Below are 72,089 nucleotides of genomic sequence, written 5' to 3' on the forward strand. Positions count from 1 at the left end.
AGCGAGCTACATACTTAGGTGAAACTGAGTTGGAGGTTTTAATGCTTGCTTATGAAGACTATAAGCCCATTATAAAAAAAAAAAAAAAGCAATACTGCTGCATCAGCAAAAGAAAGAGAGTTGGCTTGGCAAAAAATAACGGACAGAGTAAATGCACGAGTTTATAAAATTATAAATGGGCTATTTATGACGCAAAAATAATTTGGGGCATGTAGTAAAAATAGACAAGTATTTACTTTTTGGCCTCCATACATTTCTTAATATTACAGTAGTAATGCACATAATTGGCTAGTAATATGTTGGCTTCTTGTTTTATCAGGTGTAATCCTTCTGGAGCCAGAAGAAGTGTGAGCTAAGTCAAAATGAAACACAAAAACATTCTCCAACAATGTAATTTAGTATTTAATGTAGCCTAATTTAGTTTTCTATGTAGCCAATAGAAAGAAGGCTGAGGCCCGTAAAACAGGTGGGGGTCCACCTCCACCTTCCCTCACCCCAGCTGAGGAGCTGGCACTGTCCCTTAATAAAGGGCGACCTGTGGTCGATGGGATTCCAGGGGCAGTTCATCGGACTCAGTTACCAAGACAACTGGCTTAGAAAAATGTAGGTGTACCATATTAATACTTATGATTTATTGATGTTTTCACTGTTTTTGTCAGTGTTTTAATAAAGCACCATTTTAAATAGGCATTTTGAATGCTCTTAGATGTTCCTAATGTCCTTCTTTATTAGTTGTATTTGTTTAAGAATATACATTGAGTATTGAATATGCATGATTATCTTATTGGTTTAATTATCTTGCAGTTGCTGATGGCCACATTGTATTATTGGATCCTCCTGCAACACCACACTCTGTCACAGTTGTAAGTGATTATTGTCTTTAGGTTTCTGTTTGCTAGACCAAGCATCCTTCCTTATTTTCACTGTAGGCTGAAGATGAAGAGACCACTTCTGCTGTGACAGAAACAGAAAATGTAAGGAGGCCCATAGATGTATGATGCACAGAATGAATTCCCCCTTTTTTGCATAAGAGAATAAATAAATTGTCATTGTCATTTTACAGAATATGGCAGGAGATTTTAATACAGATGAGGGTCCATCTACCTCCACACAGAATCTTAGCAGTGTAAGAAATGTTCTGCAGTTCTCCTTCCTCATTTAAATATTTGGTCTGTGTTTGTATTACAGACTTTATCAGTCATGTTTAATTATTCTGTCTTTCTAGTTGCCTGCCAAAGAGCTGTATAAGGTCCACCTTCAAAAGCAAATCAGAAAAAGTGACATGGAGATGGACCTTATACAGCTTGGAGGCTTATACAAATGGAGGAGAAAAGGCTTAACCTAAAAAAAGGCCAGACTTGAATTGCTGGAGCACCAGCTTAAGGTGGGAAAAAGTATGTGAACATTAATCTGTCATTGGTTGATGAATGAAATCTAAAGCAATAAATACAAATGTCTTTTGTTACAGGAAATAAAGAAACAATGAATAACACTTGACTGTTAACTGGTTTTAATTAAAGTGATTTTGGCAAATCATGTCTCGTACCACCCTGCCATCTCTTTGGTCTACTGGGTTCACTGGGGGTTCCTCTTGGCCATCTTCAAGAGAAGGGGTGGCCCTCTCACCTCTCAGTGTGGCAATGTTGTGAAGAACAACACAAGCAGCTGTGATGTCACATGACCTTTCTGGGTTGACCCTGAGCCCACACAGGCACTGAAACCTTGCCTTCAGGATGCCTATGGTCCATGTTCTGCTGTGGGCCAGGTTGAATTGTGCCGGTGGTCCAGGCTCAGGTTCAGGGTAGGGTGTCATCATATAGGGCAGACAGGGGTACCCTCTGTCCCCCAGCAAGTAACCATTGAAGTGTCATATAAAGGTAGTTAAAGTGTATAATTGCATAAAAAAATATAAAATAAACATTGTGTAAGGCAAAATTTGTGGCACACTGATGCCTCCCTAAACATTCTGGCATAATGTACAGACCCTGGCCATTTGGCTTCAACATTAGTGATGAGGTGGGTTGCATCACATATTACCTAGTTAGTGGGGACCAGTAATGAGGGTGATTTAATGGTTTAAACACCCAAACATTTAGCACCCAAAAAATCTATTGTCACCTGCACATTGATGCTATGGATTGACTTCCTATTAACATAGTCTCCTTCATTGACTGAAGGAGCTTTAATGGGAATGTGGGTTCCATCAATGCACCCAATTATATTTAGGAACCCTGAAATTGAAAGTTATATAATTAGAAACTTTTAAAATTATTGTGACTGTCACAGTATACAGTATGAATAGATTAAAGCCCATGTTGCAGGTTAACCACCACTGTAGATTAATGGGTACATAAATCACTCAAGATATGTATATCATTTTTAAAATGTCTCAAAAATGGTCTTAAAGACCTTTTTTTACATTTTTGGTATTAACAGGGTTTTTTTCCGCAATTCGGTGATGACGTCACGTTGGGGAGAAGTGGAGAAAAGGTAGCCTCAGCCTAGTATTATGGTGCGTTCAAGCCATCTCGTATAGATCGTATTTACGAGTTGAACGCACTTGAACACCACCACAATGTCGTAAATACTTAATTAAATGCATGGTCCGAGGAGAATGAGTGGAGAGTTGGTGAAGTGTCCTGGTGAGTTACTATCATTTAGCAACGCAGCAATGAGCACTGGAGCTAACGTTAGTCTACGAGCAGCAGTGCACAATAACGACACATTTTTTTTTTTTACTGTCTTTGAATAGCACCGAGTGAAAAATCAACGTTTTCTTTATATCTAAGCAGTGATCATGACGTTAGTTCAGATAAGTACCGGTAACCTTTGTCATAGTGTAGTACTGGTAAACTTTGTCTTTGTCGTCTAAAAATAGAAGGCATCATGCTAGCTATATGGGCGTTTCTAAGCATTTATCTCTTCCTCCGGTGAAAATGTTGTTGCAAACGTAGCCGCCGCGTGTCTGTCGCTGTGTTTGGCAAGTGCTTGTGTGGGCGCCAACGGTGCCGTCCCATGGAAACTGCGTTGGAAAGCTTGTGCTGTAGGGAAGTGAGTGCGTTTTGGTCGCTGGTCGAGGAGCTCACCCAGCGACCAGATGTGACGTGCCTCACTCAGCATCCAGAGTTTTTACACCCAGCACATACACAGTAGTTCACCATTGTCAATCTACCTACTATATATTTCTATATGTTTATCTATCTAGCTGCTAGCTAGCTATGCTAACGTTATGCTATCTGGCTGTCTGCCTATCTCTCTCTATACTAGCCTATCTATCTATCTATCTATCTATCTATCTGTCTGTCTATATATATATATCTAGTTTATATATCTATATCTATGCATTTATCTATTTATCTATAATCTGCGCTATCTGAATACTCAAGTCTGCTACTCGTCTCTCTAGTCACTCTGAATGCTCTCAAGGCAGGCTTTGGTAAATTCCCTCACCAACGTGACGTAATGCAATGCATTGTGGGGGAAAGGAGAGTCGTTGCAAACCGCTGTAGTTTTTCGTATTATATTCTGATTTGTGATACCTAACAACATAAAATACAATGGATAACAGTTTAAATGTTTATTACCAACAAGTAAATTGCACAAATTCGTTGAAAAATTAACCCTGGAACATGGCCTTTAAGTATAGTGCTATGTAACTAAAATGGTCTTTCATAGAATATCATAGAATGGACAAACCCGCCACTCTGTGGAATTCCTCTGGGGTTGGTTTATGGCCAGGGAACTGCACAAAAGTGTGTAGGAACCGTTTGAGTGCAATGCATACTGTACGAACAGCCCTACACACAGTTGCCTTTCCCACATGCTCTGCATCGCCTATTGTATACAAAAAACTCACCGTCGCAAAAAAAGTTATATAAATGGAGTTAAATATTAAACTCCATTATCTTCGTTTAATAAATTAACGATTCTTTTGAAAAACGGTAACGCTCCCGCAAATATTCATTTGGATACGAAAACACATTGATACGTGGTCGTATCACCCTCTCACAGCGGAAAAGATTTCGTATTATCTGTGCTTCCACATCCACTGGATCGTCTTCAAAAGGGCACGCCATGCTCAGTAACCTTCTGAAACAAACTAACCCTGGAACATAACCTGCTACCAAGCAGGTTATCTTCAGAGAGTAAGTTCCTATGGTTACATACATACCCAGAAAGTTACCTCCGTTTTTGGAACCGAAAGTTGAGGTTATCCACTAACATACCCTTAAACTTACCCGGGTATGTCACATAACCTGCTTTCTGGAATACCCCCCTGGTTTGTCATGTGTTTGTGTATAGTCTGGTTTGTTGTGAGCACATGGCTTGTCATGCATTTCCTTGTACCATGTGCTCTCCTGTCTATTGTCTAGCCCCTCCCATCTTGTTACCTGATTATTGATTAATTTGCCCCACCTGCTTTTCTCGTTAACCTCTTTTGTTTGCTTACCTATTTAGTCTCCCTGTCTTTGCAGTCTTGTGCTGGTAAGTTGTGTATGTTCCCTTGTGTTTCAAGTTCCTGTCTAATGCCTGTCTCGACCCACCACCCACCCCACGGGGGAGGTTTTGTTTGTAGTTTTGGTATTGCTTGTTATTTACTTAATAAATATTCCTTTTTGCACTTGAATCCTCGCTTCACCATTTTTCCAGCCTGTGACAGAACGAACCAGCCATTACGAGGATTCAGCAGAGGAAGGACTCACGCCATCCACTTATCTCCCCTGCCTCCTGCCCGCAATACGAGCACATAGTGAAGTTCAGCACTTTGAGTTACCTTCATCAGAAGGGGACTGACGTGAGAGAGTTAGCCCTGAAGTTCAGCGCTGCTGCAGAGGGACTGGGGTTTGGTGATATGGCCCTTAAGGACTTGTTTAATTACGCCCTTGATGAGCCCATCAACGTCTGGACAATGATAGGGCTGGAGCACTTGACATTTGGGGAATTCATTAATTCTCTGGATCGCCATAGGAATTCTCCAGTTAGGGAGGCTGCAGTCATCCCAGAAGAGGTGGTTATTTACACACCATCTCATCCTCGCAAACGCAGGAGGAGGAAGGCTCCTGTTGCTTCCCTTAGCCTGGTGGTCCAGGAGCACCTGACTTCAGTGGTCCAAAGCCCGGTGGTCAAGCAGGACCTGGCATCAGTGGTCGCAAGCCCGGTGGTCCAGGAGAACCTGACTTTGGTGGTCCCAAGCCCGGTGGTCCAGGAGAACCTGACTTCGGTGGTCCTAAGCCTGGTGGTCCAGGAGAACCTGACTTCAGGGGTCTCAAGTCTGGTGGTCCAGGAGGACCTGACTTTGGCGGTCCCAGGCCTGGTTGTCCTAGAGCAGTCCAGTCTCCCTGTCACAGCCCCAGTAGTGGCCGAAGAGGAAGTGGCGCCATGCTCTAGTAAACGGAGGAGGAAGGCGTCCTCCGTCCCTCAGGGCCTGGAGGCCACGCCCAAGCTCCTGGCCCTGCCGGTGCCGCTGAAGCTCCTGGCCCTGCCGGTGCCGCCCATGCTACCTGTCAAGCCTGAATCTCTTCATGGCCGCTGCCGAGCCGGTGTCTCCAGACAAGATGGCCGCTGCTAAGCCGGTGTCTCCGGACAAGATGGCCGCCGGTGTCTCCGGACAAGATGGTCGCCGCCAAGCCGGTGTCTCTGGACAAGATGGACGCCGCCGAGCCGGTTGTCTGTTCCTGTTCCTAAGCCGGTGTGTGGGCCAGTTCCTGAGCATAACTCCATAGCTGGCCTCAAGAAAATTTTGGGAGGGGGCAATGGGTCCTTTAAACCATCATCTCCGCCCTGGCCACCCGAAGGGTTGTCTCCGCCTTGGCCGCCTGAACTGTCAGGTCCGCCCTGGCCCTCTGCACAGCCTGCTCTGCCCTTGACGCCTTAGTGAAACTTAGTGTCAGGGTTCTGTCTGGTTTGTATCTTGATTTGTTGACAGAGCTCTGACACTCTCAGTTTGTCATGTGTTTGTGTATAGTCTGGTTTGTTGTGAGCACATGGCTTGTTGTCTATTGTCTAGCCCCTCCCATCTTGTTACACACACATAGCAATGTCAGACTCTTAACTCCTCACCTTCATCATTGTTTGTGTTAACATGAAAAGTGCAGTGTTAAACTTTTATTTTGAAATCATGATGAACAATTCACATTTAGAAACATATTTATGTATTCTCCTGTGTTGGTGTAGATTTACAAATGAGTTATGTTACAAATCTTGTGAAATGGCACACATGGCGTTCCCAGATGAACGTTAAGCAACCCAAACTCACAGCATGAAAAACCCGAGACGCTCCACGCATATAAATGATAACAGTGCAACTATGAGAAACAAACCGCATCCGACTTTTTGCATTCCCAATCGCACGTTATTGGAAACCTAAACAAACAGCACAGAGACTGAGTTTGTGTGGAGCAGCATTTACTGTGAACGAATCTGAGGTCATTTTAACGTAATCTGCATGCATGTAAACAATTAAAGCGTTGTTGTGGCGAGAGGGGGAAAAAAGACTGCATATTTATTTAACTGAATCACAGCCTTTGTGATTTCACAATAGCACTATGCTTGAAAATGGTTTTAATATATCGCGTAGCCTTAGAAAAAGGTGTAATAATGTGGTACATGGATTCTTCCATGTATCTCACTTCCGGTATTTTTAAACACACACACTTTTTAAAACAGCAAGGATAAAGACAATTAGGAAAAAAAAAACTACTGACACTGAAATGGATTCATATTAACCTTGTTTAAAAGCTTACTTTTCTAGTTGATCAAAGATGTGACATTGCGATCTAAATCCAGTGTTAGCTCAGTGTAATTGCCACGTGCTGAGCAACAAAATCTCTCCTGTGTAAGTTAGTCACAGTCAAATCACTCCATCTCCACCAGTGTTGCCAGATTGGAAATGTCCAAGTATTGTACCAGAAGCTCAAAATGATCGTACACAAGTCAAACGTACAGAATACAGCAATTTATTGACCAACAACTTTTTGACACGACATGAAAATTACTTTTTTGCTAAGATCTCCACTTATAGCTCGGTGTGTGGTGATGGTTTTAATAACCGTGAGTCTCGGGCTGGTTTGTCTTCTTCTGTTGATTATCATCATAATGTGGTATTTCATGATCACAGCAAAGAGAGACGAGATGAAGAGTTACAGGAACACAGCTGAAGAGTTTGATCAAACTAAATACTGCATATGTGGTTTCTCCACTGCATGGATCTTCATGTGTCGCTTCAGGTCACTTTTAATAGAGAAACTCTTCCCACATTGATCACACGTGTGCAGCTTCTCTCCAGTGTGGATCCTCTCATGTGTTTTCATATTTGATGAGTGACTGAATCTCTTGTCACAGTGTGAACACTTGTAAGGTTTTTCTCCATTGTGGATCCTCTTATGTGTTTTCAGAGATGATGGCTGACTGAATCTCTTGTCACAGTGTGAACACTTGTAAGGTTTTTCTCCAGTGTGAATTCTCTGGTGCCGTTTTAAATCTATCCCTGTAGTAAAAGTCTTCTCACACTCAAAGCACATGTACTCTCTCACACCAGTATGTATTTTCTCATGTCTATGTAAAGTTGGCAGCCATGAAAAACTCTTTCCACACACAGAACATAAATGCGGCTTTTCCTTCGTATGAACTGTCAGGTGTCTCTTCAGTTCTGATGCACAAATAAATGTTTTGCCACATTGATCACATGAGAACGGCTTCTCTCCAGTGTGAACTCTCCTATGCGCATCAAGATTAGGTTTGTGTGTGAAACTCTTCCCGCACTGATCACATGTGAACGGCTTTTCTCCGGTGTGGATCCTCATGTGAATCTGAAGACTTCGTTTGGTTGTGAGACTCTTTCCACACTGAGTGCAGGTGAAATATTTCTTGGCTCCTCTTTTCTTTAAAAATGTCTGTTTAGTCTTTGAGCGACTCAAAGGTTTTCTTCCAGGTTTGACATATTGTTCCTCCTTCACTTCACTCAGTTCTTCACTCTCCTCCTTCACTTCACTCAGTTCTTCACTCTCCTCCTTCACTTCCATCAGGTCTGACCGGAAAGTAAAAATTATTCATTTAATTTTCAGTACATCAAAATATTTCAAAGATAGATATATAAAGTGAAAGGACATGAAAGTGAGCCCTGATGTAATAGAATAAAGTAGACAATTGTTATAAAATATTATGATAATTTGATGCCTTTTTATACATTTTATTATATGTCCTTGAAACTTTCCATGAACGAGGTCAATTTATCTTCCAATTATTATCTTTAAAACATTACAGGCACAAATCCCATGTTTCTTTAGTAATAACTATTAAATCAATGACACAATTATCTAACATATTAACATTAAAACACCAACTTTGAGATTGATATTTATTTGATTAAAACCGTTTGAATTATTAATGGACGTTCACACGACTTTTCCTTGCACTGACTTCCATTCATGCGCATGTGAAAGTGGGACACCAGAAACACAAGCTCAAGTGAATTACCCTGTGAGAAATAACACACGCGTTTAGCATTCAAGAGGAGTGGGTTGTTTATTTTAAAATTTTGTATTATTATTATTGTTTGTTATATGTTATATATATATGTTTGTAAAAAAGCTGCCGCAGAATGTGAAGTCATTTCACGGCCGCTGCAGTGTCTGTAGAAACTTCACAATCTCAAAGTGTAGAGTGGCTATAACTTTAACTGGCTTTAAATTAACTATATTTATTATCTTTATCTGTGTCCTACATGTTTCACTCAACCCTGTTACTCCTGACATGATTTTCCTCCTTTTAAAACAGCATTTCTTAAAACTGTGACACACAGGAAGTGACATCATCTTGGCTCTTTCTACTGCATGATGGGAAGACAAGAAAATAATCTCAATCCATTGTCTCAGTTTTTACACAAACTGTAGCATTGACTGTATTCATCAACCCTGTTACCAAAGTTACTGTAAGAAGAATCTCTATAACTATGAATAACTTATATTTGACAAATACAACTTTATCAGTAACTTGGTGTTTACTGATTACTCCTAAAAAAAATTGTAAACTATGTTGAAAATGACTGAACTTCTGGTAACGTTGTTGCAAATTGGGAACCAGGTATAAAATAAAACAGTTAAAATAGTATTTAGCTTGATCTGATGTTGACAATCAATATAAAAATGTCTCAAACCTCCCTTTACTGACCATTTGTTGAAGAAAACCCAGACTATTCTGTACTGTTTCATAGTTGAACTGTTTATCTAAATGTGATGAAGTGCTTGAATGTTTCTAGCATGAATGTTCTTCAGTCTCATGAATGAATGAAGAATAAACACCAACCTCTTTGTTCTTCAGGATCTTCAGTGTGTTTCATTCTGCAGGGTTCTGGATCACTCATGTTCTCTCTGTCCTCTTTAATAAGCTCAGTCTTTGCAGATTTCAGCTCTTCCTGATGCTCTGATGCTCGTCTTCACTTGTAGCTGATGGGAATTTACAGCATTTATTAGAGAATTATTGTGGGCGGAGCATCACTGATGGTGTGATTGCTGTGGGCGGAGCTTCACTGATTATGTATTCCAGCGAGCTGATCTGCCAAAAAAAATAAATTACCGAGTTTTTTTTAAAATAATAATTGACACTTCTAAGCATTTATGTCTGTCTATCTATTCATCTTACAGTTACTGATGCCAGTTCATTATTTATTTTTAATTATTTGTATTGCTAATCCCAACATTATTCTGCTTCTTCATTAAAATACAGGTATCTAGAAATAAATAAAAGAATATAAATAATTTAAATTATTCCTAATATAAATAAATGTTAAGGAAAACAGTTAAAATCATAAACACAGAAATAAAGGTACATAGTAGCCAACAAATCCCCTCAGTCTGCTGACACCAATGAAATGAGCTTTAAGTGTCAATTTACAGGATATCTGAAGACATCAGCATAATAAATGAGGTGAAAACAGGAACTATTGTCATGAAATAAAGAGTGTTTTCAGCAGATCTGTTAATATTGATGAGCCTCAGACTATCAACACTCATTCAACAAGCCATTCAGGATCATCAGCAGATCATCTCACTTTATTCTGAGTGTTTGCTGTTAGAAACACATTATTTGAGTCAGGATACATGACAAAAGCCTGTAAAACTACTCTACTGAAAGAAAATATTGTAAATTCTCACAATATGACATGGATAAAACATCAACAAGACAAAACCAATCACTAATGACACTCATCTTCATCAACTACTACAGAAAAATAACTACAGCAGCATAATATGTCCACATTAAGTTTGAACTTATACATAAATCCCTATAAAGTAGTTAGATCATTAAAATAATAACATTTTATATGCCTAGAAACTGAAAATGATCATAAAATTTTTCAAATTAAAGAGCATCACAAACACTATTGTTACAAGAGTAAAACACTATTCATATTTATTAGTATTGCTTTAATGTCTCACGTGGCTCATCTTAGGCTCAATGTAAAGCATTTAGAGTCTCTGTTCCAGTATGACACTTGAGATAGATTCACATTAATTCCCTCACAGACCTTAAACTTTGACTTTTGACTTGACGAAACAATCACACAAACGAACACAACATCGCTCAGGTCTGAATGAACTCAACATATTCTCCTCATGCTCGCTGCTGCTGCACTAAATGTTTATTTCAGAAGGAAGACGCCAGAAAAGACGCACAAGTATCGCTGTGATCTATGAAAACAATACAGAAATGAGCCTGTCGCTTAATCAAACTGTATAAAGTGTGTGTGATGGTTGTGTAAATGTGAGAAATACTGTGAACTGCTCTCCTCACCTCAGAAGACTTGACGCTGAAACTCAATTACATTTAGTCATTTAGCAGACGCCTTTATCCAAAGCGACTTACAAATTTGGTAGCTGTCACTACATCAAATGACAGAGAAGGTACAGGAGTCACATAAGATTTCAATAAATTAACATGACAAACCTTTAATTTCTTTCGACGATCTGGTGTATTTAAAGGAGAACTCGGCAACTCTAGCGAACTCTAGTCACTTCTTCGATGATTTTTCCTTTTGTTGTCGCATGTTTTCCCCACGAGCTCCCCCTACAGCTGTGGGGGGGCGTATATTTCACAACACGGTCGTAAAAAACTCATTTGTGGCGGCCTCCTCCCCCTCTCTACCGCTGCTCATGTGCGTTTGTTTTGATCGGAGCAAGCCAACTGTATCGTGTGGAGCTATGTCTACCAAGGTGGGTAATCTGGTAATACATCATACATGCGTGTGTGTTTATGTCGAATTGCCGTAAAGCAATTTGTGTTTCGCGCTCGTTCTCATTTCTCACGAGACTTCCAATTTCTATCTTGCCGATAGTCCCCAAGTTGCAAGGTTGGTTTTCCGCCTGGGAACGCTGGAGGGAGCGGGGAAAGTCACCAATATCACCAGAACAGGTTGTTTAACCATCCAAATGAATTCTAGACAGTTTTATTAAGTTAAAAAAGTTACCAAGTTCTCCTTTAATAAATAGTTGTTATTCGGAAAACACTTCGCAATCATATAAGGTTCAGCAAACCTAGCCTGGAAAGGACTAGTCAAAACAGGCAACAACGCCAGCACTTGATCACCTGCTTGAAAGTGTTTGGACTTGACTTTGCGATCAAACAACCTCTGCATCTTTCCCTGAGACTTGGCTAACTTTCGTAGAGCAATAGCCCTAGCTTCGTAGAGTCGATAGCGTAAACTGATTACTTAGTCTAAAACATTCTCAGGAGGGTCTAAAGTCATCCACTCATCTGCCAGGACAGCAATAGGGCCCCTAACAGTGTGTCCAAACACTAACTCACTAGGGCTAAAACCTATGCTCTCCTGTACAACCTCACAAATAGCTAGCAACATCCAAGGAAGTCCTTCCTCCCAGTCACAGTCAAGTTCGACACAATAAGACCTCAAAACTGATGGAATCTTTCCAGACCTTTCCTCTTCCAGACTTTGAGGGTGAAAAGCACTTGAGATATTATGTTTAACTTTAAGTTGTCGCATGACCTTAGAGAAGTTTCGGCACATAAAATTTGAGCCCTGGTCTCAGACTCGATGGTTTTTGGAATGCCTAAAATAGCTTTAGAAGTAATTGATCTCAGAGGATAAGCTGCAGGGTAACGTGTAGTCTGACACACTACAGTGAGTAAATAAGCATGTCCAGCCTAAGATCGTGGTAAAGTACTAACGCAATCAATAGTCAAGTGTGCAAAAGGAGTGGTAACTGCAGCAATAGGCTGTAAAGGAGCCAATGGAACTTTTTGATTTGGCTTTCTGGTCATTTGACAAGTATTGCAGGACCGTATATAGTTAATCACATCTTGCTTACATTTAGGCCAGTACAATTTCCTAAGAACTCTCTCATAGGTCTTTCGTACACCCATATGACCAGCCATGCCCTGGTGTGAAAGCTGTAGGAGGTCTTGACAGAAATTAAGTGGAACCATGATTTGGATCCTAGGATCAAGTGAAAACTCAGAGCTGATAGGTTGTTGTCTATGAAGCAGTCCATCTTGAAGAACATGAGATGAAGTCTTGTCTCCTGCTTCATGAGCTAAAGATAACAATTCTTGAAGAGTATCATCCGCCTGCTGTGCTTTGATAAGGTCATCTCGAGTCACACTATAAAGCGGAGATAAAGAACAAGACGTGTTAACATGGTCATCACAGATAAATGGACTTTCTGACATAGAATCAGACTTATCAGTCTTATGGTCATCAACAGCATGTGACTCATGAACAGGGATCACATCTTCCACATCCGTACACACAGTACAAGGTTCTGGCTGAGAGGAAGTTTCAGAAACGGTATTCAGTCATTGGTCTAACCTGCCCTGTTAATGCTACAGGAATGAATAGTACTTAGTAAACCTGCCAAGTCTTTTTTATACAAGGACAGTTTATCTATATACTTTTTTAATTTTCTGTTATTCTGTGTTCATTATATTGGGAAAGGTGATCCTCAAAATGTTTTTAAACAGTCATTGGTGGGCCATGAGTTGCAAAAGGTTGAGAAAACCTGTGCTATAGGGCTGGTACTAACGACTACTTTTGTATCAATTAATCTATTGACTGATTTATCAATTAATCTAAACCAGGGGTTTTCAAAGTGTTAGAGTTCTGTCACTTCTGTCTGGTTTGTATCTTGGTTTGGTGACAGAGCTCTGACACTCCTGGTTTGTCATGTGTTTGTGTATAGCAGGGTTTCTCAAACTCGGTCCTGGAGGTCCACTGTCCTGCACAGTTTAGCTCCAACCCTGATCAAACACACCTAGCTGTGAGTTTCTAGTGATCCTGAAGACATTGATTAGCTTGTTCAGGTGTGTTTGATCAGGGTTGGAGCTAAACTGTGCAGGACAGTGGACCTCCAGGACCGAGTTTGAGAAACCCTGGTGTATAGTCTGGTTTGTTGTGAGCACAAGCCCGATGGCCCAGGAGAACCTGACTTCGGTGGTCCCAAGCCCGGTGGTCGAGGAGAACCTGACTTCGTTGGTCCCAAGCCCGGTGGTCCAGGAGAACCCAACTTCGGGGGTCCCAGGCCTGGTTGTCTTAGAGCAGTCCAGTCTCCCTGTTGTAGCCCCAGTGGTGGCTGAAGAGGCAGTGGCACCACGCTCTCGTAAATGGAGGAGGAGGAAGGTGTCCTCCGTCCCACAGGGCCTGGAAGCCACGCCAATGCTCCTGGCCCTGCCGGCGCCGCCCAAGTTCCTGGCCCTGCCGGCTCCGCCCATGCTACCTGTCAAGCCTGAGTTTCTTCACGTCACATCTGCCGATCCAGAGACTGTTCACGTCACGTCTGCCGAGCCAGTGTCTCCGGACAAGATGGCCGCCCCCGAGCCAGTGTCTCCAGACAAGAGAGCCGGTGTGTGGGCCTGTTCCTGAGCATAACTCCACAGCTGCCCTCAAGAAAATTTTGGGAGGGGGCAATGGGTCCTTTGAACTGTCATCTCCGCCCTGGCCAGCCGAAGGGTTGTCTCCGCCCTGGCCGCCCGAACTGTCTGGTCAACCCTGGCCCCCTGCTCCACTCTGGCCGTCTGCACAGCCTGCTCCGCCCTTGATACCTGCTCCACCCTGGCCCGCAGCCAGGAATCCTGACCCACCTGAGTCTCCCTGGCTCCCCTCCCTCCCCTCCCCTCCCCTCCCCTCCCCTCGTTATCTCTGTGTTTTGATCTTCCTGTCTCATTTGTTGTCTTTTGGTCTTGTATTGTCATGTTCCTGTCTGGTTTTGGTGTCTCCCTCGTTAGGTACGCCAGGTGGTGTCCCTTTGAGGGGGGGGGGGGGGGGGGGGGTATTGTCAGGGTTCTGTCACTTCTGTCTGGTTTGTATCCTGGTTTGGTGACAGAGCTCTGACACTCCCGGTTTGTCATGTGTTTGTGTATAGTCTGGTTTGTTGTGAGCACATGGCTTGCCATGTATTTTCTTGTGCCATGTGCTCTCCTGTCTATTGTCTAGTCCCTCCCATCTTGTTACCTGATTATGGATTAATTTTCCCCACCTGCTTTTCTCTTTAACCTCTTTTGTTTGCTTCCCTATTTAGTCTCCCTGTGTTTGCAGTCCTGTGTTGGTTCGTTGTGTATGTTCCCTTGTGTTTCAAGTTCCTGTCTAGTGCCTGTCTTGTTTTCCCCCCTCACGGGGAAGTTTTGTTAGTTTTGGTATTGCTTTTTATTTACTTAATAAATATTCCTTTTTGCACTTGAATCCTCGCTTCACCATTTTTCCAGCCCGTGACACAAAGTCTAAGACAGTGGGCCTCCCTTTTGACACAGTTTGTGTGGAGCAGCGTTTACTGTGAACGGATGGGAGGTCATTTTAACGTAATCTGCACGCATGTACAGGGATTTTTTTTTAAATCTAATACTCCACTTTAATCGAGGAATCGTGACAGCCCTAGTCTGCAATCAGATCAGCTCTTCTCTTCCATGGAGATGAAAAACCCATCTAAAGCACACAGATTTTAGAAACACAAACACTTTTTAAAACAGCAAGGATAAAGACAATTAGGAAAAATAAACTCCTGACACTGAAATGGATTCGTATTAACCTTGTTTAAAAGCTTACTTTTCTAGTTGATCACTCAAAGATGCGACATTGCGATCTAAATCCAGTGTTAGTTCAGTGTAATTGCCACGTGCTGAGCAACAAAATCTCTTCTGTGTAAGTTAGTCACAGTCAAATCACTCCATCTCCACCAGTGTTGCCAGATTGGAAATATCCAAGTATTGTACCAGAAGCTCAAAATGATCGCATTTGGAAGAAAATCATCGTACACAAGTCAAACGTACAGAATACAGCTATTTATTGGCCAACAACTTTTTGACATGACATGAAAATTACCTTTTTGCTAAAATATCAACCTCAGCTTGGAAAAAACTGGCCTAAGCACCGCGGAAGGAACTCTTTACTTTATTTTGTACTTTTTTATTCTTCTTGCAAAACATAAAGAGATGACATGTTAATGATACACAACTTTGTATACAATATACAAAAAGAACATTAACTTGTGCTCATGAGAGAGTCATTCTCCACAATGATTTGCCTAGAAGACATAACGTGAGATGAGATGAAAGATATGCGTATCTCCACGTTCAGGTTCTTCTCACGGTAGACGTAGAATCCACAGCTAGATCAATGAGTATAGAAGCCCTATGATTACAACCACCATCATTTGAAGTGTCACAATTCTGAAATTATCGTACATTTTTTTTCATTATTGATCGTGATAATTATCGTACGTCTGGCAACATTGATCTCCACTTACAGCTGGAGTGTGGTGATGGTTTTAATAACCGTGAGTCTCGGGCTGGTTTGTCTTCTTGTGTTGATTATCATCATACTGCGGGATTTCATGATCACAGCAGAGAGAGACGAGAAGAAGAGTTACAGGAACACAGCTGGAGAGTTTGATCAAACTAAATACTGCATATGTGGATCTCCACTGCATGGATCTTCATGTGTCGCTTCAGGTAATATTCAAAAGAGAAACTCTTCCCACACTGATCACACGTGTGCAGCTTCTTTCTGCTGTGGATCCTCTCATGCGTTCTCAGATTTGCTGACTGACTGAATCTCTTGTCACAGTGTGAACACTTGTAAGGTTTTTCTCCAGTGTGGATCCTCTCATGTTTTTTCAGATGTGATGGCTGACTGAATCTCTTGTCACAGTGTGAACACTTGTACGGTTTTTCTCCAGTGTGAATTCTCTGGTGCAGTTTTAAACCGTACGCTGTAATAAAAGTCTTCTCACACTCAAAGCAAATGTACTCTCTCACACCAGTGTGTGTTTTCTGATGTGTATGTAAAGACTGCAGCACTGAAAAACTCTTTCCACACACAGAACATGAATGCGGCTTCTCATTCATATGAACTGCCAGGTGTGACTTCAGCTCTGATGCACTAATAAATGTTTTGCCACACTGATCACATGAGAACGGCTTCACTCCGGTGTGGATCCTCATGTGACGCTCAAGGGATGATGATCGACTGAAACTCTTCCCACACTGATCACATGAGAACGGCTTCTCTCCGGTGTGGATCCTCATGTGTTGCTCAAGATTTCCTTTCTTTGTGAAACTGTTTCCACACTGAGTGCATGTGAAAGATTTGTTATCTTTTCTTTTCTTTAAAAATTTATTTTTAGTCTCTGAACGACTCAAAAGTTTTTCTCCAGGTTGGACATGATGTTCCTCCTTCACTTCTCTCAGTTCTTCACTCTCCTCCTTCACTTCACTCAGTTCTTCACTCTCCTCCTTCACTTCACTCAGTTCTTCACTCTCCTCCTTCACTTCACTCAGTTCTTCACTCTCCTCCTTCAATTCACTCAGTTCTTCACTCTCCTCCTTCACTTCCATCAGGTCTGACATGAAAGAAAAATGTATTAAATTAAATTTTTAGTGCATCAAAACAATTCCAAGAGAGAAATATAAAGTGAAAGGACATGAAAGTGAGCCCTGATGTAATAGTAGAAAGTAGGGGTTTAACGGTTCACAAAATTCACGGTTCGGTTCAATACGATACACTTGTGTCACGTTTCGGTACGTTTTCGATACAGCAAAAATAAAAAAATGCCAGATAATTTTTTATTTTTTAAATTAAAACAAACATAATAAAGTATTTTATATATATATATATATATATATATATATATATATATATATATATATATATATATATATATATATATATATATACATACATACACACACAGTGTTGGGAAGGATACTTTCAAAATGTATTCCGTTACAGAATACAGAATACATGCCCAAAAATGTAATTTGTAACGTATTCCGTTACGTTACTCAATCTGAGTAACGTATTCTGAATACTTGGATTACTTCCACATTGAATTGCATTTTATAAATGTCGGACATCAAATCCTGCTTAATAAACAGGCCTCTATTCTTGTGGGGTGGGGGTGCGGTGATGCGGTGGTGACGCGTATGCCAATAAGCACCTAAAAGCTGTTACAAAGAACCGGCAAAAGTAATAATTATGAATATGTCAAATATAGAAAGGAGATATTTTAATTGTTTATTAAACAAGTGTTTTCTTTGTCAGTGTCGGCTACAAAGATGAAGTTGACGATGCTGACTCGCGATCTTCGCAGTAGTGAATGCGCCAGAGAGAAATGCACATTTCATACGGATTACATGCAGAGAGCAGTTCTTTCGTGTTGAATTGTTCTGTTTAAAAGTAGACATGTCTGTGAGGCAAGCAGGGCCTGCTACCTTATACGCTGAGCGCCCGTTTCACACATACTCCGTGTGCAGTGCGTATGCGCTGCGTGTTGCGGTGCGTATGTGGTACAGGAGCAGCATATAGTGCTTTCACATATGATGCTTTGCAGTGCGTAACTGATCCACTGATACCACAAACACATACACAATATTTGTATTTCAAATCCAGAAGTTTTCAGCAACTTTTATTTAAAAAAAGTTTTGTCACCGGTGCAATTTTCTTTGTAGCCTACACATATACACTCTTTAATAGACGTATTCAAGTTTAAACAATTTAAACAACGTATTAATCAATGCATTACTTTTATATAGATTAAGTTGTTCAAGCAAGTGGTAACATATTTAACATGTAGGCTATTAAAATCACAAACTTTTTAAATTAAAACTTAAAATTGACAAAAACAGCCGACTCTCGTGCCTTTTCTTTTGCATTTAAATTTTAATACAATAGGCTAAATCTTGCATGCCACAAATAACTTGTTTTTCAACCTCCATGAATCAGACGAGTGTTGTTCATTATTTCGCCTTGTTAAAGTAAACTGTAGGCCTAGTTTTCATTGTTTTACCCAGGTCTAAAAATAAAAAGATGACCAGGGGAAAAAAAGCAGTAGCCTAGGCCTATTTAATTAAATTAATTTATGATGGTATTACTACATTTTATTTAATTATATGCATTTATGGTGAAATTACTACATTTTCAGCTCAATCCGTGTTTATTTTGACCATGAAACATGCGCTGTCACTTTAATTCAGCGTTTGCGGCACAGCAGAAATAGACTCGGTGCGGAAACGATCGCTGCACTCCTGTATATGCACCGCTCCTGGAACGGATAAATGGACAGCAGTGTGAAAGCTCTAACCTGTTAACATGGGTACGGGAGAGAAAAAAATACGCACCGCATACGCACTGCAAAAAGAGTAGGCTATGTGTGAAACGGGCGTTCATTTATGAGACCAGCTCCAGTTCACGCGCTGGCGCCTCCGTCATTATTGTCTGCTATATTTAATTCTTATTAAGTCCAGGCAATTGGTTGATGATATATTGATTAAAATTAAAATACAATTAATACAAAACGAAATTCACTTTAAAGAAAGGCTTTGTGCTTTCTGTTTGAGGTCTCTGTGAAAGTTTTAAAGCAGTCTTTTAGTGCCGCTTTCAGAGCGCTCACGTCTGTATAACGGAGAACTGACACGACCTTAACATTGTTTTTTTTTCCTCATAAATGCGAATACGAAAAATAAAATAAAATAAATATTTTATGTTCTGTGGAGAGCCAACCCTTATTCATCCGGTGAGTAGGCCTAGTATTACTTTTGGTTTGCGCAGTGTAATTCACAGATTGGCACCTAAAAGTTAAAGATTTTTTGTGTCACGCATGTTTTATTTCCCTCATATTAAATATAAAACGCATGTAGACCGATATTTTTCTAATGTCTGGACTCCTTTATTAAGGGAGTATGGATATATACAGACGTTTCACTATTGGTATAAATGCATTTTCTGAGAATTTATATTTCAAGTTTTGACTGCACGTATTGGAAAAAAAACGTAGGCCTATTTTAAGATGCTTCTTCAGGTTGAAGGTAGAGTTGGACGCTGAAAGGAGGTTGGTTGCTGGCAAGCAGAGGTTGCACTGTACAGTTATATTTCGTTCTCCCTTTTCTTTCTTTAATGTGAAATGCTGTTTGAATTTCCAAGATAGAAACGCATTCTTGCTCTGCTCTGTTGTTCCGGCTCCATCTCTACCTCTAGCTCCCGCTGCTCCTCTTCCGACTCCATGACTGATCACGCAAACCGCGCATTTTTTTTTCATATTGGGGTTTCTGGGAAATGTATGGAGTTGCCTTAATTTTTTTAGAGAGTGAATAAACTCGCGAAACAGATTAGTATCGTCATGTAATCCATTGATTTCAACAATGTCACTGTATTCTAAATACCAACTATTTAAATGGTAACTGTAACGGAATACAGTTACTCAAAATTTGTATTCTGAATACGTAACGCCGGTACATGTATTCCGTTACTCCCCAACACTGCATATATATATAATTTTTTTCACATAATTTTTTTAATTTATTATTTTTTTTTACTTTGAGCAATGGTGGAGCTATAATCGACTCTCCTTATGAGCATATAAAATAAGGCTCCTTGAAAAAAAAAATGTAGTCTAATATTGTAGTAGTTACAAACAAAATGTTTATTTTAGTTCAGATTAACATTTGAGGGCAATTTCATTCATAATGTCAAAATAAAACCGACGTAATGTTACTTGAAAAAATTATAGCCTACTATTCCATGGTGAATGTTGCTGATCTGTTGCTTTATTAGCAACACTGTGCACGAGCGTGAATCCCGTGAATCCCGCAAATCCCGTGATATCCATCTCTGATCTCACAGGTGTCAGATCCACTGCGAGAAGAGAGATCTGTCCAGCTTGCCTGCGCTTTTTTCACTCCTCCTCTCACTACTCCTACTCTCGACTACACTTCAGGCGAGGCAAGGCACATCTCAAACAAGCCTTTTCTCAATCCATTGTCTCAGTTTTTACACAAACTGTAGCATTGACTGTGTTCATCAACCCTGTTTCTAAAGTTACTGTAAGAAGAATCTCTATAACTATGAATACCTTGTATGATATTTGACAAATACAACTTTATCAGTAACTTGGTGTTTACAGTGTATTCCTGAAAATATATATTTTGTAAACTATGTTGAAAATGACTAAAATTCTGGTAATGTTGTTGCAAATTGGGAACTAGATATAAAATAAATGTAAAATAAAACAGTTAAAATAGTATGTTGCTTGATCTGATGTTGACAATCAATATAAAAATGTCTCAAACCTCCCTTTACTGACCATTTGTTGAAGAAAAACACAGAACATTCTGTACCATTTCATAGTTGAACTGTTTATCTAAATGTGATGAAGTGCTTGAATGTTTCTAACATGAATGTTCTTCAGCATCATGAATGAATGAAGAATAAACACCAACCTCTTTGTTCTTCAGGATCTTCAGTGTGTTTCATTCTGCAGGGTTCTGGATCACTCATGTTTTATCTATCCTCTTTAATGAACTCAGTCTTTGCAGATTTCAGCTCTTCCTGATGCTCTGATGCTCGTCTTCACTTGCAGCTGATGGGAATTTACAGCATTTATTGCAGAATTACTGTGGGCGGAGCTTCACTGATGATGTGATTACAGTGGGAGGAGCTTCACTGGTGATGTGACTGCTGTGGGAGGAGCTTCACTGGTGATGTATTCCAGTGTGGGAGGAGCTGATCTGCCAAAATAAAAAATATCCATTATATGCCAATTCATTATTTATTTTTAATATTTTTTATTGCTTTTTAATATTTTAACATTATTCTGCTTCTTCATTAAAATACAGCTATCTAGAAATAAAGAAAATTATATAAATCATTTGAATTCTTCCAAGAATAAATAATGGTAAGAAAAACAGTTAAAATCATAAACACAGAAAAACATGCATATAGTAGGGCTGCACAATATATTGAGATTATCAAAATATCGCAAATGTATCACGATATATTCTGTTCTGATCATTCTGTTGTTAAATAAACCTAATGTAGGATAACCTAAAACCCTAAACCCTGTGGTTTACACTGATGTTAAAATAACACGTATTATGCGACAGTAAAACACTGATGCTCACTCTCAGAAGTTGTAGGGATGTTTTCTTGTCACAAAAAGAATGTGAAACATGCATGTAGGCTATATAATAGATAATTTAATTTCATTTTACACACTTTAAGCATTATTGTATCGCATGTTGCATTATTTAATGAGTTATCACGTTTTTCTTCAATATCGAGCAGCCCTAGCATATAATAGCCAACAAATCCCCTCAGTCTGCTGACACCAAAGAAATGAGCTTTAAGTGTCAATTCACAGGAGATCTGAAGACATCAGCATAATAAATGAGGTGAAAACAGGAACTATTGTCATGAAATAAAGAGTTTTCAGCAGATCTGTTAATATTGATGAGCCTCAGACTATCAACACTCATTCAACAAGCCATTCAGGATCATCAGCAGATCATCTCACTTTATTCTGAGTGTTTGCTGTTAGAAACACATTATTTGAGTCAGGATAAATGACAAAAGTCTGTAAAACTGCTCTACTGAAAGAAAATATTGTAATTTCGCACAATATGACATGGATAACACATCAATAAGAGAAAAACAATCACTAATGACACTCATCTTCATCAACCATTACCAGGGTTGGGGAGTAACGGAATACATGTAACGGCATTATGTAATCAGGATACAAAAATCCAGTAACTGTAATCCGTTACAGTTACGTAAAAAAACGTAGTAATCAGATTATAGTTACATTTTGAAAAAAGGGGGAATACTTTCAGGATTACAATGGTTTCATTTAAAACTAAATAAGTAAGTATTTTGGCATAATAACACTATATTAAGCGCTGCTTGATTATACAGTAGTTTCTGGTTCTGTTGCCAGTAATGACTCACGTGTGCCACGCGCTGGTGCATGTGCAAATAACAGCTTTCTACAATCTCCTCAGACGCAGATTGAACCACTGCTGCTAGTAGAAACGATGCTGCCTGCGGGTAAAATCGCTTTTAATTCATGTAAATTCCGCTGCTATTTTGTAGAAATTAGGAGAGTATCTTTTTTAGTACCCAAAATGTCCTTTCTTAATCTTTTCTCACGTAACAAGATGTTCGCTGTCTAGGTAACGTAGGGGAACTCCCACTGCCAACGCCCCAAGTTCAGTCAGGCAAATTAAGAAAGATCACGGCTTAAGTCAACATGTAGGCCTATTTTAAAATAAACTAATATGTAGATTGTGTAAAATTTTTAAATGTTGTGTTTTTATTTTTTAGTTAAAAATTTGTTAAAAATAAAACAAAATAATCTGTAATACCATACATAGCCACTAGATGTCTGTATATCCCTTTACATAAATATATATTCAGGCCTGTGTGTATATTTTGCAAATATTGTACACTGGACCAAATTCTTAATAAATTAAAAAATATATATATATTTTTTTTATAATATTTCTTCTTGCTTGACTTTTATATACATGACCTTGAAGTAATCCAAAAGTAATCAGTTGCATTACTTTATTATTACAGTACTTGGATTACGTTACTGAATACTTTTTTTATGAAGTAATTTGTAACTGTAACGGAATACATTTTTAAAGTAACCCTCCCAAGCCTTACCATTACAGAGAAATAAACAGCAGTATAATATGTCTACATTAAGTTTAATCGTATGATATAACGTTACATAAATCCCTATAAAGTAGTTAGATCATTAAAAAAAAAAAAACATTTTATATGCGCAGAAACTGAGAAATGATCATAAAACTTTTAAATAAAATAGGCTACAGACAAACAAGCACTATTGTTCCAAGAGTAAAACGCTATTCATATTTATTAGTATTGCTTTAATGTCTCACGTGGCTCTTCTTAGGCTCAATGTAAAGCATTTATCAGTCTCTGTTCCAGTATGACACTTGAGATCGATTCACATTAATTCCCTTCACAGATCTCAAACTTTAACTTTTGACATGACGAAACAATCACAGAAACGAACACAAAACACTTTTTAAATTGATTCTGTTCATGCTAAGCTGGCATATGGGACAATATGGGAAGTACTTGGAGCTGGGACAGTGGAAGTGCTTGGAGCTGGGACAGTGGAAGTGCTTGGAGCTGGGACGGTGGAAGTACTTGGATCTGGGACGATGGAAGTGCTTGGAGCTGGGATGGTGGAAGTACTTGGAGCTGGGACGGTGGAAGTACTTGGAGCTGGGAAGGTGGGTGGAAGTACTTGGAGCTGGGATGGTGGGTGGAAGTACTTGGAGCTGGGATGGTGGGTGGAAGTACTTGGAGCTGGGATGGTGGAAGTACTTGGAGCTGGGATGTGGAAGTACTTGGAGCTGGGATGGTGGAAGTACTTGGAGCTGGGACGGTGGGTGGAAGTACTTGGAGCTGGGACGGTGGGTGGAAGTACTTGGAGCTGGGACGGTGGGTGGAAGCACTTGGAGCTGGGACGGTGGAAGTACTTGGAGCTGGGACGTGGAAGTACTTGGAGCTGGGATGGTGGAAGTACTTGGAGCTGGGATGGTGGGTGGAAGTACTTGGAGCTGGGACGGTGGAAGTACTTGGAGCTGGGACGGTGGGTGGAAGTACTTGGAGCTGGGACGGTGGAAGTACTTGGAGCTGGGACGGTGGAAGTACTTGGAGCTGGGACGGTGGAAGTGCTTGGAGCTGGGATGGTGGAAGTGCTTGGAGCTGGGATGGTGGAAGTCCTTGGAGCTGGGACGGTGGAAGTACTTGGAGCTGGGATGGTGGAAGTGCTTGGAGCTGGGACGGTGGGAGTACTTGGAGCTGGGGTGGTGGAAGTACTTGAAGCTGGGACGGTAGGTGGAAGTACTTGGAGCTGGGATAGTGGAAGTGCTTGGAGCTGGGACGGTGGAAAGGCTTGGAGCTGGGACGGTGGAAGTACTTGAAGCTGGGACGGTGGGTGGAAGTACTTGGAGCTGGGACGGTGGAAGTACTTGGAGCTGGGACGGTGGGAGTACTTGGAGCTGGGATGGTGGAAGTACTTGAAGCTGGGACAGTGGGTGGAAGTGCTTGGAGCTGGGATGGTGGAAGTGCTTGGAGCTGGGACGGTGGGTGGAAGTACTTGGAGCTGGGACGGTGGAAGTACTTGGAGCTGGGATGGTGGGAGTACTTGGAGCTGGGACGGTGGAAGTACTTGGAGCTGGGACGGTGGGTGGAAGTACTTGGAGCTGGGACGGTGGAAGTACTTGGAGCTGGGAAGGTGGAACACAGTGGTGTTTTGAATCAATCACCAAAGGGGCACGAGGTCTCTACCTTGCCTTCGAATTTCACGAGTGCTGCTGTTGTGGGCAAACCAGCACTTCCTGTTGATCAGAGCGGCACACATTCCCGGTCACTGCAACAGTGTGGCAGACTCACTCTCTTGATCGGGTCCGAAGTCAGGGGACTGGTGTCTGCACAAGACGGTAGTTCAGTCAGTTTGGGGACTTTATGGGACCGCAGCAGTCAACCTCTTTGCCAGCAGAAAGACAACACATTGTCCGTTGTGGTTCGTGGAGCAGGAGGAGCAGGGATCACTAGGCCAGGATGTCCTGGCCCACGACTGGCCAGGCCTCCTCCTCTATGCTTTCCCTCCAATTCCACTTCTCTGGCCTGTGCTGAGGCATGTGCAGGTGAGACGACACAGGCTTATTCTAGTGGCACCCTGCTGGCCAGCGAGACCATGGTTCAGTCTGCTGTTGGCCCTTACGTAAATGGAAGATCTCGGTTTCATGGTGTACAGATCGGACTGTTAATCCAGTCACTTGCTCCATCAGTTCAGTGTTGGAATTCTTACAACATTTATTGGAAACTGGGCGCTCCCCAGCGACTCTAAGGGTATTCGTGGTGGACTTGTCAGCACATCGGAACCCCTTTGGGGGGATATCGATTGGTGCGGAAAAATTGGTGGTGGCTTTCCTTAAGGGAGCAGTACATCTTAATCCACCGGCACGGATAATGCATACCCAGTGGGATATTCAGATGGTGCTTAACAGCCTGCATTTACCCCCGTATGAACCACTTGAACAAGCTGATATTAGGAGTCTTTCGATGAAGACTGCTTTTCTCTTGGCTATAACGTCAACCAGAAGAGTTGGTGAGCTTCATGCCCTCTCGGTGAGTCCACAGTGTCTCAGATGTGGGCCTCAGATGAGTACAATCAGGTTATACTCTGGTCGAATCCAGCTTTCCAACCTAAAGTGTTGTCTGATCGCTTTGTGAACCAACCTATTCAGCTTGCGACGTTTAATCAAGAGGCTTCCCAGACAACTGTGTGTCCAGTGAGAGCATTGCGACAGTATGTGTTGAAGACTGCTTCATGGCGTACCACTGATCAGCTGTTTGTCCGTTTTGATGCCTGTCAGAGAGGCTCACCCTTGTCAAAGCAAAGGTTGTCTCATTGGGTGGTGGATACCATTGTACAGGCATATGATTCGGCTGGTCATACAGTTCCAGCATCTATTAAATGCCATTCGACCCAGTCAGTGGATACTTTATGGGCAGCACTACGTGGAGTGGCCCTTTCTAAAATATGTGCTTCTACATGGACGTCACCTTGCACGTTCACAAGATTCTACAGGATCAATGTGGCCCCTATTCCTTTGGTCAGTTCTGCTGTGTTAGCGGACAGTATCAAGGTGAGTGGCTTGGTTGTATTCGTCTTCCACTATGTTCGGCTGTCTCTGGCGGTCTTTAACAATGAAATAGAACGCCGGTTACTGATGCAACCTTGGTTCTATGAATAGTGGAAGACCGCCAGAGAATGACCGTGACATGAACGGAGTGGATATAGCTTCCGACACGTCATCGGTCAGTGTCACAGGTGACAAATCAATGCGAGATTTCCGATATGGCTCGCGAGACGCGACTCCTTCCACTATGTTCGACCGTCTCTGGCGTTCTTCCACTATTCATAGAACCAAGGTTACACCAGTAACCGGCGTTCTGTGAACTCAGGGGTCCTGAGCTGCAGTAGGCAACCAGTTACTTATAGTGCAGCATTTTGCATGGCGTCCCGACTGCGTATAGCTACGCAATACGAAGTGACCATTCGAAAGAGAACTACTTGGTTACTATTGTAACCTCAGTTCCCTGAGAGTAGGGAACGAGTATTGCGTAGCTGGCTGCACTATAGTAACCTGGCAAGTTGTCGCTTCAGTCGTTTACACCTGCTAAAATGGCTTTTATTCTGGGACTAATATAGGCTGATAAAGACAATTAGGAAAAATAAACTACTGACACTGAAATGGACCTTCATTAACCATATTAAAAGCTTACTTTTCTAGTTGATCACTTAAAGATGCGACATTGCAATCTATATCCAGTGTTAGTTCAGTGTAATTGCCACGTGCTGAGCAACAAAATCTCTTCTGTGTAAGTTAGTCACAGTCAAATCACTCCATCTCCACCAGTGTTGCCAGATTGGAAATGTCCAAGCATTGTACCAGAAGCTCAAAATTATTGTATTTGGAAGAAAATTATCGTACACAAGTCAAACGTAACAGAATACAGAATATTTATTGACCAACAACTTTTTGACACGACATGAAAACTACTTTTTTGCTAAAATATCAACCTCAGCTTGGAAAAACTGACCTAAGCGCCGCGGAAAGAACTCTTTACTTTTTAAAAAAAAAAATGTATTCTTCTTGCAAAACATAAAGAGATGACATGTTAATGATACACAACTTTGTATACAATATACAAAAAAAAAAACATTAACTTTAACAACGTGTATCTTCACGTTCAGGTTCTTCTCACGGTAGACGTAGAATCCACAGCTAGATCAATGAGTATAGAAGCCCTATGATTACAACCACCATCATTTGAAGTGTCACACAATTCTGAAATTATCATGCATTATGGGAATTTTTTCATTATTGATCGTAAATCGAACAGAGGTCAAAATTATCACACAAATACAATAATTATAGTACGTTTGGCAACACTGATCTCCACTTATAGCTGGTGTGTGGTGATGGTTTTAATAACTGTGAGTCTCGGGCTGGTTTGTCTTCTTCTGTTGATTATCATCATACTGCGGTATTTTATGATCACAGCAGAGAGAGACGAGATGAAGAGTTACAGGAACGCAGCTGGAGAGTTTTGATCAAACTGAATACTGCATATGTGGTTTCTCCACTGCATGGATCTTCATGTGTCGCTTCAGATGACTTTTAATAGAGAAACTCTTCCCACACTGATCACAAGTGTGCGGCTTCTCTCCAGTGTGGATCATCTCATGCGTTTTCAAAGATGATGAGTGACTGAATCTCTTGTCACAGTGTGAACACTTGTAAGGTTTTTCTCCAGTGTGAATTCTCTGGTGCCGTTTTAAATCTATCCATCTAGTAAAAGTCTTCTCACACTCAAAGCACATGTACTCTCTCACACCAGTGTGTATTTTCTCATGTCTATGTAAATATGGCAGAAGTGAAAAACTCTTTCCACACACAGAACATGAATGTGGCTTCTCCTTCATATGAACTCTCAGGTGTGACTTCAGGTTTAATGTCCTAAGAAATGTTTTGCCACACTGATCACATGTGAACGGCTTTTCTCCAGTATGAACTCTCCTATGCACATCAAGATTAGATTTGTGTGTGAAACTCTTCCCGCATTGATCACATGTGAACGGCTTCTCTCCAGTGTGGATCCTCATGTGAATCTGAAGACTTTGTTTGTATGGGAATCTCTTTCCACACTGATCACATGTGTGTGGTTTCTCTCCAGTATGGATTCTCATGTGCCGTCTAAGATTTGGTTTTTGTGTGAAACTCTTCCCGCATTGATCACATGTGAATAGCTTCTCTCCAGTGTGAACTCTCATGTGTTTCTCAAGACTTTGTTTGGTTGTGAGACTCTTTCCACACTGAGTGCAGATGAAAGATTTCTTGGCTCTTCTTTTCTTTAAAAATGTCTTTTTAGTCTTTGAGCGACTCAAAGGTTTTTCTCCAGGTTTGACATGATGTTCCTCCTTCACTTCACTCAGTTCTTCACTCTCCTCCTTCACTTCACTCGGTTCTTCACTCTCCTCCTCCACTTCACTCAGTTCTTCACTCTCCTCCTTCACTTCACTCAGTTCTTCACTCTCCTCCTCCACTTCACTCGGTTCTTCACTCTCCTCCTTCACTTCACTCGGTTCTTCACTCTCCTCCTCCACTTCACTCGGTTCTTCACTCTCCTCCTCCACTTCACTCGGTTCTTCACTCTCCTCCTTCACTTCACTCAGTTCTTCACTCTCCTCCTCCACTTCACTCAGTTCTTCACTCTCCTCCTTCACTTCACTCAGTTCTTCACTCTCCTCCTCCACTTCACTCAGTTCTTCACTCTCCTCCTTCACTTCACTCAGTTCTTCACTCTCCTCCTCCACTTCACTCGGTTCTTCTCGCTCCTCCTCCACTTCACTCGGTTCTTCACTCTCCTCCTTCACTTCACTCGGTTCTTCTCTCTCCTCCTTCACTTCACTCGGTTCTTCACTCTCCTCCTTCACTTCACTCGGTTCTTCACTCTCCTCCTCCACTTCACTCAGTTCTTCACTCTCCTCCTTCACTTCACTCAGTTCTTCACTCTCCTCCTTCACTTCACTCAGTTCTTCACTCTCCTCCTCCACTTCACTCAGTTCTTCACTCTCCTCCTCCACTTCACTCGGTTCTTCACTCTCCTCCTTCACTTCACTCGGTTCTTCTCTCTCCTCCTTCACTTCACTCGGTTCTTCACTCTCCTCCTTCACTTCACTCAGTTCTTCACTCTCCTCCTCCACTTCACTCAGTTCTTCACTCTCCTCCTTCACTTCACTCAGTTCTTCTCGCTCCTCCTTCACTTCACTCGGTTCTTCACTCTCCTCCTTCACTTCACTCAGATCTTCACTCTCCTCCTCCACTTCACTCAGTTCTTCACTCTCCTCCTTCACTTCACTCAGTTCTTCTCGCTCCTCCTTCACTTCACTCGGTTCTTCACTCTCCTCCTTCACTTCACTCAGATCTTCACTCTCCTCACTCTCTTCCATCAGGTCTGAAATGAAAGAAAAAAGTTTGATAGCATTTTCTAAGGATGCACTGAATGTTCGGCCACCGAAATTATTTGGCTGAAAATATCAACAACAGCACTTAAGGTGTTCGGTCGAATAAGTGAAAAGATTAAATTTATTTTAATAAATTTTAGGTTTTTCCAAAACCTTAATTTTTAATAAAAATTTGTAGAGTTTTTGTAGAATAAATTTGACCAAACAATGCCGCTTTTGATGACGCGATCAAATGGCAACCATCATAGAGTGAATTATGAATCCAGCAAACACGTCGTCAGTGTGGAAGCATTTTAGAGTCTCAGAGAAAGATGCAAAAATGGTCGTTTGCAGACACTGTTCTGCTGAACTGTCGAAGGGTGCATCTGCAAAAACTTAGGCTACAGCACTATTTAGTGAAATTCAAGTCAACGCGAAGATCAAGTCAGAGATGTGTGTGTTTAACAAGGATCTTCAAAAAGAGTATCAAGTTATAAATTATGCATAGTAAGTTGTGAAAAATAACACTAATGTTGTATCGGGCTGAATGACCAGATGACCACCAGAAGCGACAGCGCGCAATCCCGAATTCACTTTTCTTTGCGCTTGAATGGTGAAATACTGACACACAGGTGTCAGTCAAACTGCCCATCATGTGGAGTATCTCACGTAAATAGTCGGTTATGGCTTAACAGATCGGTGAAAACCGGATATGTGTCAGTTAGTCAGTATACTGTATTACCGGTAGATCCAAGCATTTGGTCTTAAAATTACAGCAGCCTTAAATACCTGTCTGTGTCATATTCATGTTAATCAAACAACAACAGATGCACTTTTTTGTTGTAAGCATACAAACGTTACATTCCGTCAGCAGTTAGTTATAGGCCTAATATAAGCGAAAAACCCTGTTCGGTATTCGGCGCATCCCTAGCATTTTCAGCAAATCAAACAATTCAAAGAGAGAAATATGAAGTGAAAGGTCATAAAAGTGATCACTTTTTACATTTTGTATTTTTGCCTGTTTATAAATTAATTATACTTCCCAATTACTAATGACTTACTTCTAGCTTCTGACCAAGGCTATATCTCTATACTAGTTTTACTTGATCTTTGTGCTGCGTTCGACACTATAGATCATAAAATACTCTTAGATCGATTACAAAATTACACTGGTATTCAAGGACAGGCATTACGGTGGTTTAGATCATATCTATCTGGCCGTTACCATTTTGTGTACATAAATGAGGAAGAATCTAAAATAATGTCAGTAAATTATGGAGTGCCTCAAGGCTCTGTGTTCGGCCCTCTGCTATGTTCAATATATATGCTGCCACTTGGTAATATTATTAAGAAAACATGGAATTAATTTTCCACTGTTATGCCGATGATACTTATATATTTCATCACGACCAGATAAATTCTCTAAATTGTATAACTTAACTGAATGTGTTAAAGATATAAAATATTGGATGACCTATAATTTTATTCTATGAATTCAGCTAAGACAGAGGTATTACTTATTGGACCAAAAACCTGTACACAGAATCAAAATTAGCATTTGGAAGGATGTCCTGTAACTCCATCCTCTACAGTTAAAGACCTGGGCTGCGTTTCCAGATAACGATGGATCTTAGCACTTACGAGGATTTTCTACGAGCGACTTTACGAACGTTCGTGTTCATTTCACGTGCGTTTCACAAAAATGCACTTAGCATGATCGCACGCAGCTGTGCTTTAAGTGCTACTTAAGAGTCGCTGTCCGTTTGTGAAGTGCGGAAATGTCACCTTGTAGAATGGCTCGTAACTGTAGCACACGCTTGTATTTTGAAATCTATAAAAAGCACAAACCTTCGGGTGGAGACACCAGCAAAATGGCTGAACCAAAAAAAAAAAAAAAACATTTTCTAAAAGAGGAGATTAATGTAATTTTATATGAGGTGGAGCTATCCAAACATATTATTTTCAGCAGGTTTAAGGGCAGTCAAACAATTACATAAAAACAAAAAATGTAGGAGGATATTGCTAGAAAACTGACTGCAACTAGGGGCATAAAAATATCAGGGAAGGAGGTCAGGAAGAAGTGGCAAGCCTTGCTAAAAGGAAAAGGGCACTGCAGAGGACAACATTTAATAAAACAGGTGGTGGGCCCAATGAGTCCTCCTTTTTCACAGCAGAGGAAGAAAAGGCCTTGTCATTTGGCACAAGTGCTTCAGATGGCATTTGTGGTGGTATTGACATCCATGGAGGAGTAGGGGTAACTCAACCTGAGCCTGAGTCAGGTCCTTCATGCTCAGAGGAACTATCAGTTTCATCTGCCATCTCCCAGCACATCTCATAGTCCTCCAAACAACCCTCCCAGGCCTCAGCCTCCATCTTCTGTTGTCCAGACTGCAGCCACACACCTCAGCAGTTTGAGAATCTTTGTAGTTGTAGTCAGGACATATGAGAGTGTCCTTATAGGGAGGAATAAGATGAAGAGGTGGTGGAGGAGGAGGAGGAGGAGGAGGAGGAGGTCAAAGATGGCATGATGGGGCCACATGATGGCCAACCAAGAAATGCCCAATGCATGGTACAAGTCATTGACAGATTTTTTTAGTTCATCCCTTTTTTACCCAGTCTTTGAAGCATATGTCATATTTTATAAAAAAAAATTGTTCATTCATTTAATTTAGATTAAAATGATTGGATTAAGTGATTTCTATTTTTTTTGTTTTTGTTTTCTGCCCTTTTTAATTATTTAATTTAGAAATTCATTTAACCCTCTGAGGTCTGAGCTGTTTTCTGGGCCCTGGAGGTGTTCTGACATGCTCTGACATTTCTGGTTATTTCTGTTACTTGTGACATTTTCATGGCTAAAGTCTAATTACACTGTATTCAGCACAAACTCTGCTACAATAATATATCAGCACCATGTATGTAAAAGTTTGTAGTTTTGTAAAATTTTGTAAATACCCCAAAAAATTCTCACTGAAATAAGGCCATGAAACTCCTACTGATTATTTCTTCACAAGACTTTTGAAAATTGTATCACGTAGCCTAGAATATTTGCTCTAAAACTATGTGAAAATCACCCTGACTGCTCATTCAGATAAGACAATATATTGATTTAAAAATTTTACGACGTGTTTTGTGTGAAAAAGCTCTATGCGGGAGCTCATTAATATGTTGTCACGACACACATGAGGGAGACAGTAGATCCAAGTGCAGTGAGATATTTATTGGGTAATCCGTGAAACATAATCCAGTCCAGGCAAGTGTCAAATACCATACAAGCAATCTAAACGAGAACAATGAACACAAGGACCAAGCAGGAACAAACCAAGAAGTGTGAGACATAACAAGGACTCCGTAACAAACACTAACACAGACAGGGCATATATACACACAGAACTAACAAGGTGATGGGAACCAGCTGATTGCAATAATCAGATAAGTGACGGAACAGAATGCTGGGAAATGTAGTCTAATGTGAATGACACCGTGAGAACGAGGACCTCTAGTGAACCCCAGGGAAACACAACCAGACACTGTGACTTATGTAAGCTTTTCACACCTGAGAAAGACAAAGACCCTCCCCTAACGGCCCTATTAGGAGCTATCAGGCCCTGTCATTCGGAGCAACCTTGCACAATACTGTAAATGAGGAGATTTAAAAAAGAATGGCTTTTAAATTGTTTGGATTTATTTACAACACAACATAGTCCAAAGATACACAACACATGCCAAAAAAGCACTTATTGAAAACAATGATCCAAAGACAGAGACCTTTGTGCCATTCCTAAAAACATTGTACATACCTTTCATTTCCAAGGTGTTTGATTTTCACTTTACCATGTTCGTGTACAGAGACTCATGTGAATGTTGAAGTCCTTAGTGGCATCTGGGCCCTGAAAAAAAAAAGTGAACATACTGATATCAAGAGAAAGGCCTGCACGATTTTGGGAATAAATTTTAGATTTTTCTGGTTAAAATTGCTTTTTAAAATTCACAGAACACACACACACACACACACACACACACACACACACACACACAAATGTTTCCAACAAAATATAATATAATGAACACCAGGTTTGTTGTGCCTTGTAGGCATAAGCTATGCACAGGCAACAACTAAGCTAGAGAAAAATATATTGATTATCATGTTACTTCAAATGTTTCCATTCGTTATGATGATATGAAATGAGATAATAGTAAAAACATGAAGCCGTTTGCTTTTCGAACGCGATCGCGCTGCAAAATATGATACATTCAAACGCGATCGCGCTGCAAAATATGATACATTCAAACGCGATCACGATCCAAAATATGATACATTTGTTTTCGTTTTGAATCCGATCATTTAAAAGTACACACTTAAATGTTTATAAACGTATATGGCTCATAAATGTGTGACAAGTATTCGCTGAGTTTTGTTTCAGTTTATAGACGTGCTCAAGAAAAAAAAAGTTCACCGCGACGGAGAGGCAGAACGCACACCCTGTTTATTTTCTTTATTTTACAAAAGCACAATGTTTTGATTTGATTGTAAGTGGACACATACAAAAGTAGAAATATCACAGATTCTTTTTTTATATTTATTTTTTCTGTATGACCATAAATGACAGAGTAATTTAAGTTTATAATTCTACAATGTGGAGAAAATCCAGCAAAACGCGCCGGCGCGTTTGCCGACCTCAGAAAGTTAAACAAAAAATGAGTAATAAAGTGTACAATAACCTTAAAGTACAATCAAAACCTTATAATTACATTTCACTTGAATAAAGGTGTAATCACCTGTCCTGCAGGTGACCTCATAACTCTGTCTTCTTACGAGGCACTTAGGGATTTACGATTACTCCAGAGCACTCGTAGATTTTTAAGTGCTACTTAAGTTACGATGCTTTTGGGAAACTGACCGTAATATTAAGATCAGATTGTTTTTACGATTTACTTAGGCTTACGATGCTTTTGGGAAACACAGCCCTGGGCGTTATATTAGACAGCAACTTATCTTTCCACCTCAGAAACATCGCTAAACTCTGGAATATGCTTCTGTTCCTGATGCAAAAAAAGTTAGTTCATGCTTTCATGACCTCTAGACTAGATTACTGTAATTGAGTAAATATGCATTTCCTTTATGTACAGTAGAGGGCGCCGCTCAAACAAACCTTTCAGCTGCTGCCGTTCTGGATTAAAGAACAATAGGATTCAGGAGAAGGAGGTTCAACACTCTTACTTCTAAATCTAATCAAAAGCAATTATGCTTATTAGTATGGTTGAATTAGATCATTGAAGGTCAGCAGCAAAGACATTGGTTAACAAAATGTGATTAAGTACATAACGTATATTTGTGTAATTTAATATAGTGAATTATAAAATTATAAAAAACAGAGCACACAACACCTCCTCCAGGGGCGTAGTTTGTGGGGGTGTCTGTAGTTTGTTGTCTCCGCCCCGACGCTCTTACGTCGCATCATTACATATTTGCGCGCGCCATCTGCTCCTCAGATTTCTCATCCCAAAAGAAAACTGTCAGCAGCACGAGGAGCTTGGCAGCTAACGCAGCGTCTCGTTCCCTATTCAGAGAACATAGGTTACGCAAGTAACCAGAGACGTTCTCTTTCATAGGTTCACTCAACGCTGCGGATAGCACAGTGGGAACGGACTACCAAACTCGCCAAGCTAGAGCGCTTTCCATGACTGGTACACAAATGAGACACCGACCAAGATGAGTTCAAACAGAAAGAACCTGGGAACCCGGGGTCATGTTAAGATCCAAATTATAGAACCTTACAAAAGTGTGCGGAGAGGACCAGCCTGCCGCAACACAAATGTCCTCCAAAAGTACTCCTCTAAAAAGAGCTTGAGAAGATGCCACACTTCTGGAGGAATGTGCTCTAATGCTAAGAGGTGAAGGCAAGCCACGCACCTCGTAAGCCAACGAGATAGCTTCTGTGACCCAGTGAGAAATCCTCTGCTTTGATGCAGCAAGCCCACGGTGGCCAGCACCGAAGCAAACCAGAAGCTGGTTAGATTTCCTCCAACCGCCTGAGCGGTCTAAATATATCTTAAGAGAACGAACTGGGCAGAGCAAGTTAAGCTTCTTATCTTCCTCAGAAGAAAATGGAGGAGGGTGGAAAGCGTTACGGTTAACCACCTGCGAGCGGAAAGTTGTGGAAAGAACTTTGGGGACATACCCTGGTCTCGGCCTCAAGGAAAACTTGACCAAGCCAGGAGCAAAATCCAAGCAAGACTCGCTAACAGAAAGAGCTTGTAAGTCTCCTACCCGCTTTAATGAGGACAAAGCCAACAAAAGAGAAACCTTGAGAGTCAGAATCTGCTCCAGAGCTGACTCCAAGGGCTCAAAGGGGGCCTTCGTCAAACCCTCTAGGACAACAGAAAGGTCCCATGAGGGAACTCTAGGGGAGCAAGCCAGTTTCAGGCGCTTAACCCCACCAATGAAGGCCGAAACTAACCTTAGTTTCCCCAGGGGAATCTCGTCTGATTCCCTATGTGCTGCCATAGCTGCGACATAAACTCTGAGAGTGGTAGCAGCTGCTCCAGAAGCAAACTTCTCCTGCAGGAATTCCAGTACTGAACCAACAGGGCAGTTAACTGGACTCCTATCATGTGCTAAGCACCATTTCTCAAAAACATTCCAATTGGAAGAATATAGCCTCCTTGTAGAAGGGGCTCTAGCACTCGCAATGGTCTCCTGAACGTCAGTTGGGAGATCAGAACTTAATGCTAACGGCCTCTGATCGGCCAAACATACAGCTTCCACATGTCTGGGCGAGGATTAGGGATGCGCCGATCCGATATTCAGTATCGGTATCGGCTCCGATACTGCCATTTTGGCCGGATCGGGTATCGATCAGACGAAGCCGATCCAAATCCGAAATTGTGCGTATTACTATTCTGTCATTGTTAAGCCCCACAAAAGGCACAAATGTATTATAAAGCACTATAAAGTTTTCGTGCACTATATTATAAGTGTTCAGAAGCCATTTAATAGTCTAATATGAGGTAGAAATTAATATTTAAGTCGTTAAATTCAAGTTAACGTAAACTCTTTCCTCCGCTGCAGCTGTCAATCATACTCCAGCATTCAAACAGCGCGTTCGGTTACGTCAGTCTACACGATGAAACTCTCAACAAGATGATTCAATGTTAATATTATTGTACTTGATCTGTAGATAAAGTTCTATGGTTTCGCATAAAATTACTTTATCTTGCTGGTCTGTATTGCTGTACCTTAATCATGTTACTTTCTACCGGGTGTCTGTTGGATCTCAATGGAGTAGAGCGCTATGACTGTTCTTCACGCGCACAGTACTGAAATTTAAAACTGTTAAAAGAAAAGGCTGAATAAACTATTGCAAAGATAGATACTGTATAATACACTACGCATCAATATATATTTCCTCAGTGCATTGAACTGTGTTTAATGTGGACTCGACACGCTGCGCGCTGTGACTTGTGTTGCTTCGAGCGCATCATTCTGCACACGGGTTGTGCATAAGGGTCATTCTACGAAAATGGTGGCTTTCCTGTCCCGGGCCCCAATCACTAGGAAAAACACTTAAAAGTGTCAGATAATGACACAAAATATATGTTTTTTGTTTTAATTTAAATGTTTTATTGTTAATAAAACATATGTAAGACAGTTATTTTGCAAACTATTTTTTATATATATTGTAGAACATGGTCAGCACCATGAAATTGGCTTGTCCCTCAGGTCAGGAGTCGTGGTTTAGTGACATATTTTGAGTTAAAAAATATATTTTCCTCCCCCTTTAAATGTCATAATACAAAGGGAAGTAGTATAGTTATTTAGTGGACTACTTAAACTAAAATATAAACTAAATATTATATATAATTTACAGGGAATACCTGTCCCTCAATTTCATGTCACTGGTGTTACAATTTAAAAAAAACACCACTTTGAAAAAAATTCAACATCCTTGCCAACTTCTTCCTGGGTCAAAAGTTAATTGCAGGCGTGGCAGTTTTGAAAAGCACATGGTGAGTGTGAACTCTCTCTTCATCTTTTAGCAATTTGATAAATAATTTGATAATTTCACGTGAGGACTTAAGATGTGTCACTGGTGTTCTACAGTTTATAGTAAGGGGAAAGGAAATTTTATTAATATTTTTCAAATTGCATGATTAAGTGATTTATTTACAATTTAAGAAGTGTGGTTTGAGCTACTGTGGCCGCCATCTTAGATATGCCATGTTGTCTGCAGATTTGTCACTGGTGTTATCGTCACTGGTGTTACTGTTGCTGCTGGTAACACCAGTGACATGATGATAACACCAGTGACAATCAATAACACCACTAACTTTTTTCTCAACATAAGGTTTCATAAAAGCCTCAACAATTATATTAATAAAGACTTGTTAGCATTTTATTACTGTTTTAATATTGTAAACATAAAATTGCTTTCCTTTTGACAGATATGGCGAAATTAAGTGCTGCTGAAAAGCAAAGACTCTACAGGCAGCGCAGGGATGCTGACCCAGACCGCAGAGCAGCCTACCTTAAACAGAAACACCAGACTTACTTAAAATATTTGGAGGGTCAAAAAAGAAAGAGAGTGAATGATCTCACAGAAAGGGAAAAAAGACAGGAGCAAAGGAAATGGCGGGTCAGACAGGCAAAACACAGAGAGAGATTGAGAGCAGGAAAAACAGTGTTGACCCCCCCATCCATTCCAGACAGTCAACCCAGTACTGCAAGGTCAGGTTTTAAGACAATGCATTGTGCATTGTATGTATGCTAACTTTTTAGCATTTGTGACACAAAACCAAAGCATAGGCATGACAGAAATGGAGTAAGATTTCATGGTTGTATTATGTTGTATGCATCTCACATTGGAAATCTAATAAAATTTTATATTACATCTTTATGCTTTACAGACAACGAATCCAAGGGCGTAGAGTGCGTAGGAGAGTAGCACAGATAGGCCGAAGAAAATGTCAGGAGTTGCAAAAGAAGTTAGAAAAGCACAAAAGACTATACCACAAATACAAGAAACGTTGTCACCGTTTGCAGGGTAAAAATCAAGACATTGAAAGTCCAAGAATGAAGACGAGAAGCACTCTACAAGACTGTCCTGCCTCTTCATCAATTAGAAGAACTTTAAACTTCCATTATGCTCTCTTGGGGGATCTAAGAGCAAAGTACAAAGCAGCCAAAGCAGACAAAGCCAAACAGGGGGTTGTAAATGTACTGACAGGAAAGCTGATAAAGAAATACAAATTCAAAAAGTTGTGCGAGCAGATGATTGGTTTTTCATACAAAGCCTGGAAGCCACAAAACAGAGCTCGACAAACAAGTTTGGCCGAAATAAACAAGAGAGCTGTAAGACAGTTCTACCTAAGAGATGATGTCAGCAGGCAAACCCCTGGCAAGAAAAACACAATCACACTAAGAAAAATTAAGAAACAGAGAAGGCTCCTTTGTCATTCCCAGAAAAACCTTCACAGGAAATTTGTTGCTGAGCATGGGCAAAACATTTCATATGCCGCCTTCTGTAGGGAGAGACCATTTTGGGTGGTGACACCGAAGGAGAGAGACCGAGAAACTTGCCAGTGCAAGACCCATGAGAACCTACAGTTTATGGTGGAAAAAAATCACAAACTTGGTCTTTCACTGTCCAGCAATCTGGAGGAGATGGCAGATAGCACAGTCTGTAACAATTCAAAGACATGTGCTTATGGTGAATGCCAAAAATGTGAATACTCCACTGTACCACCGGCCAGACAGCAATCCAACAAAGAGGTGTCGCTCACCCAGTGGTGTCTGATAGAGCACACCAGAGCAAATAAAGAACAAGAGAAAAGTAGCTTAATCACTGTGAAAAAGGATATAACCATAACAGAGGAAGAGCTGGTGAACCAATTCCAAAATAGGCTCTTTAAATTCAGGAGACACCTGTTTAACATCAGATGGCAGTACAGCATCTACCGGACCCTGAGGGAAAACCTGACCAATGATTGCCTGATCCATATAGACTTTAGTGAGAACTTCACTTGCAAGTACGCTTCAGAGATCCAGTCAGTTCACTTTGGGGGATCACACAAGCAAGTGACGCTCCACACTGGTGTCCTCTATGTGGGGAAGGAGCCCCCCATCTCCTTCTGCACCATCTCACCCAGCAGAAGGCATGATCCAGCAGCCATATGGGCTTACCTGGACCCCATCCTGGACATGATATAACATCAGTACCCTGCCGTGCAACACCTTCACTTCTTCAGTGATGGTCCGGCCACACAATATAAACAGAAGGGCAACTTTTACATGGTTTGCACGGAACCCTACAACAAGGGCTTCCAGGGGACTACATGGAATTTTTTCGAGGCCAGTCACGGAAAGGGTGCCCCGGATGGAGTGGGGGGTTCATTAAAGAGGTCAGCCGACCTCTTGGTCCGCCACGGGAGAGACATAACGGATGCAATGTCTTTCTACCAGGAGTTGAGGAACTCTGGCAGTCAAATACAGTTGTATTATGTCAGCGAGGAAGAGGTGGAAAGAAAGGCACAGATGATGTCTGGGGTACATCTGGTAACCATAAAAGGAACCATGCGAATGCACCAGGTTTTAAGTATCACACCTGGCATCCTAAAATTTAGAGACATAAGTTGCATCTGCCAAGCAGTGGAAGGCGTGTGGGATTGCCCATGTTATGGACTCCAAGAAGTCACCCTCCCGACAGTGTTGGCTAATGGCCGTGATCTCTCACCTCCACAACAACCAGGTGTCATCAACCCGGATACCTCAGCTCCACTTCGTCCAGATGTCATCGAGTCTCACCACAGTGGACAGTGGTGCATCGTGAACTATGACGAACAACCATACCCTACTCCTTTTAGAATACCATACTCCTTTTAGAGAGAGGTGGGTTGTATTTGGTTTGCTGTTTTTTTGGTTTGTGTTGTGTGTTGGTATGTGTAGGGTGAGTGTATGTGTGCGCGTGGTTTGTGTGTATGTATGTGTGGAAAAAGTTTATTTGGTTGGGGCACTATATTATATTGATAAAGATTTAAATGGAAAATACAAAAAAGCCTATAGGAATTTCTTCATTTAATTGTAATGGTTTAGCAAATATCTCTAAAAGGAATGAAATTTTTACTTGGTTAAATGATAAAAGCGACATTCAGATTGTTTGTATGCAGGAAACGCACTCTAATTCAGGAAATGAGTTAAAATGGAGATCTGAATGGGGAGGGGATATATACTTTAGTCACGGTCTAAAAAGCAGTAGGGGTGTTATGATTTTGTTTAAAAATAATGTAGATTATACACTGCACTCCATATTTACAGATAAGGAGGGTAGATGGATTGTAATAGATATAATGATCAATAACTTGCATATTATTTTATTAAATATTTGGGTCAATGACGTGACGCCTAAATTTTCTGTCCGATTGCATTTTTTCAGGCAAAAATGGGTTTAAATGCATAAAAAGATACTGTATATTTATAGTACCTCTCCCATGTATGTACTCACTTTAACTTTTAAAAAACCTTTACTTATTTGTTATTTTTTTTGTTATTTAAAGTGTCAAAACATCATGTGGTGCGACCGTCCGGCCATAACTTCTGTTTTGAAAACGTCTTTGAAATTACTCTGAATTTATTCAAATTTATTTTCTGCACTATTTGGCATGATTTCCAAAGTGTTTTGTAATCCTTTAAAAAAAATCAAAGCATTTGTATTTATATTTCCATCATAATATACAAACAAACTTTGTCCGATGATGTCCATTTTATGAAATATCATGTGGTGCGACCATCAAGGAACTACCATTTTGGGACTTATATGTTGAAAACTATTCAAACACAGGAAGTTACATCATAAACCAATTTACCAAGGACCCATGGAAGCAGCAAGCAGGTTTGTAATTCTCTCAAATTGGAAAAAAAATAAACCTTTGTAATGGTTGGTATGTAGTTGCCACATTTGGATGTCATGTGGTATAACCTCAAAAAAATAATAATATTAAAGTTATTTCTACAAATATATATCTTTATTATAAAATTCATAGTGACCTTTTTTGGCAAGCTAGCTTGTTTTGTTTAGGTGGCCAATTCTGTGCCTGTAAATTATGACTGAATTTGAAAATATCATGTGGTGCGACCAAATATCATGTGGTGCGACCACTGCAGACAGATTTTCCATGATAGATGTCCTAGATTGGCAGTTTTATGCTTTTATATTCACTTGACGGTTTATATAATAAAAGTACTTTACTTTAGTATCATTTGGAATAGATTTTTATGCAATTTGGGATATTTTTTATAGATTTCAGACAGTTTGTGTATACTCTTTGTACAATATGAGAAAAATGCAACAAAAAAAAAATTAGAGCATGTGATTTCAGTTTAGTAATAATGCATTTATTAGTAGTGTATTTATTATTGCCTATTTATTTATTTAAAACTATTTTAATTTATTTTACCAGATGCCACTGCCAAGCGAAAAAATTCTGACCCTGCAACAAGAGCAGAGTACCTTGATAGGAGAAGAGTGAAATATTATTACAGTTTAAAATATCTGTTTTCTATGTGAATATATAGTAAACTGTAATTTATTCCTATGATCAAAGCTGAATTTTCAGCATCGTTACTCCAGTCTTCAGTGTCACATGATCCTCCAGAAATCATTCTAATATGTAACCCTGGACCACAAAACCACTCAATGGGTCAATGTCACATGGGTACATTTTTTGAAATTGAGATTTATACATCATATGAAAGCTGAATAAATAAGCTTTCCATTGATGTATGATTTGTTAAGATAGAACAATATTTGGCCGATACAACTGAAAATCTGGAATCTGAGGGTGCTACAAAATCGAAACATTGAGAAAATCGCCTTTAAAGTTGTTCATTTATGTTTGCAATATTGCTATATTCACTCACAAAAATAAATGTTTATACATTTATGGTAGGACATTTACAAAATATAAAACATGATCTTTATTTAATATCCTAATGATTTTTTGGAATAAAAGAAAAATCGATAATTTTGACCAATACAATGTATTGTTGGCTATTTGCACAAATACCCTGTGCGACTTGTGACTGGTTTTGTGATCCAGGGTCACTAATGATTTGCTGCTCAAGAAACATTTTTGATTATTATCAATGTTCATATTTTTTTTTTGAAACTGTGATACATTTTATATGTCAGGATTATTTGATGAATATAAAGTTCAAAAGAACAGCATTTATTTGAAATAGAATCTTTCGGAACATTATAGCCTGTGCCTGAATGTGACACTGAATGTGTCCTTGATTAATAAAGTATTAATTAATTAAAGTCAAGTTAAATTAAATGGTGCACTTGTTTTTGTGAAGTGATTTTTTTTTATAAAAGTGAGTTTATAAAATGTTTATGTTCAGGAAAATTCTGTGAAATTTGTATAAAATCTGGTTTAAATTAAAAAATTTGTATAAAATGTATTGTTCATTGATCTCTTTAAATAGATTTTTAACTATATAAGGTTTTCGTGTCATTTGGAGCGACCACTTATCATGTGGTGCGACCAATAAAAGCTATCACTGTATTAAATTTAAAATAAAATATCTTATTTCTGTGGCTGAAATATGAATCACTGATACAGTATGCTTTAGTAAATTATATTTTTTAAAACATTTCTATCAGTTTTATGCGATTTACAGGAAAAATAAGTCTGTTAACTGCATTTTAGAAGGCGACTGAAATTGCAGAACAAAAATATGAGATCATTATATACAAAAACTCAAAAGAAATTCAAATACTCTGTTTTTAAACACTTTAATTACTGAGAACATGTAAAAAAAATACATTGATGTTAAGGAAATTAATTAATTTTAAGATAAATCACGGTCGCCCCACATGACATTTTTTAAGCCTATGGACAATTCATCTAGATGAAAAAACACTAAAATCACTTAATTTAAATTTTTTATTTGAATTTATATGTACACAACATTCTTAATGATTGAACAATTGCAATATATATTGTTAATTTTCGTATTTTAAAATTGGCCTGTTGAAAATCCTTATACGTCATTGACCCATTTACGCTCCTAATGAGGACAATCCGTTATTTTTTGGTGAAATTAATACATATCTAAACTCATTACAATCTAATCAGATTATAATAACTGGGGATTTCAATACAGTCTTAGATATAAATAAGGATCGTAGTGGTCTACATAAATTTAATAATCATCCCCATGCACTTAGGGAAATTCAAGAAATGGCTGCATCATTAGATCTTGTTGATATCTGGCGTTTGCTAAATAAAGATACTATGAGGTATACATGGCGTAGAGGGAAACAGGCCAGTAGAATTGATTATTTTCTTATTTCTTTCTCATTGGTTCCTAAAGTATTAAACTGTTGTATTGGTGACTGCTTGAGATCTGATCATAGTCTGGTTACATTGCTGATTGATAATCGGCAATGTTCCAGAGGACGGGGTTACTGGAAATTCAATGTATCGTTTTTAAATGACGATTCATTCGTTGATATTACCAGGAGATTTATCAAAGAATTTTTTGAAGATAATGAAAACTCCTCTAGTCCACATAATGTTTGGGAAGCTTTTTAATGTTCCTTTAGAGGACATGCGATTAAGATGGGATCAATTAAGAAAAAAAGAAACCTAAAACAGGAACAAGAACTTATTGATGAAATAAATGAGCTACAACAATTATTAGATAGAAGTTATGCTACTGAAATAGAAATATTAATTAAAAGAAAACAAGATAAATTGGAGAGTCTTTATCATGAACGGGTAAACGGAGTTATGGTTAGGTCACACGCTGCTTGGATGGCGAAGGGAGAGAAGTGTACAGCACACGTTTTACGGTTAAATCAAAGAAATTCTGTTAAAAAGAATATCATGAGTTTATACAGAAATGATGTCTTAGTCACAAATCAACAAGAAATATTGCAGGAAGAATGTGAATATTTTAAAACTCTATATTCTAACGATGCAATATTGGAGTCGCTAAATGGTGTGACTGAGCAATATTTCCCTTTGAACAATGTTTCTGTGCTTTCTACTTCGCAGCAATTAAGCTGTGAAGGTGAAATAACAGAGCAGGAGTTATTGGAGGCAATTAATTCATTTTCATCTGGTAAATCTCCTGGTATCGATGGAATTCCTATCGAGATGTATACGATTTTTTTTTACAGAAATTAAAAAACCCTTATTAGAATCTTTCAACTTTTCATTTCAACAAGGTATTTTATCTAATTCACAAAGAGAGGGAGTTATCTCAATACTCTTAAAACAAAATCCTGATGGGAAATATAAAGATCCAAAATGGTTAAAAAATTGGCGTCCATTGACCCTGCTCTGTTGTGATACTCGTATTTTATCTAAATGTATTGCTTTAAGAATAAAAAATATAATTGGAGATGTTATAAACAACAATCAAGCAGGTTTTATTAAGGGTAGATTTATTGGAGATAACTTGAGACAACTACTTGACACTATACATTTTTATGGGAACCATCAGGAACCAGGATTGTTGTTTATTGCTGATTTTGAAAAGGCGTTTGATAAAGTTCAATGGAAGTTCATAAAACAATGTCTTACCTTTTTTAACTTTGGGAAAAACTTAATACAGTGGTTTGAAACTCTTTATAATCATCCAGTTAGTCGAGTGATTAATAACGGTCATATATCATACACATTTTTATTAACGCAAGGAGTCCGTCAAGGGTGTCCTTTGTCACCGTATCTCTTTATTTTATGTATTGAAATTCTGGCTATTAAAATTAGGAACAATCCAGATATATCAGGTCTATTTCCAAACGGTAAAGAGATTAAGTTAACAATGTATGCTGATAATGCAGTCTTTTTTATAAAACCAACACAATCCACTTTGGAAGGACTAATAAGGGAATTAAATACGTTTTCAAAAATATCTGGTTTGAAACCTAATTTTGCAAAATGTAACATTTTGAGAATTGGGACATTAAAAGACACAAATTTTATTTTAAACAGTTCCGTTCCTGTTAAATGGATTAATGGAGACGTTAATTTATTAGGGATTCATCTACCTGACAACTTTAAAGAAATTGTTAAATTCAATTATGAGAGAAGGATGGAAAAGGCAGATAGAATTTTACAACCTTGGAGGGGGAACTCTCTGACAATTCAAGGAAAAATTACTCTGATTAATACATTAGTAATTCCACAATTTGCCCACTTACTAATGCTTCTTCCTTCACCTAGTATGAAGTTCTTCAAACATTTTGAACAAAAAATGTTCAAATTTATATGGAACAATAAACCAGATAAAATTAAAAGGCAGTATTTATATAATTCTTATGACAACGGCGGATTGAATTTGAAAAATCTTCGAATGATGGATTGTTCCTTGAAAGCCTCATGGGTTGCTAAAATTTATCACAACAAACAATGGATCACAAGCCAGAGATTATATTCAGCCTTTTCCTTTTTCTCGAATAATATATTTCCTTTTTACCAATTAAAAGCAATAGGCCTACATATTGATAAAATATTTCAAAATAGTTTAAAAGAGTTATCACCTTTCTTCAAGGATGCACTGAAAGCTTGGTTGAATTTCCAGTACCACCCTCCAGATACAATTCAAGACATTCAGACACAGTTGCTATGGATGAATTCAAATATTACGGTTGGAGACAAGCCATTGTTGTGGGAGGAATGTGTCAAAAATGGGTTAATTTTTGTCAATGACCTTTTAGATTTATCTGGAGATTTTATTTCTTATGAAAACTTGAGAAATGTTTTTAGCATTTATCTCAATCAGTTACAATTCAACCAGCTGATTTCTGCAATTCCTAAAACTTGGAAAATGAAACTGCAAAATGAAAAGAGGAATAAATTAATGGTTTGTCTCCCACCAATAAGATGCCTTAAATGGTTGTCTGGTGTAAAGATAAATAAAATAATATATATTTGGAATTTAAATATCACGGGCACTGCACTTTTTCCACACAGAACCTGCCTGTTTTGGGAAGATGAATTTAATGATCAAATTTTGTGGAAAGATTACTTTAGAACAATTTATAGAACTACAATCGATTCATATTCCAGAATATTTCAACTTAAAATCTTTTATAAAATTATTGCAACAAAAAAATCTCTGTTCAAATGGCAGATAGAAAAAGATCCCTGTTGCAGGTTCTGTGGGGATGAGGAGGAGGACCTGATGCATTTGTTTTATTTTTGCCCACATGTGGCTAAGTTTTGGGTCAGTATACAGTTATGGTTAAGGTCTATGGATATTGTTTTGCAAATCACACCTCAGAATATTATGTTATGTGTCTTTGAGGGTAAATGCATACACTTTTTGAATATGATTATTTTGATGGGTAAAATTTTTATTTTTAAAGCTAAAACTTTATCAAATTTATGTATAAAACACTTTAAGAATAGAGTGTTTTATCAATATATGCTAGAAACAATTATTGCAACAAATAACAACAGAATAACTGAGCATGGAAATAAATGGAATGTCTACTTACTTGAGTTAGAGATATAAATATTAGATGTACGTTCTTAAAGGTGTGCCATGTGTTATGGCATAATTGTTTTGCTAATTCTATTGTGTTTTTGTTTATTGATTTTTTTTTTTGATCAGTAGTATTGATTTATTTTATTTTTCATTTTCTTATGTTATTAATTTTGTTTGCTTTGTGCTTCCTTTATTTTGCTTTTTTGTCATAACATTATGAATGTGTGGATGATTGTGGGTGTGGTATGAATGCATGGGGAGGTGGGTGGGGGGTTTGAAGCTTGTCTTGTTATTTTACTCTGTAAAAAAACAAAAAAAAACAACAACCATACCCTGGCATTATACTGGATGTCGAAGAACATAATATGAAAGTTAAGTGCATGCACAGGAATGGGGTAAACAAGTTCTACTGGCCAAGCCCAAGAGATGATATCAACTGTTATGGAGATGACCAGATTGTTTGTCTGATGTCAGAGCCGCTGCCAGTGAACAAAAGATCGGTTCAGATTGACCACAGTATCTGGAAGTACTTGGAGGAGCACCTGAATGTATGAAAGTGTCAGATGTGAACTGGCTACTAGTGAAGAAGCCATCAGTGGCTTCAATGGAGACTGGCTCGGAAATTATAACAGATGGACGCAGCACAATAACATGGCAAAGACAAACATATCTCAAGTAAAAGTGAAGAACAGTTAGTATAGGAAATATTTCATCAACATGTTTTACTGCATACAAAATGTTCGTATCAGTGCTGTTGGGAAAACGGTTTTAGTTTTGCGTTCAATGTTAGTTGTTTCTAATGTTCTAGTGGACATGTTTTGTTTATGACAATGTTGTGTTATGAAAGACACATTTTAGTCAAAAGGCTTCATCTTTCGGTCTTAATCTGGCCAATAACCTTTATTTTATTGTTCATATTAAATTTACTAATAAACGTATCAAATTGTTTGAAATAATCTTATGTTTTGTCATTGGTTTCACTTTGCGTCACTGGTGTTACATTGCGGCATGGCATATTGGCTTTCTGGCATCAGAGTTGCCCAGTTTCATAGAATATGGTTTTTGTATCTACCTAACTGTTGCTGCATTCATTAGTAAGCATTTTAAGGATATGATCATTCAGTTTTGATCACTCAACCTCAATTATTTCTAATGTTACAACAAAAACCACAATGGTAGAAATAGAAAAATGTCACACAATAGAACTTTACACATGCCTGTTTAAAGTAAATTATTACTAATTAAGACAATTTCTTAATATTACATTAACTTTTTCTGTATTTGATTATGTATGCAAATTAAATAGTCAAATTACATTCTGGGAAGCCTGAATTGTCATCTAAAATATAGGTAACACCAGTGACAAAAAAGCAGCGCAAGCATTTTTTAATGTAATGTAGTAAAAATATAAAAATACATTAAGCTGTCATTTAAGTTGATTTATAATGTTAAGAGGTTAACTATTATCTAACTATAGGTTTTGGTATACAAAAAAAGAATTACATTTTTAAAAAGTTGTCTGTTCAAAAAGCCACCATTTTCATAGAATGACCCACAAGCGCTTTGTGCCGCACTGTATTGGAGCCTTTCGTATTATAATACTTTTGCGCAACGAAAGATTATTAATAGACTTTCTTGTTCTGCCCTATCTTTCATATGTTGCTGCTTCAGCTACGCTATAAAAAAAAATAATTCTTAATTTTAAAGTAGGCTAGCCTACATTTTTTAAAATCTTTTTGATCTTGTTTTTCATGAATGTATTTTACAACAATACAAATTGCAATGTCTAAAGTTTTACCAGATTTATTACTACACTTGTGATTTTTCTAGAATAAATTTTACTGATGAATTATCCACTAATCTAGTTTATAATAGCATGTTTGTCATAGATTATGATCATACATTTTTTAATTTGTTTTTCTTTATAACTATTAAGTAGATTGTGTTTAACCCTCTGAGGTCTGGGGTGTTTTTGGGGTCCTTGAGATGTTCTGACATGCCCTGACATTTGTGCTTTTTTCAGTTGCTTATAAACATATCAATGGCAAAAAAAAATTACACTATTTAGCACAAACAGGACTACCATGATATGTGAGCCACATGTATACATGTTTTCATTTTTGAGAGAATAATGTTTATGCATGGTTATTGAAAAAACTAAAAATGAAAGTTTCTGAAATAAGGCCACAAAACACATACTAAATATATGTCAATAAGACTTTTGACTAATTGATGTTGTCGCCTTTTTTTTCTTCAAAATGATGTGAAAATCATCCTGCCTAATCATTCACATAAAACGATACATTGATTTAAGTTTTGTGAAACACTTTTAGTTTGGAAAGGCAATATGCGGATGGGGCGTAAACTAGGGCTGAACGATATATCGTTATCGTATCTATATCTAGATATGAACTTTCAAGATATTACTATCGTAAAAAGCAACGATATAGACGATATAGATTTCCCCTCTCCGCGCTCGCCCTGCATACAACTCTGGCAGTCACAACAAACATCAGTTTTACGAGTGCCCTTGAATGCACCGCTAAAGCCAGCGCGCACACACTACCAGGGACGTGGGAACTATATTGTGAGAGGGGGGGCGGCGTTTCCATGGTGACGCGTCATTGCTTGTCACGTGACACAACGCAGCAGCAACAGCGCTGAATGAATGATGATCTGCTTTTATGTAATTTTTCCTTTTTTATTCAGAATATTCACAAATGTGTTAGCTATGGCATGAAATATCTGATATTCCGATTGTCAAATACATGCAAGTGGAAGTATATTGTTGTTTAAACACCTTTATAACGATCACGTTAGTTGAGCTGTATGCGCGATGGGCGCCGCCGTGTTAGTTTGTGCCGCAGATGCAGGTCAGAGAATCGGATCTGTTGGATTTACAACCTCTATGTTTACAACACTTGAATTCATCCACTTCTCCCGAAATACTTAAAAGTAAGTGGCTGGTGAACTGGGAATAGAATAGAGTAAACATTGAAGTTACTTACACAATGTGTATCTGATATGAATAAAACGTGTCGAATTATAATGGAAAGGATTATTATTACCTCTTCCATAGACATCAGTGTGTATTTTACAAACTCTAAATGTATTGTTTTTTTAGTACTTACGTAGTCATATCGTATTGTATCGATATCGAGATATCTGGCATGAAAATCGAGATATGAAATTTTGTCCATATCGTTCAGCCCTAGCGTAAACGATCATGCATATTTAGTAGTTCACACCTGATGAGACAATGTCCCTGCATACCGTAAATCCTCTAATAGTGGCCTGTATTCCATTAGTGGCCGGGTCTCTAACATTGGCCGGTCTCGCTGTTGGCGGAGGTAAATAAAGGCCGGTCTCTAATAGTGGCCGGGGCTATTATTAGAACCAACGTTTTTCTGGGCAGGCCACAACATTATGCTTGTGATAGTAACATGCAAATACCACAGGGGGGCAATGTTTGCTAATGAATCCAAGCCATAGCTATGGTAGCCTGGTCATGTCAATCACTTCGCTCTTGACTCGCACGTGAGAATTCAGTCACCGGTAGGCTAATGTTGTTTACCATGGCAGCTGCGGAGCCAAAGAGGATTTTTGGCGAAAATCTATTTTTTAACCCCCTGGGATCGACAATCGCACTGGCGCGATAGGCTCGCTTTTTTTCTTAAGTGCAAACGAGTTTCAAAATACTCTGTTGACTTTGATCTCTTAATTACGGAGAGCGCGCTTTATTCAAACGCAAATAATCTGAGGCGATCCACGCAAACCTGAACACCCACAATCAGCTGGATAACACACATCTATCTAAGTAATAATAATCCTGGAAAATTTACCTCAGAAGTGCTTGGAAGTATTATTTCGAGGAGCAACGGATCCAGCTGAGAAATAGGTCAGTTCTATTTGCTTTGTTCTAATCGCTATAGTGTCTGTAAGTTACACGCAAAAAGACACGCGTTTCTAGTGTGTGAATGAATGAATGAAATCAATGAATGCACAGATGCGTGCTGTTGTGGAGCTAACGTTACTACTGCTGGAACAAATACTGTTTCAAAATGAATCATTGCTTTTCACAAAAAATATTATTTATATTATATTTATTTGTTGTTAATGTTCTGTATGCATACCATAATGTTATATGGTAACTAACTGTACGTTTTCAATAAATTAACCTAGTATTTTATAGGTTAAAATAGACACAAAATCTCGTTTTTATTCATTCTACTGGTAGTCCGTTTTGCTCAAATACAAATAAAGGCCTGTCTCTAATTATGGCCTCCTTCCAATAAAGGCCTGGGCCGCGATGCGCTTGAGTAAAATAAAGGCCCGGGCCTATATTAGAGGATTTACGGTACTTAATGAGCCATTCATTCAGGTGTGTCACCTATAGCTAACTTAAATATACAAGCTTCATAAAAATGATCATTCTAGAAGAAAATTTCAGATGGCATTTAGAGGCTTTTGCATCTGAACTCTTCATATACACATGACATTTTATTTTATTTTGACATTATGATTAAAATTGCTGCCCATGTTAATCTGAACTAAAAATTTACCTTTGTTTATAACTACTACAATATTAGGCTACATTTCATTTTTTCCAAGGAACTGTTTTTGTCTATTATAGCTCCATCATTGCTCAAAGTAAAAAAAAAAAAAAAATCATACTTTTATTATGTTAGTTTTAATTTAAAAAATAAAAAAATTCTCTGGCATTTCTTTATTTTTGCTGTATCGAAAACGTACTGAACCGTGACACCCCTACTTGTCAGGTATTGTTCATAAAAACAAGCATTAGATGAATAGTTGGCGTTTAAACTGTTATGTTTCATCCATCCCACCCCTGTGGGACGATTGAAACAAAGCACAACTACCGTTCAAAGTAAATTTTTACTTAAATCGTTCTATATTTGTACCGAATAACACATGATACTAAGAGAACACATATGTGAGTTCAGGTTGTTGATAAAAAAAAGAAAGAAAAAACCCTATCTGTTACCTTCTTAGAAAACGACGTTTATCTGAAAAGTGTTTCAACTGTCCCAGCTCTCCCCCACTATTGTTCCAAGAGTAAAACGCTATTCATAGTATTGCTTTAATGTCTCACGCGGCTCATCATAGGCTCAATGTAAAGCATTTAGAGTCTCTGTTCCAGTATGACACTTGAGATCGATTCACGTTAATTCCCTTCACAGATCTTAAACTTTGACTTTTGACTTGACGAAACAATCACACAAACGAGCACAAACATCGCTCAGGTCTGAATGAACTCAACATATTCTCCTCATGCTCGCTGCTGCTGCACTAAATGTTTATTTCAGAAGGAAGACGCCAGAAAAGACGCACAAGTATCGCTGTGATCGATGAAAACAATACAGAAATGAGCCTGTCGCTTAATCAAACTGTATAAAGTGTGTGTGATGGTTGAGTAAATATGATAAATACCGTGAACTGCTCTCCTCACCTCAGAAGACTCGACACTGAAACTCTCAATGAGGGAAGAGACGGCGCGAGCGAGCGGTGACGTCATCGGCCGCCAACTGTAGATGATCGGAGACGCGCCAATGGCAAGCCGGCTTAGTATTAAATACTCCTGGCTGTACTAGTATGGCAAGCCGTTTTAGCATTAAATACTCCTTCCTGTACTAGTCATAAATCAGTTTTGACTAGTCATAATTCGAGTTCCAGATATCTCTTCTGCAATTTTGACTCGTTGTAATTGCAATTAAGATATCTACAATGTTAATTTGACTAGTCATAATATACATTACAGATATCTACAATGTTTTTATGACTAGTCATATTCTTCCATTGACTTCAATTGGAAAATATTTTCAGATATCTACACATGAGTTTTGACTAGTATAAATTGTAAATAAACATATAAAAAATAAATTTCCAATGGGATTTCTAATTAGAGATATCTCAAATTATAATTTGCACTAATTTAATTGCCACTAGTGCAAATTATAATTTGAGATATCTCTAACTGAGTTTTGTCTAGTCATAATCAAATTGGAGATATATTTAATTCATCGTTTTTTTAAGATATCCAAAAATACATATGTAGATATCTTTAATTAATTTATTACTAGTCAAATTACAGTTGTAGATATCTTGAACTGGATTTTTGACTTGGCAAAACTTAAAGCCACACCATGTAACTTTTCAACCTTCATAATATATTTCCAAGACCCTTGTGATGGTACATCGACTTACAATAGGTTGAATGACACGTCTGCCAGAGCCTGACGGGGTCTGTATCGCTTTTACTGGCACTATGTAACTTCGGGGTTCGGGTAGTAACCAGAGCACAAAAAGAACTACAAAATTCGACTGCTTTACGGCATACGTCACTTCCCCCACCACTTCCTCAAATTCGGTCGTGAGCGTTTATACACTATGGACGTGAGATGCCAACCAGCGTTTGTTTTCGGCTTTCGTGCGTATGTTTTTGTCATGGGGGCTGTTGTGTTTAGACCTGGCCACTTCATGCATTTTCTCATGAAAAGACCAGGTGTAAATGCCCTCCGAAACGCATTCAAGACGGATTTGAATCCGATCGCTCAAACCACTTCAGGAGGAGGTCTGAGATGCATTCCAGACGAAACTGGACAAGTGTGCATCTGGTTGTTGAAACCACATATGCAAATTGTACTCCTTCCAAAAATGCTAAAAAATAAATAATAAAAAAAAAAAACGTGTGAGAGCGTGTTATAGGCTGTTATAGCCAGATATGACGACGCGCTGGAACACGCATCACCGCAGATGAGAAGCTGAGCATCAATTCATCAAGCCAATGTACAAACTATCGCAAATCAAAGTGAAAGTAAGTCGCAGATGCTTAACACACAATCATCATCATCATTAAAAGTAAAGAAATGAAATGATCTTACCAGGGCTGTTACTGCTCTCTCTTATTGCGGTCTTTGATTTTGAAATTTTAGCTGATGATCAATAAAATGCAGCTCATATCTGTTGCTTTCGGTGACGTGCACTCCATTAAATCTGCATATAGCGCGGGAATTGAAGATCGGATTTAAATCCGTTTCGCAAAAACACATTTATGTGACCAGATGTAAATGGAATCGTTTTGATAAATCAGAAATCCGATTTGAGAAAACGCATGAAGTGGCCAGTAAATAAATCTCTTATTTGTAAACTTGTTTGCATTCTATGTTGTATGTTGTTGCGCTTGCTTGTAGTATGTCATTTTTTTACATGCTGTTCATTCATCCATTGCTGATAATTAGACCAGTCCAATAATTTCCACATATGTCTAGCTAGCTTTCGATTATCAGAGCTGTTAACAGACAACAAACACTCGTTCTCTTACGTGTTTTTTGCGTTATGTTTTATTGCCTAGCTTGCCTCACGAACTAGTTTGCCAGCTGAACTCAGGTGTTGTGAGGGTATTTATCACGTAGTCCTGAGGGATATCAGACGACGCTGTTGACGTTGATTCCTGCGATTATCATGAGAACAGTTTTCAATATCTCACATAAATATCAGGACATAAATAAGCCTAACGTAGAGGTTGTAAATAAACAAGCACAATTTGCAAACTATTATGATCAATTGCAATAATCATGTCTTCGGAGTCTATGTGTGCCTGTTCCATGCCCTACGCAGATACCGGTGTACAGGGTGGGAGGTAGGGGGGTGGAGGAGTATTTACGACAGTGCAAGTATTCCACAGCGACTCTAGGGGTCGCTGTTTGACAAAAACACAAATTATCCACAGTGTGCCTTTAAAGGGATAGTTCACTTTGAAATTAATTTTTGATATGTTTTAGCTTACCTCAAGGGCATCCAAGATGTAGGTGTCTTTGTTTCCGCAGTAGTTTCAATTTTGATATTTTTAGGTCAAACCGTTCTTGTCTGTCAGTCATATAATGCAGGTCTATGGTCACTGTCTCAAAGAGCATGCACAAAGTCCAAATGAAAACAATTCCCCATCGTCCAAATGAAACAATTCCCCATCATAAGTACACATTGATGGTACACATTGACACCTTGGCTACTGCAGTTCATTGGGACGAAACCGTAGCCAAGGCAGCATCTATGTATATATCTATACCCGCCCGCGCCGTCAGATCATTTGGACTTGTGCTGTTTTCAAGAGATAACAACAATATAAATACTGTTCGTTTTCTCACACAAACCGCTCGTTTCGTGTCTTAGGCCATCAATGTGTACTTATGATGGGGAATTGTTTCATTTGGACGATGGGGAATTGTTTTAATTTGGACTCTGTGCTTGTGTTTTGAGACAGTGACCATCGACCTGCATTATATGACTGACAGACAAGAACGGTTTGACCTAAAAATATCAAAATTGAAACTACTGCGGAAACAAAGACACCTACATCTTGGATGCCCTTGAGGTAAGCTAAAACATATCAAAAATTAATTTCAAAGTGAACTATCCCTTTAATTAGAGATATCTTGAATTGGAAGTCGTCCTAGTCAAAACTCATTTAAAGATATCTTCAATTTAATTATAGAGATCTCAGTCTGCTTTTTGACTTGGAGGATCTTTCTTTGGAGATATCTGCATTCAGCTTTGTGACTAGGAAGAATTTCAGTGTAGATATTTTGAATGAACATTCTGACTAGTCAAAATTATTTTATAGATATCTTAAAGGGTCATTTCACCCGTGGAGACATGAATGTGTATTGAAAGTGGGTCATTTATGTATAAGAAATGTGAAATTATTTTTGAATTTGGAGCTTTCTAGACTGAGAAAAGCCAGAAAATGTATTTTTGGCTTATGTGGATGAAAGACAACAACTCCCAGAATGCACTTGCTTCGCTGCCCTACAAGGCCACTCCCAAGCCACGCCTACTGGTAAGACAGCGCAGTTGAAAACAAAAACATCAAAGCAAGGCTAGGCTACGAGTGAGTCTCCGTGACGAGTTTGCCCAAAATGTCCGGGATTCGGCTTTTGCGTTCTACAGTCGCCATTCATCATGTTTACTGTGGCGAGCAGGACGAGGCTGAGGGGCGCGGGAGAACGGCGCGAGGCCGGTGGCGTGATTACTGACGACCGACACCTGTGAGGCACTGTTCTCGTATCTCGCACGGAGGAGCAGGTATTTTCTTAGCAATGGTAAAACACACATCAACCGATCACGCCACCGGCCTCGCGACTTTCAACCGATCACGCCACCGGCCTCGCGTCTTTCTCCCGCTGAATCCCCGACATTTTTGTCGATCTCGACGGCCGGACATGTCCGGGAAATAGAGTAGCCTATGGTAACCCCTACTACTCAGCTTTCTTCGTCCCTGTTTTCTGCAGGTTTCTGCCGTTGAAATCAAACGCACTCGCACTGATCTGTGATAGGTCTGTTAGCGCATTAGGTCCAACCCCCTATGGGCGGGTTTGAAAGGGTGGATCTAGTGCTTGTAGTCTTAACAGAAATCCCCCTCTCTTACACTTCCTCCTACAATGACGCAAAATGACGATTTTTGCGTCATTGTAGGAGGAAGTGTAAAGAGGTAAATACAGATTTCTCTCGTCTCGGGGGAAAATGAAAAAATGTTGCATGACCATTCAATAGTATGACTGGGTTTCTAACAATGCAAAGCTTAATGCAAATGGGTGAAGTGTCCCTTTAATTGTGTACTCAAACTACCCCTTTGCTAAGCCCCGCCTTTTCTAACCATTTTGTCTTCGAGGAGCACGCCAAAAAATCTCAGAACGGCCTGACCTGGTTTTCAGGTAATAAAATTACTGTAAAAGTAACTGTGTATGTTATTAACACTGGAATAGTAACTGCATTATTTGCAAATCACGGGATTGTTTTGCATTATCAATGAACCATTTTATAAGGTAATATAGTTGTCAGAGATACCGTCGGAATCATCTCATTAGCCCCATAATAATTTACGTTTATGTTTTTCATTTTGTCGTAATGTTTGATCAATTGTAAGATCAAAGTGATATATCAGACAGAAGTTATCTGGTGTAGGCTATTTTTTAGATTTTAAATGTTTATCCATGTTTACATATGGTCGGATTTGCTCCATGTAACGTTAGTCATTACATGTCAGTGGAAATGTCTTCGGATTTCGTGTAGGAACGTAAACGAGTAAGTTATTTATTGTAGCGTTTTGACCAATGCTAATAAAATAGCTATCTTGTTTGGCTCCAAACAGAAAAACAAAATCTGGATATTTTAGGCAATATTGAATTCCTTGCCAAGATTCGTTTGAGAAAACGCATGTTTACCGTATGTTCTTTGTTTCTAAAAGTTTTAAGCCAGTTACAAATTCTAATAACTTAGTTCTTTATTCTAATAAAAATGTTTTTTTAGAACAATGTGTATAAAGGACAAGATCCTTTTAACCAAACAGTACTGAGTAATAAATGTACTGAAAGGCTCGAGTACATGTCATTTGTGGTAAATAATATAATATGATTTAGGAACAAGAGGAATCAGTGATTGTTTAATCTGTATTTATGACATCTCACTCCAAGGAGACTAACCTGCAGTCATTTAATCCACTTTAAACCAGTAAATATTTAGTAAAACAATTATTTGAATAATTTTAACACGGCTTCAGCTTTTGACAATTCTGTACATGCTCATCCACACAAATATATGTAATATTCAAGTTTAATTTTAATTTGGTTCATTATCACATTGTTTTCTGTCTTGCAATTTATTACGTATTTTTTATTTTTCTGTTAAAACATTTTTTAAACTTTTTCTACCAAATGCAATGTTTCTCTCAGTTTTCTCTCAGCCTACCATGTCATCAGATCAAGAGATGCCGCCAGCGATCTTTGACAGAGTTTTTAACGGCATCTCAAGAGCCAGACAGCAGCTCTCAGCTAACACTAATAACAACCTCCTTACTTCAACTAGATGCCTTTTCCGGCGTCAGGTCCAACGACTTCACAGTAAGTTGGGCTTTGCTATGTAGCCAATTGCAGAATTAACAGTGATTTACCAATGTTTAAGATATTATTTAACTGTGTATTTTTGTGTATGCCAGGACCACCGGGAAGGCAAGAAAATTCTGTCTGGCAAATACACCTTTTCCTCCTCTCTGGCCCAGATATTGAGATTTTACCATCTACAACAGAGCTTGAACGGTTTGCGAACATGGGATTGGGTAAATAAATACTTGATATATAAGGATTTCAGATGTAACACAGTGTTATTTGAATTGTAATTCCAAAATAAATTTCAAAACCATTTTGTAACGGAGGTTGCTCAAAACATTAGCTTATCCTGTTTATTCATAAAAAGAAATTACTGTCATGACAGTATTTAGAACTATTTTATTTTTTTCTATAATTTAGCTTTTACACTCTAAGACTTAATGCACAGATCATTTGACACAGTATCAGATTGTTTTGTTTCATCCATTGTTATCATAGTCACTTGGATTCAGCTGCACATTTTAATGAGTTTATTAAAGCAAAATCTTTTTATTTTGTAGTTAGCAGCATGAAAAACCTTAATACAGCCTTAAAAAAGTGAGCAAATATTTCTGGCATTATAATCACTAAAGCTGTTTATTACTTTAGGTAAATTTGAGGTATGCAAAGTAGTACACTTTCAAAAACTCATAATCAATGGAGCTCTCTACACTGCAATGATTTTCTTATTATACTTTCTTATTGTATTTTCTTGGTGGGCATAAACGTATTTTAAATACAGGAAAAAAATCCTTTTAAAAACAGGAAATGTTACTTATTGTTAACCAAACTTCGTAGTGATCTGTATATTAAACCTGATCTATTACATACAGTATATGATTAGCTGATGAGCTGTTGTTTATTATTTTATGTTGCTAATGTGTATTTTCAATTTTGTAGGTAGACCACTGCATGAAACAACAGGGAGAGGAATCCAACGATCAAAAATTCAATTAAATTGGACTCTGTCTGAATTAAACAATTTTGTCTGCCAATGCTACCCAACTGTGAATTTAAACTTAATAGGTTTTTATTTGGCAAGAGCAGGAAAAGGACGGAAGATAGAAAAAGTGCATGCAAATAGTGTGAAAGACCTAAAAAAAAAAGCAATTGGAAAGAGCAGGCTCTATAGTCCCAAGAGCTGACGTTTCACAGGTATGACTTCACTACATGAGTCCAAGGGCCAGATTTACTTTTGCTCCAGCATTTTACCATCTACCTCCTCCTTTGGCATAACCTTCCTTTGCCATCCAAACCTCCTTTGGCATAACCAAACTTTATGATGTGATTCACTAATGTTCGTCAATGTACTAGTATTTCTCAGAACTTTACACTTCCATCAGTGCATTGTGTTCTCATGCTAATATGTCCTGTTTAGTAAATCTGGCCCTAAATGTTTAAATGAACGAGACATTTGTTTAAGACATGTTCAGTTGAATTGGCCTTTAATTTAACTTTAATACAAATTATATGTTTCTGCACAGTGCACATTAAGGCCCAGTTTCACAGACAGGGCTTAGATTAGAGACTACAGAATCTGTAAATCTCTGTGTGAGTGAAGTTATTTTTTGATGTTGTCAATGGTTGTAAATATGACTGATTTGTGACTCATAGTTGTACTCATAGATGTACATCCCAGCAAGATGAAGAATACAATGCTTCTTTGTTGGCAAATATAGAAAAGGTAATTTTTGACTATTCGCAGTTTGCTTGCCAAGGTTCAATTTTGTTTAAAACAAAAATGTGTATTAGATATATGGTATTGCAGGACAGAAGGAAGCACTGCTATGAGGTTCTGGAAGAAAAGCACAAAAAGGTTAGTGCTGCCACTAAATATTTTATTGTTTAATTATATATATATATATACTGTATATATACATTACATTACTTTTTTTTTGGATGCATTTAAAACTTGACATAATGGATATTTTTAAAAGTTCACATTGTTAGTTAAGATGAAATATAACATGGATAACATTAAATAAACATTTTTATTAGTTGAAATTTATATTATTAGTGACTCAAACCCCCTCTCCATCGGTCTTGCATGTTTGAAACCTCGCTATGTGTCCATCCACCTATTTTTATGCGCATTTTGCATGAAAACATGCACATAAACTAAGATGGAAACACATTTACCAAATAAAATCCAGTACATGACAGATTATAACTAATCATGCCCAAATGTATAGAGTCAGTACAGTTGTGTTCAGTCTGTGATTACAGTCTACATTAATGTCTGTGTGTAAGTGTTTGGAATCTTTTCCAGTGTAAGTACACTCACCTAAAGGATTATTAGGAACACCATACTAATACTGTGTTTGACCCCCTTTCACCTTCAGAACTGCCTTAATTCTACGTGGCATTGATTCAACAAGGTGCTAAAAGCATTCTTTAGAAATGTTGGCCCATATTGATAGGATAGCATCTTGCAGTTGATGGAGATTTGTGGGATGCACATCCAGGGCACGAAGCTCCCGTTCCACCACATCCCAAAGATGCTCTATTGGGTTGAGATCTGGTGACTGTGGGGGCCATTTTAGTACAGTGAATTCATTGTCAATTTGAGTTTGATTCAATTTGAAATGATTCGAGCTAAGTGACATGGTGCATTATCCTGCTGGAAGTAGCCATCAGAGGATGGGTACATGGTGGTTATAAAGGGATGGACATGGTCAGAAACAATGCTCAGGTAGGCCGTGGCATTTAAACGATGCCCAGTTGGCACTAAGGGGCCTAAAGTGTGCCAAGAAAACATCCCCCACACCATTACACCACCACCACCAGCCTGCACAGTGGTAACAAGGCATGATGGATCCATGTTCTCATTCTGTTTACGCCAAATGCTGACTCTACCATCTGAATGTCTCAACAGAAATCGAGACTCATCAGACCAGGCAACATTTTTCCAGTCTTCAACTGTCCAATGTTGGTGAGCTCATGCAAATTGTAGCCTCTTTTTCCTATTTGTAGTGGAGATGAGTGGTACCCGGTGGGGTCTTCTGCTGTTGTAGCCCATCCGCCTCAAGGTTGTGCGTGTTGTGGCTTCACAAATGCTTTGCTGCATACCTCGGTTGTAACGAGTGGTTATTTCAGTCAAAGTTGCTCTTCTATCAGCTTGAATCAGTCGGCCCATTCTCCTCTGACCTCTAGCATCAACAAGGCATTTTCGCCCACAGGACTGCCGCATACTGGATGTTTTTCCCTTTTCACACCATTCTTTGTAAACCCTAGAAATGGTTGTGCGTGAAAATTCCAGTAACTGAGCAGATTGTGAAATACTCAGACCGGCCCGTCTGGCACCAACAACCATGCCACGCTCAAAATTGCTTAAATCACCTTTTTTCCCATTCTGACATTCAGTTTGGAGTTCAGGAGATTGTCTTGACCAGGACCACACCCCTAAATTGGATTCGCCCTTTGTTCAGTCTTCAGTGGCTCTGACCTCTGCCCAGTCACCAGTCGCTCTGACCTCTGCCCAGTCACCAGTCGCTCTGACCTCTGCCCAGTCACCAGTCGCTCTGACCTCTGCCCAGTCACCAGTCGCTCTGACCTCTGCCCAGTCTCCAGGTCTAAAATATACCATAATGTTCAGCATTTGACAAAAAACAATCCAATCTTTGTTTCTTGCCCTACAGACCATTCTAAAAAAAACTGCAAAGCAAAATCAATGGAAACATCTGCCCAACAGAAAACCAAATGCAAGCTGTCAAGCGGCGACGATTCAACCCACAAGCAAAATTAGATGTAGTGTTTGTTGATGCTGAGGAAAATGGGGAAGGGGCAATAGATGAAGGCGGCCCTACTAGAGAATACTTGCGGTTGTTGATGCGGGCCATCCATCAATCAAATGTCTTTCAGGGCCATGAGGAAGGCCGGAGTTTGGCTCTAGACACACAAGGTCAGTACTCCTGTTAAAACAGAAAGCTTTTGTGTCAGGTTATGTTGTAATGCTATTCAGGTATTTGGTATCCATGAAAAAAATTGCTATTTTTTTTCTCCCACCACTACTGGTCAGATGATGCCACCTTAGCAGTCGAATATTCTTTTTGATCTTTTGTGTTTGTATTTTTTTAAGGGTTCATAAACTGACAAATCAAATTTCCTAAGTTTCACATTGTACTATTAAAACATTCTGCTTGTTTTCAAAAATATCTAACTTGGTAGTCCAGTAAAAGGTTTTATTGAATCCAGACTCGTAAAATGTCCGTTATAATGACAGTGCTACACTGTACTATATGTCTCATGCTATTTACACCTTGTTTGCGCTATTAGTTATGATAAAATGATTTTGTGAGAATGCAGAAATCATGTTTCAAAGATGAGATCACTGCATTCACTTGATCAATGCTCAGTGCTCTTTCCTGCAACCTTTCAGGTGATGAGGGTAGATCTAAATATAATCCTATAATCTTAGGGTCCATCTTAGGGTTAGGGTCTAATTAAACAGAAATTTACTAATTATAGACCTATTTCCATTCTGTCACAGTTTTCCAAGATCCTGGAGAAGATATTCCATAAAAGATTGTTCAGTCATGTAGATAAGCAAAATATTATTTGTGAACAGCAGTATGGTTTTAGACCTGATAGGACCACTACCTTAGCATTAGTGGACCTTGTAGAAAAAATATCAAATGCTATAGCCAATAAACAATACGCTGTTGGTGTGTTCCTAGATCTAACCAAAGCTTTTGATACAGTGAATCATGAATTGTTACTTCAAAAACTGTACAGATATGGGATTAGAGGAGTGGCCTTTTCTTGGCTCCAGACTTATCTGAAGAATAGATCACAGTATGTCCACACCAATGGCACTGATTCCCAGCTGGTGACAATTACCTGCGGGCTGCCACAGGGGTCAGTGTTGGGTCCGTTTTTGTTTCTTATGTATACAAACGATCTTTGTTTAGTTTCAAAAACATCAAACCTTATGTTATTTGCTGATGACACCAGCATGCTTAGCTGTGGTAAAAATTTAGAAGTATTGATAGATATAGTAGAAAAACAATTATCATTGTTAAAGAAGTGGTTTGATTCTAATAAGTTAACCCTTAATTTAAATAAAACCAAATTTATAGTTTTCGGAAATCGTGCCATTAATGTGTGTATAAATTTATGAATAAATGATACTCAGATAGAACGAGTGAATGAAATAAAATTTCTTGGAGTATTTTTACAAAATAAGCTTAGCTGGAAGCCCCATATCAACTTTATCAAGGGAAAAGCTATGTAAATCTCTTGCAATAAAAAATTATATATTTTCTACTGTTCCCTGGTTCTCCCGTACATGACCTATGGCCTAGAAGTTTGGGGAAACACTTATAAAACCAATCTTAATCCAATAAGTATCATTCAAAAAAGAGCTATCCGCATTGTGAATAAAGTGGATTACAGGGCCCATACAAATGAGCTCTTCATTAAACTAAAAGCACTAAAATTGAAGGATTTGGTCGAGTTTAAAACAGCACAATTTATGTATAATATAAGCCATAATAGGTCACCAGTGCATATCCAGGAATTGTTCCAAAAACGAGATTGTGTTTATAATTTCCGAAAGGAAGAAATGTTTCAAAAAACATATGTGAGAACGAGTACAAAGCAGCATTGTGTTTCTTTTGTTGGAATTAATGTGTGGAGTAAGTTGGACCAAGAGCTAAAAGACTGTAAAACCTTAATTCAATTTAAAATTCTTTTGAAGAAATCAATTATTAAAAAAAAATACATTGAGAATGGATGCTAAGGATGTAAATGGATGCTCGGGATGTTTTTTTTTTTCTTTCTTTTTTTTTTCTTCTTTGTGACTATTTAGGGGAATAGAAAAAAAGAAATGTATAACTTCATGTATAAGACATTGGCAGCTTTACTGATTATGTTTTGTAAATGCACTGGGATAGGCGCAATAAGCTTTTGCTTCTGCCTATTCCATTTCAGACTTTATGTTGATTTATGTCATCATTTGCTAAATGTTTAAATGTCTGAATAAAATAAATCTGAATCTGAAATCTGAATCTACACCTCACACTTTGTTAATCTATACAGCTGTTATAATAAAAATTTGTAAAAGTATTCAACAGTTACACATGCGTAAATATAACTGTTTCATATGCAAAGATGTTTTTGTGGAAGCTGCCACAAAAATAAAAAAGGTAACTGACTTTTTATCTAACAATTCTGACTTTTTCCTCACACTTGTGCAATATGTTTTTTTTCTCAGAATTATGGGATATAAACTTGCAATTGTGATTATAAAGCTTATAGAGTTGACTTATAAAGTTTATATCTCACAGTCATGACTTTATAGTACACAATTTTGATTATATAACTTGCAGTTGTTAGTTCATATTATGCAATTCTAAGAAAAAAGAATTTGGACAAAGATGAGACCTACAAAGAGTCAAAAAGATGAAACGGTTTAAAAAATTGTCTCAGTTTTCCTCAGTTACATTAGAAATGTAAGACTGTAGAATGTAAGGATGACAGTCCTGTTTTCACCTGCACTTAAAATTGTCCAAATATGATCAGATCTCCTGAATTCTAATAACAAAAATTAAGCCAGGGGCGACTGAGGGGTAAAATATTAACTTTTAAAAGTATTTATAATGGTTCTGTAGGAATTTCTGACATCAATATTTCTTCTGTTTTACTTTAGCCTCGGAGAATAGGTTGTATGCATCAGTGGGGAAGATGATTGCTATGTGTGTCGTCCATGGAGGAGTTGGCCCACATTTCTTCTCCGAAAGGCTTTTTCAGCAGATCTGTGGTATGCCAACATCCTCTGCCTCAGTGGATGAGGTTGGAGATCATACATTGAGGGAGCAACTAATCAAGGTACGGAGATGTTTGAGAATTTAAATAATTGTTTAAAGATGTTATATGATGCTATTATTAAATATCATTATTTTGTGTATTTGGAAAATGTGTTGACATGCTTCAACGTTAAAAAAAACATTATTTTTCATATGCAGTGCATTATTTTAGCTCCTCTATGCCCAGCCTCTCTCAAATGTGGCGTTGTCCACAAAGCCCCTCCTTCCATCTGCTCTGATTGGTCAGCTGGCCCAGTGCATTGTGATTGACCAAACACCCACAAGTGTGTGTCAGAAATGTAATGCCCCTATATCTGTAATATGGTCAATAGCATGGGAAACCGTTTCCATTTGCTGAGGAGTAAGGTTAATTTGAGGCTGTTCAACAGTTACAGCTGGGATTTCTTCATTTTCAGCTGTGGGCAAAGACTCAATGCCATGTTGAACCAGGAGTTCATTAAAATTTTCTGGCCTGTAGAGATCGTCTCCAAACACATTGTTGATGGCTGTGCTGTCAGTTCCTATCCTTGACAGCATTCCTTCTGTCCATATCTGTGTTGGTGTTTTATTGTTCTCTGTCCGCAAAGCATGGTGATTCCATGCCTCTTTGAAGTGCTGTAGTCTAGCTTGGATCTGTGGAAGAAAAACTATGCTGAGCGAAACTTTTGCTGGGATCAAGCAGTTCAGAATCTTCAAGACTGTAGAACATTCTGTAGAATGATTGTAGCACATGTTAAAATACATCCCTCCACAAACCTTCTATCCTTTGGTTGTGGACGGATTCCCCAGTAATGTGACTCCGGCGCTGAAGTCCTTGTACAAGGTTCATAAACAAGGCCACTTGTAAGTTCTCACCACCGTGATCTGACCTTACCCTAGAGGGCAGACCGTAAAGGCATGTTGCTTGAATAAACTGAGACAGCACAGTACTGGCACAGTTGTCGGTGTTGCAATTTAGGTATGTGATTAGTCGTGAATGTCCATCGATTGCACCATGAATCACAAAGCCCCATCTAAAAGTAAAAATACAAATACAAATGTAAGTTAAATATTATAGGTAGTACAGTGTGAAGAACAAAGAGGTCCTACAGGTCCCACTTTTTCACAGTTCCCAGGTTTCTGTTATGCAGGACGTCACAAAAAACACTTTAAATTTAATTTTGAACAAATCAACCTTTACAACAGGGCTCACAAATAATCAAGAACTGTTTGGACATTTTTTTTAACATGAATAAATGATGAAAAAAGCAGGGTCTAATAATCAAGAAATGAGGAAGTGTAGGGCAACATAAGGACAACTGGAATATTAGGGACTACAGGAGTAAAATACAAACTACACTGTGTTATACTTAGAATAATTGTATGTAATGTATTAATAATTCATATAATAAATGCATCAAGTGAAACATTTGTACAGTTTCACAGTACATACTCTTTCAAACCAGCTTTACAAAACGTCATTGGATCTAAAATGTCTTAATGATTTAACATTTAGTCGTTTTAGGCCAGGACGATATGGTGAACTGTTATAATGTTATTGTATCATTATGATTTACAATGGCTGCTTAGGTTGTGGTAATTGCATGTGTCTAAACATATTTGGCTGTAGATTCTATAAATCAAAATTAGATAATGAAAGTCTACACTAGGCTATAATTTAGCATCGCAGAAACGCACTGTCACACCATTTACATGCTGCATCAGCAGGATAAAAACTACAATTAAACTAACCTTATGGGGCGCATGTTGCCATCAATGTGCCAGAGACTGTTGGGACAGGGCACATGATAAACTCTACTAGCAGCTTGGACCTCTTGTACAGAAATACACCTTGCCATTCGCTTGACTGTGTGACCTTGCTTCATTAAAAATACAATTTGGTCACGTGTTATTTGAATGGCTGGTCTACCTCGGCTCCCTGCAGTTGAAAGTAACATATATTTGTTTTACTGACATGCAGCTCCTAATGGCAAGCAGTATAATATTAGAAAAATGGTGACAAATAAGAATGGAAAAAAAGGAAGGAATGGAACAAGGTAATGGTCTAAAAACAGGGTGATGGCAGATTTAAATTACTTTTTCAATATTGTTTTCTTTAGTACAAATGTTGAAGAAATACAATTTCTTTATTATGAGTCATGGAACTTGACCAGGCAAAGTTGAAAAATGAAAATTAAACTTTGACCTGTTGGAGTGTCTGTTTCTGTTATTTTTAAACGTAAATAAGGTACATTGATGTGTGATAATCTGAATGTCACATACAAATACATTTTTATGGATTGACTGGCCTGTGTGTGGAACCTTATCAGTAGCGTTTTCCAGTAGCCATTCAAATAATTGTTTCTTTAATCCTTATTTTCTTCTAAAATGTTAATAAAATTATGTAGGCATACAGTTTGTTGGACAGTCATACTTTTAACTATGTATTATGTACAATAGGTATATAGATTTGATAGGAGGGGAGGAACTCTGGGTGGGGCTGAGGAAATGTAGTTTCACGTCACGCAACAGCGGATTCGACTAGGAGCAAGTACAATTCAAATATCTTAAAATATAATTGTGACAAGTCGAAATCGAATTAGAGATATCTCTAATTATCTTTGCGGATAAACAATGCGTCTTTTAAAGTGATAGTTCACCCAAAAATGAAAATTCTGTGATCATTTACTCTCAAGTTGTTCCAAACCTGTATGACTTTCTTTCTTCTGCTAAACACAAAAGAAGATATTTTAAAGAAGGTTGGTAATTAAACAGTTGCTGGTCCCCATTAATTCCATAGTATTTTTTTTCCTACTATGGAAGTCAATGGGGTCCATCAGACATTTGGTTACCGACTTTACTAACGAGGTAATTAACAAAACGGCAGAAAAGAGACGAGCACTGATACTAAAGCGTATTCAGAAAGCTTGTAATGCAAGCTATTAACGCTATATATAAACGCTATTTACATAAACACATGCCAAACAATAACACCAGCCAAGCAAACAATCCCAAATGGTAACCGTAGGCGATCATAAGAGGAATCTGGAGAGCGAGTTAATGGTAGGTACACGAGTCAATTTCCTCAGGATGAGATCAGACTTTTCTGTAGTTTTTAAGAGGTCATATAAGTGTCTCTCCTACAGAAAAGTTATTTTCATTCCTTGGCTAATGTTATTACAGCCTCCAAAGGGAATCAAGGAAATAGGTCATATGGTAAGTAATCCAGGAGTAACATAATAGCATAAAAATCCTCTACAAGAAAAAGAAACAAATTACCTCCTCATCCATAAACAAACAATCTATTTACAAAAAAACAGGTCTCCAACTAAATCAAAGATATTCAACAATCAAAACATGAAATAACATCACTTACACAAGTGGCATTATGCCTGGTGCAACATTTGCTATAATTTTAAAATAACGTTTCAATGCACTTGGCACTCAACACTGAACACCGCAAACTATCGTCATCACGGATCTCTTGCTATAATACAATACAACACTCCCAGCTTGTGGGTTATTATTATTACCGTATGGAGTAAACCTGCAAAAACACAAAAAGCACGATCCATACACAACGTAATGTACTAATCAATGTCAGTACATGTTAATGCCACACATCTCTTTTTAAACTTTTATTAATTTATAGCCTACATTTGATAAATTCTTATCTTTTTAAAATCAAACATATTCTAATTGGGTCTGCCTTGATTCTGGAGCATTATTCTTGTCCATCACACGTTTATTTGTACTATTTTTCATGTATTTGGTGTATAATTCCATTGTTCTTCACTCTTGTCTTTTCAAAATATTTAATAAATGAATTCAGACGAGGAGTTTGTGGTTCTCAATCTTTATTGAAACACCACTTCAGATTCTATTAAAATCAAAGCTCTTAATACATACTGTCACAGTTCTGTTCTGTCTGAGTGTTTTTGTCACTGGTCACATGTCTTCCTTTGTTCTGTTTTCCCGCCACTCCTTGGTTTCCATGGTTACCCTAATTAGTTAATTTGTATCACCTGGTTCCTCGTTAGTCTTGTCAGCTGTGTCTTATTTCCCTGATCTGTTTCCTTGTGTATTTAAGTCCTGTGTGTTCCTTCAGTCTTTGTCGGTCAATGTTTATTGTTAGGTTATCCTTGTTCTGAGCGCTCGCTCCCTTTTGTTTGTATTTGTTTAATATTGAGAATTAAAACCTTGGAATTCATCATCTTCGTGTTCGTCTCCTACTTCATCTACCCAGAAGCCTGACAGATTGACCGACCTTAAAAAAAAAAGAAAAGAAAAGAAGATGGAGATCTGGAAGCAGGCCTTTGTGGGAACCCGCCAAGCTGTGTTCAGGGGGATCCGTGGAGGTCACAGGGGAGGATATGGGCGATATGGGGCCAGACACTTTTTTTCAGCACCAACATCCCCACGTCCAACCAGAATCTGAGCCAGTCATCTGCAGAATCCAACATATCTCCAGAGATGATGACTTCTCTGATCTCCCTCCTCTCATCAGTCCAGCCGAGCCTGCACTTCACGCCAGTCCAGTGGTCCCAGTTCCAGTGGTCCCATTTCCGGTGGTCCCAGTTCCGGTGGTCCCGAATCCGGTGGTCCCAGTTCCGGTGGTCCCGAGTCCGGTGGTCCCAGTGCTGGTGGTCCCAGTTCCGGTGGTCCCGAGTCCGGTGGTCCCAGTTCCGAGTCCAGTTCTGAGTCCAGTTCTGAGTCAAGTTCCGAGTCCTGTTCCGGAACAAGAGCCTTCACCGCTGGTCCCGTCCAGCCCAGAGCCTTCCTCTCCGCTGGTCCCGTCCAGCCCAGAGCCTTCCTCTCCGCTGGTCCCGCCCAGCACAGAGCCTTCTTCTCCGCTGGTCCCGTCCAGCACAGAGCCGCCTTCTCCGCTGGTCCCATCCAGCACAGAGCCCTCATCGCTGCCCAGCACAGAGCCCTCATCGCTGCCCAGCACAGAGCCCTCATCGCTGCCCAGCACAGAGCCCTCATCGCTGCCCAGCACAGAGCCCTCATCGCTGCCCAGCACAGAGCCCTCATCGCTGCCGGTCCCGCCCAGCTCTAAATACTCTTCATCGCTGGCTCAGGACTCCATACTGGGGAGCCTCCCCAAGAAAATTTTGGGGGGGGGGGGCATACGCCCCTGTACCAGCCTGTTCTGCCAAGGCCGCCCGAAGGGTCCGCACCACCACGTCCGCCCGAGGGGTCGTCTCCGCCACGTCCGCCCGAAGGGTCGTCTCTGCCACGGCCGCCTGAGGAGCCTGCTCCGCCGTGGCCACACCCACAGCCTGCTCCGCTGTGGCCACACCCACTGCCTCCTCCGCCATCTCCCTTGCCTTGTTTCCCCCATCAGCCTCCAGGGCGCCCACCCTCCCACCCCTTTGTTGGTCTGTCTACGGCGCGAGGAATGGGTGGTCGAGAGGGAGTCCAACACCACTCTCCACCATGGCCCCCCTTCAACCCTGGGCTCGTGAGGGATGGATCGGAGCCGCCGTCTCGCCATCGCGGATGGAGAGGGGGGAGGAGGCACACGTCTGCCGGTCCAGAGACTGATCACACCCCGGAGGTCGTGCCCGAGCAGCCCGCTGTTTTCCCGGAGGCCGTGCCCGAACAGCCCGCTGTTTTCCCGGAGGCCGTGCCCGAACAGCCCGCTGTTTTCCCAGAGGCCGTGCCCGAACAGCCCGCTGTTTTCCCGGAGGCCATGCCCGAGCAGCCCGCTGTTTTCCCGGAGGCCGTGCCCGAGCAGCCCGCTGTTGCCATGGCCGCTGAAACGTTATTGGATTATTTTTCTATGCTATTCAAGATCCTAGAGATTCCCAGGAGTGTTCACGTCACGTCTGCCGATCCAGAGACTGTTCACGTCACGTCTGTCAATCCACAGACTGTTCACATCACGTCTGCCAATCCAGACACTGTTCACGTCACGTCTGCCGATCCAGGGCCTCCGGAAAAGATGGCCGAGTCATTGTCTCTGGACAAGATGGCCGAGTCAATGTCTCCGGACAAGATGGCAGCCACCAAGCCTGTGTCTCCAGACAAGATGGCAGCCACCAAGCCTGTGTCTCCGGACAAGATGGCCGAGTCAGTGTCTCCAGACAAGATGGCCGAGTCAGTGTCTCCGGACAAGATGGCCGAGCCAGTGCCTCTGGACAAGATTGCCGAGTCAGTGTCTCCGGACAAGATGGACGAGTCAGTGTCTCCAGACAAGATGGCCGAGTCAGTGTCTCCAGACAAGATGGCTGAGTCAGTGTCTCCGGACAAGATGGCCGAGCCAGTGTCTCCGGACAAGATGGACATCGCAGAGCCGGTGTCTGTTCCTCTTTCTGAGCCGGTGTCTGTTCCCGGCCCTATCATTCTGAGCAACCTTGCACAAAGAATGAGGAGATTTAAAAAATAATGGCTTTTTGATTGTTTGGATTTATTTACAACACAACATAATCCAAAGATACACAACAAATGACAAAAAAGCACTTATTGAACACACTGATCCAAAGACAAAGACCTTTGTGCTAGAGCCCTGCGCAGGACTGTTTTCTTCATCCCGCTCCCGCCCGCGCCCGCCGAATTTCTGACCATTACCGCCCGCTCCCGCAACGTATGTGTTACACTCCCGCCCGCTCCCGCAATATGTATGTCCACTCCCGCCCGCACCCGCAAAACTCTGAGAATTTATTCCCGCACAATAATAGAGATGGATTGATTTTGTGTCTTCTCCCGTCCCGCAGGAAAAAACACATATTTGTATTGCTATTATTAAAGAGATTTATGGGTTTTGTTTCGTTTCCCTGGCCGGCATGTATTCTGGACACATACACACAGGACAATGGAGGAAATCGAGTGTATGCTGTTTTTGGATGGTTTTGTTTTCGTTTTGCTGTTTTTTATTCAGGATACTCCGTCTGGCACGTGCAATGATGACGCAGTGAATAGTGATGATTCTCTCTGAACAATCAGCAGTCTGCCGTGTTTTCACGTCACATTTTAGTATCGCCTCAGCTCGCCCAGAACTTTGCCAGAGGTGGTACGAAAAAAAGTACCTGGAAGCAGATACAGTTACAACTTTTACACAGTGGAAAACCAAACAAAGGCGAGTCGAGTCGAGCCGAGCCGAGGCGAGCTGGTACTGTGTAGTGGAAAAGCGCCATTATTGACATCTCCATCATGTCGCTAGGCTACCTCCCGATCCCGCAGTGTTTTTTTTTTAGTTGCCCATTCCCGCCCGCAGCAAAGTTCAAACCGCCCGCTCCCGCGAGATTTGCGTTGGGTCCCGCGGGACCCGGCGGGACTCAATCCCAATGCAGCCCTCTACTTTGTGCCATTCCTAAAAACATTGTACATACCTTTCATTTCCAAGGTGTTTGATTTTCACTTTACCATGTTCATGTACAGAGACTCATGTGAATGTTGAAGTGAGCAGGACTCAGTGGCATCTGGGCCCTGAAAAAAAAAAGTTAACATACTGATATCAAGAGAAAGGCCTGCACGTTTTTGGGAATAAATTTTAGATTTTTCAGCTCAGACCCCAGAGGGTTAATGT

General features: G+C 39.3%; 2 protein-coding genes across 3 annotated transcripts; both read right to left on the reverse strand.

The window, feature by feature from the left end:
- Positions 1–15,285: 15,285 nt before the first annotated feature.
- LOC311097715 (uncharacterized protein) lies at positions 15,286–16,851 on the reverse strand (the record flags this gene model as incomplete). Its single annotated transcript, XM_084137566.1, has 1 exon — positions 15,286–16,851. The coding sequence occupies one exon, from the start codon at positions 16,849–16,851 to the stop codon at positions 15,901–15,903; it is 951 nt and encodes a 316-aa protein (XP_083993692.1). The 3' UTR covers positions 15,286–15,900.
- A 9,981-nt stretch (positions 16,852–26,832) lies between these two features.
- On the reverse strand, positions 26,833–52,328 carry LOC311094555 (uncharacterized protein). 2 transcript variants are annotated; one of them, XM_084132589.1, is made up of 3 exons: positions 52,285–52,328; positions 33,134–33,223; positions 26,833–29,347 (listed from the first exon to the last, which is right to left on the reverse strand). In XM_084132589.1, the coding sequence occupies exons 2-3, from the start codon at positions 33,138–33,140 to the stop codon at positions 27,444–27,446; spliced, it is 1,911 nt and encodes a 636-aa protein (XP_083988715.1). In that variant the 5' UTR covers positions 33,141–33,223; positions 52,285–52,328; the 3' UTR covers positions 26,833–27,443. The 2 variants fall into 2 exon arrangements, with proteins under 2 accessions (XP_083988715.1, XP_083988716.1); XM_084132590.1 differs by having other exon boundaries at positions 52,304–52,323.
- Positions 52,329–72,089: the final 19,761 nt, after the last annotated feature.

This window comes from Abramis brama (assembly GCF_963993115.1).
Source record: "Abramis brama genome assembly, chromosome: 1".
In the NCBI taxonomy this organism is placed as follows: Eukaryota; Metazoa; Chordata; class Actinopteri; order Cypriniformes; family Leuciscidae; genus Abramis; species Abramis brama.